The following is a 69,701-nucleotide window of genomic DNA, read 5'->3' on the forward strand; positions in this document are numbered from 1 at the left end:
GGAGACGGAGATCAATTCCCAGTGTCTCTGTCAATCATCTAAAAATTTGAATTTATTTTGAGTGTTGTGCAAAGGTATGTTGTCATGCATGTGCCAAGGCATATGTATGGTAGGTGCCAAGGCATATGTATGGTAGGAGTTACAGATGATGGTTGGCAGCCACATGGGCGCTGGAAACTGAACCTGGGTCCTCTGCAAGAGCAGTAAGAGCTCTCAACCACTGAGCTATCTTTCCAGCCCCACACTTCATATTTTTGTTGTTGTTGTTGAGCTTCTTCGAGGTCCAAGCAGACTTCTTGTTTTGTAGCTGAAGATGACTCTGCACTCCTATTGGTCCTCCACCTCTGAGTTGCTGGGATTACAGACATTCGCCATCATCTGGATGCTTTCTTTTTCTCCTTAAAATGATTTCCTGGGGCTACAGAGATGGCTCAGAGGTTAAGAGCACTCAATGACTGGTTTTTTAAGCTGTCCTGAGTTCATTCCCAGCAACCAACCACATGACCATCCATAGTGAGATCTGGCGCCCTCTTCTGGCCTCTAGGCATATATGCAGGCAGAGTGCTATACATAATAAATTTGGCGGGGATAGGGGGGTGGGGGTGATTCCCAGCTAGATAGATGATTCCCAGCTATTTCACTCCTGGGCCCATACCCAAAGAACTCCGTGTCCTGCTACCATGACACGTGCGCGTTGATACCTAGCGCTTCTTTGTTCACGAGGCAAACAGATTGAAGGAGCTTAGATGACTGTCGGTGGGTGAATGGATGTGTGGTGAGTATATATAAAATAAGATGTGTGGATCCTCTGTAAGGGGAAAGGGAGCCATGAAATTTGAAAAATAAAAACCGATGGACCCAGAAAGTGTAATATTAAGCAGCATGACCCAAACTTTTGAAAGAAAAAGAAATTAATGTTCTCCCTCAGATGCAGCAGATCTTAACCTTTAATGTATGCATGTATATGTGTCGATAGCTGTAAGTGTGGGTGAAGTAGAACATTTAGAAATAAGACCAGGAGAGGGAAATACTAGTTAATGAAGGAGGCCAGAATGCAAAACGACGTGAGCCATGAAAAGGACAGCAAACTCAGCTGATTGGTAATTTTCTTCCTGATTTCACCTCTTCCTCCTCCTCTTCCTCCTCCCCCCTTCTTCTCCTTCTTCATGTTCTTTCCCCCAAGACAGGGTTTCTCTATGGAGCCTGGCTGCCTCGGAACTCCCTCTATAAATTACGTTGGCCGAACTCAGAGATCTGCATGCTTCTGCTGGGGTTAAAAGCATTCACCATCACCACCAGTGTAGTTTCTTTTTTTTTTTTTTAAGATTTATTTATTTATTTACTATATGTGTGTACACTGTAGCTGTCTTCAGACACTCCAGGAAGAGGGCATCAGATTTTTGTTACGGATGGTTGTGAGCCACCACGTGACTGCTGGGATTTGAACTCAGGACCTTTGGAAGAGCAGTGAGTGCTCTTACCCGCCGAGCCATCTCACCAGCCCTGTAGTTTCGTTTTTATGGTTGATATGTGAATTGAATTTTCCTGAAGGCGTGAGAAGCGTTTTTGTATTTCAGAAGAATCCAGCATGGGTTCTTTCTTGGAGACAGGTGCGGAGAATGCTGGGCTTTGTCTTTAATTACACTGACCGTCCGTCCGTCCGTCCGTCCGCGCAGTGGGAATTAGATGTGGCTCCTCACTGAGTACATTTGTCACACTGACCCACTTAAGAGGGAGTTTTCTCTTCATTTGTTCCTCTGGAACAGTAATTACAGACCACTGTGAGTCACCACACGGCGCTGGGAATGAACCCAGGTCCTCCCCAAGAGCAACAGGTGCTCCTAGCTTCTGAGCCACCTCTCCCCATAATTATATTTTTAATATTCTTAACATTCCAGAGTTTATCATTTACATTGTTTTTTTTTTAAGATTTATTTATTAATTATATGTAAGTACACTGTAGCTGTCTTCAGACACTCCAGAAGAGGGAGTCAGATCTCATTACGGATGGTTGTGAGCCACCATGTGGTTGCTGGGATTTGAACTCCGGACCTTTGGAAGAGCAGTTGGGTGCTCTTACCCACTGAGCCATCTCACCAGCCCCTACATTAAGTTTTAAACCACATAGAGTCCACATTATTAGTCAGTAGGCCCCTCCCCCGACTGAACCGTTCCCACAAGGACACCCAGTAATTTTAGGACCATTTGCTAGAAATATTTTTGACCCAATGACTAATAATTTCCCCATGCACACGCACACATATAATCTATAGATTTCTATATTCAGCCCCTCTCCCTCCTCTTCCTTCCCTCTTTGTGGATATTGGGGCGGGGAGACTCTCCTTTCTGTCCTGTTGCCTCATTTGTCCCTTTTCATGTCAATCAAACGCTGTCTTGTTTGCTTTATGTTCTGCTACCTTGTAGGACTGTTGGGCATGTGCAAGCCGTAGTGCACATGCGCAGATTCTCACCTTCCACCTCGTGCGTGGGTCCTCGGGCTTGGTGGCAGGCTCTTTTAGCTGTTGAGCCATCTCAAGGGTCCCTCCTCCCGTTTCTATTTTGTTGCCCTACTGTCTAGGAAAGCATTATCAGATAAATATCTAGTGTAAAGTGTACTTACAAGTTGCAGGTATAATTTGAAATTAAAATAATATGATTTGAGCCGGGCGGTAGTGGCGCACGCCTTTAATCCCAGCACTTGGGAGGCAGAGGCAGAAGCAGGCAGATTTCCGAGTTCGAGGCCAGCCTGGTCTACAAACTGAGTTCCAGGACAGCCAGAGCTATACAGAGAAACCCTGTCTCAAAAAACAAAAAACAAACCTGTCTCAACAAACCAAAATAAAATAAAATAAATAATATGATTTATTTTATGTTCATTGTTGTTTTGCCTGCATGCATGTCTGTGTGAAGGTGTTGGATCCCCGGAATTAGAGTTATAGGTCCTCGTGAGCTGCCATGTGAGTGCTGGGAACTGAATATGGGTTTTCTGCAAGAGCAGCCTATGTTCTTGACTGCAGAACTGTAAATTAAAAAAAAAAAAAATTTTTTTAATGATGTCTTTTAAATGCTTTAATCTCCCTTGTAGCCACCACCTATCAGAAGTAGTGGGAAAGAAAACATACGGGGGAAGTAGACCTGCTTAGAAAGCTTCTTTGGAACAACTCTTGTCTGTGTTGTCTGAAAATGGACAGTTTAGTTCGCAGGTTAACAGCAGTAGCTCCCTCCACTTGCGAATACTTTATGGATATATCGGTAGCCCAGTTCAGTAGAGTCCTGATAGCAAACACAAATCACTGCCTAGCAGAGACAGCCAGGCATCAGGCTTAGCTCTTGTCAGTAAGAGGGACAGGAACGAACATCAGGAAAAGTTTTTGGCTGTGTCTCTCTCTCAGGGAAATGAAGATCAAAGAAGACATGGAACCTACAAGTGTTGTATAGCTAGTTCTATAAACAAGCCACGCTCAGCCTCGGCCGCCCAAGTCCTATTTATACCCTCCAAACAGCACATGTCTTCTACAGATCTTGTCTCAACATGTGTCTTGTCTTGTCTTAGCATGTGTCTTGCTTTAACACATGTGTCAGTCTTAGCTGACATCATTTTGTCAATCAGCCCGAATCCACAGAAACGACAAGAAACTATAACACACCACCAGAATTTTTTTGGTGCCTTTCTATCTATAGAATCCCAGCAAATGTAGCTCAACTATGTAACCTATATATGTGCATTGTTAATAAAAAATATTTTATCACCTGTCCTTTTATATGTTTCTTAATAAAATATCTTTTCTCTTGTGTCTACTTCAACAAAATGTTCTTTTATGAGTCCGTCTTAGCCTTTTACACCTATGTTCACTTTAATGAAATGTTCTTTTATGTGTTTGCCTCGACAAAACACCATCTAACCGACTTTCAAAGAACCCTTAAGGTTTTGCTTCACTGAGCCATTTCTCCAGCCCCATAATTTGAAATTTAATAATAGCTACATTTGAAAAATCAAAACAAAGGAAACAATTTTTTTTATATTTTATTTAGCCTGGCATATCAAAATACTATCATTCCAGAATAGTATTAAGCAGTGAGGGCTTGGTTTTGCTCTTTGAAACAGTTTCAAATTGTAGCCTAGGTTAGGCTCAAACTCACAATGATCCTGCTACTTTTGCCTTCCAAGTAATTACAGGCAGGAGCCCCAGTGCAGCTATCTAGTTACTGCTAGGTTACACTGGGATTTGGAGTATTGGGTTTTCATTGTTGTTGATTCGCTTTGAGACAGGGTTTCATTGTGAGTACCTGGCTGGCCCGGAACTCCCAGAGAACTGATTATCTGACTTCTCAATTAATTGTGTGCGTGACTAGCTTTGGTACAATCTGTGATGTCTGTATTTGATACTCTTTATGTCTCTCTTGGGGTACACACTTTTCCAGTGCTCCATAGTCACTGTGGCATCTGGTCACCAATGCAGGCCATACTGATACAGGGGAAAGTGGAGTCCCTTCTTAGTTTCATTTTGTTTGTTTATTTGTTTAAGATTTATTTATTTAATGTATGTGAGTACACTGTCGATGTATTCAGACACACCAGAAGAGGGCATCGGATCCTATTATAGATGGTTGTGAACCACCATGTGGTTGCTGGGATTTGAACTCAGGACCTCTGGGAAAGCAGTCAGTGCTCTTAACCACTGAGCCATCTCGCCAGCCCATCTTAGTTTCATTAATAAAAGAATTTAAGACTAGGCTCAAAGGAGAGCACACAATAAATTCTTTTAGAGTTTTGGAAAACTCTGAGCAAGAGGTTAAAGCACAGCAGCTGCCCAACAAGGATGGAGGAGAGAAAGGAAAAAGCCATTTAAGCTGGCCTGGAGAGCAGTCATGTGACCAACGGACATCTATGGCAGGGAGGGAAACTTTAGCATAAGCCCAACAGGCTGGAGCAAACGCTCAGAGGGTTAAGAAAAGTGTGCTTAGAAAAAGATAAAGATAAATAAATAAGGAGGCTGGAGAGATGCCCCAGTAGTGGCTTATTCAGAAGTCCTGAGTTCCATTCCCAGGAACCACAACCATTTGTAATGGAATTTAATGCCCTATTGTCTGATGCTCTCTTCTGTCATGCAGGCACATGTGCAAACAGAGCACTCATTTACATACATAAATAGATTTTTAAAAATAAATAAACAAAAGGAAAAGTTACAAATTTCAGAAAACCAGGTCGACTTAAGACCCTTGCAGAGGTGGTTACAGTCTGTAACCCAGGGCACCCTGGGATGGACTTGGTTTAGAGTAAGCCCGCCTCCCTAGGGGGTGGTCCTTTAGCCGAAGGGATTGAACCAGCTGGACTGGAATTGTGAGCCTCCACTGAAGCTGGAGACTCAGTTTTCTTGACCCAGAGTTGAGTGTGTGCTTTTCCTACTCTTATGGTCTGGCTGACCCAGTGTGCAGTGCAAGAGGGCTGAACCCACCGGGCAGTCCATCGCCAACAGATGCCTCCCGCAGCTCAGGCACTAGAGAGGAAATTTGTGGTACATTTTTTTTTTCTTGGTACCTTCACAGGGAGTGAACCATTTCCTTGGGAATAAACCATTCCCTTGTGGTTCTAATTTACTTTGATTAAAAAAAAAAAAAAGCTGGGCTTGGTGGTAATCCTGTAATCCAGAGGCCAGTGACCGTCACATTCCACACTTAGCTCACCAGGGAGGGGGCCCATTAATCTTTATTCCTCATTGGAATGAATTTTTTTTTTTTTGTAAATGGCTTCCCCATATAGTCAAGATTTCCAGTACTCTGTAGACTCTTCACTTTTTTACCCTTGGTGTTAGCTAGTTGTATTCTCTCTCTCTCTCTCTCCCCCTCCCCCCCTCTCCCTCTCTCTTTTTCTTGGTTATTTTTCCCAGAGGACTGTCAACACTGTTAAATCCTTTCTAAAGAAATGAAATAAAAATCCCAGCACTCTGGAGGCAGAGGCCGGCAGACTCTGTGAGTTCCAGGCCAGCCTGGTCCACAGAATGAGTTCCAGTACAGCCAGGTTTACACAGAAACCTTATCACTAAAAACCGAAAGAAGAAAAGAAGGAAAACTGTAGACGCTGTAGAAAAGTCCATAGTCAAGGTTACAAATCTCGTTAAAATTTCCGGTCCCGGTCTCTTAGTATTTTTCTGCTGGTCTGTTGAGGGCGGGGAGTAAACCTCTGACTCTTAATTTGTGGATTCCTGTGGTTGTGTGTGTGTGTCTTCTTCCCCCACCCCTTCAGCTGTGGTGTTTTGCATGCCAATTCGAAGCCTTTCTCCTGGTAAAGCGGTCCCTTTATTTAGAAGGAGCTTCCTTTGTGTTTGTGATGCGTTTTCCCCCTCATATTTAAATGGCTCCGCCAGCGCCAGTCTCTTTGCTTGCCTCTGCCCTCCATCCGGTTACTATCCCTCCTTTACAAACACCCCTTTCGTATTTACTTTGTGCAAACTGCACCAGCTGGGCAATTTCCTGCAGGTTCTTTTTTTTTTTTTTTTTTTTAATTGGCCCCAGTATTAGTTCCCTACGTTTACTGAGTCACAGAACATTTGAACTTAAATCATGTGTTTATTTTTCTCTCTTCTTGCTTGGTTGCTTTTCTTGGTGTTTCTAACCTTGGCAACTTGTATTCTTAATTTATCGGATTTTTTTATTTTGCTCCGGGGTGTGTGTAAGGATATTAGCATACTTGAACTCCGCTCGCCCGAGTTACTCTGCCTCTTGTTAATTTCCCACCTTTTTTGGTGGGGGGTGGGGTGGGGAACGCGGTTTCTGCCTTTTTTTTTTTTTTTTTTTTTTTTGCCACCAGGGTTTTCATCGTCTCTTCCTCATTGCATCAGACCTCAGACCCCTCTGTCCTCCGCCCCACCCCCCCAGACTTCCCTGCGCCCTGCTTGTCTATCTGGTTCTTGGGTTGGAATTCCCCTTAGGGGTAGGGGAATTTCTAGGGTCTGTATTCGTAAATATCTTCATTGTACGTTTGTTCTTAGTAGATATTTCCATGGAATATTAGAGTTCTCGAATGATGGTAATTTTCTCTGGGGACAGGGTCATGTCATCCCCTGCCTTCTGGCTTCCTTTGCACTTGATTAAAAAAAAAAAAAAAAGATCAGGTGCCAATGTAACATTATTTTTCTCTTTTTTTTCTTCGCCAGACATCGGTGCTTAGAGTTTATTCTAAGAATAGGGAACCCCAGAATGCTTCTAAGCACTGAGTGACTCGGTCGGGTCTGGTGGTAGAAAGCGCACTGGATCACTGGGCCCCGTGGGGGAGGGGATTGTTGCTAAGAATCCAGGCTGTGGAGGTGGTGATGTTGAGGGGGAAGCCCTGAGTCACCTCCAGAAGGTCAGAGCAGCAGGAATTAGGAGGAAATGGGAGGAGTTGGGGACGACTCGGACCTGTCCGCCACAATGCCGAAAACTGAAAAGGCTTGGTGCTGGCTCCGGGGTGAGGACTTTTTCCTTCCACATTTAGTTGAGGCAAACGGTTAGCAAACCAAGGGCGAGGTGGAAAACCACTGGAGTCCAGGCTGTGGTGGGATCTGCAGACGGCAAAAGTGGGTCTCCACCTGCGACGAGGTGTTAGCAGCGCCTAGCCTGGTCCCTCTGGGAAGGATGCGCGCGGTGCGTTTTCGCATCACCTACTAAGACTGGTTTGGGTTGATGGGTGGAAGCGTGCTTGGAGCAGGGGACTCAGAGGCACCTGTTCAGGCCTGCCTAGACTACGTACTCCGGGTGGAAAGCTTTGCTGTCTGTCCCTCCTGCCCTGCGGACCCGGCCGGACCTTGTCTCCTTTGTAGGAAAGGAAACTGGCTGTCCTAGAATTCACTGTGTAGAACACAGTGGCCTCGAACTCAGTGATATGCCTAGCTCTACCTCCCGAGTGCTGGGATTAAAGGCATAAAGTACTACCTCCCACTTTAAAGGTTTTGTCTTATTTCTGAATACTTATGTGTATGAGTGGTTGTTAGTCTGCGTGTATGTATGTGCACGCTGCGCATGAGTTTATCAGAGGATAGTATGGAATTCCATGGAGCCACAGTTGTGAACCATAATGTGGGAGGTGGGAACCAACTTCAGGTCCTCTGAAAGAGCAGAAGTGCTATCTTTCCAACCTCTGTTTCAATTTATTTATTTAAGACAGGGTTTTACATAGCTAAGGTTGGCCTTGAACTCCTGATCTTCCTGCCTCAGCTGTCCAAATACTGAGATTACTTGCTTGCTATTCTCAGCTTCAAGGCCACTTCATTTCGGACCTTCCCAGTCTTTAGGGGGACTTGGGAAGACTGATCATGTCCAGCCCAGAAGCTCAACTGAGAGATGGGATGGACCTTAGACAGCCAGGAGCATCAGACCTGCTGCCAGCTGCCCAATTTGGTCAGCAGGCGGGGTTAAGGAGTAGGGCGTGGCTCCGGCAGCGAGGGGGCGGAGCTGACCCTCTGGGCGCTTTCAGAGGCACGCGCGCGCGCACCCGCTCTCTGGCGCTGGGGAAAACGTTGCGCAGGTTCAAAAATGGAACGTCGGCGGCGTGAGGGAACACTAGGGGGTGTGCGCGCGTGCGCGTGCGCGCCCGGACGAGCCTGACGGGGTCCCCGCCGTCCCGAGCATCGCGCGCAGCCGCCGCGGCCCCGCAGCTCCACCCCCGGCCCAGCCCGGTCCGGTCCTGGGCCCACTCGCCCGCCGCCCCGCATGGAGCTGTCAGCCATAGGCGAGCAGGTGTTTGCGGTGGAGAGCATCCGGAAGAAGCGCGTGCGGAAGGTGAGGCTGCTCGGGGGCGGCTCCCGGGACGGGGCCAGGTTGCCTCCCGCTCCCCAGCACCGCCCACTCCAGGTTGGGCAGAGCAGAAAGTGGTGCAGGGGTGACCTGGGGACCCTGGGCTGCCTGGCGGGTCTCCACATCCAGTTCCTCACTTTCCCCGCCACTATGTAGGGCCAGTAGAGTTAAAGTTGTTGCCCTCAGATGTTGGTGCATCCGAGGCCACCTGGGATGGAGATGAAGATAGGACTAGAGATCCTGAACTTTCGAGGAGACTAAAGCTCAAGTTGATGAAGCAACTTGCCAGTGTGTTAAGAGTCAAAGTGAGTCTCGAACTCGGCTCTCTGGATATTTAGCACCAAGTCCTTTGAAGTTGGCCGCAGAGCTTTAGGAAAGTCTCCTGTGGCCTCTGAAGTTTTCTTATTGGACTTTGACCTTCCCGATCCCAACACCCCCCCCCCCCCCCCCCCCCGGCACACCTTTCTTCTCCGCTCCCATTCCTCCCCTCCCCCAACCTTCCAGCTGGGTGCTGCTGCTCTGAAGCCTGGGCCACTGTTGTTGGGGCATCCTCGAAGCTCCTCCCACCTCTGCCAAGGCCTTACACTTACACACACACACCCTTAGATTTAAGGAGGTGGTTTTGCCGCGCTTAGGACCGCACACCTCAACCTGCAGTTTCCTGTCCAGACCTCAAGTCTGCGATCTTTGTGCACGTGCTTGCTGATGGGCTCTTCCCAGAGTGAACTTGGAGCTGGCCATATGCAATGAAAAGAGTTCCTGTCCTGGATCTAAGGGAGGGTCCCCTTTCCTTTTCTCCCTGCCATCTGTTTCGGAGGCTCCTGGCAGCCACCTTTTTTCCATTTGGCTTAAGTGCAGGCATGAGAGTGTCTGCTGTGTAGCATCCTCAGCACGGGTTTGGGTGGGCCCAAGGTAGGTGGCTTGGATCTATTGATTAGGGCTGCTTTCTTTCCTTGCCATTTCGCGGTACTAGACGGAAGCGGGTGTAGACATCATCTCCTCTAACAAGGAACAGAGGTGGGTCAGACAGGGGACTCATTCGCTCAACTCAGCACTTCCAAATCTCTACCGAGGCGGCAGTGCACTCTAGAGCTCAAGGCTCCCTCTTCTCTCTCAGAACTGGCTTTCTGGCAGAGGACGAGGATGCAGGATGAACGAAGGATGCAGGAGGAAGGAAAGGTGGATGCCTTTGGTGGACAAAGGCTTTTAATAAAGAGCTGTCCACTGCGTGGTGCTGGGGGGGGGGGGGACGACTCTTTGGCAAGGTGGATCAGAGAAGAGGAACTCAAAGCTCTCCCATGTTGATATTTCATCCAGTGCACGGTGCTGGATGAGACACTTAAAGACCCCTTTCCCTTGAGGCTCCAATTTCTAACAAGTGGAGGGCCTGCTGGGCTGCCTCTACCTGAGGCTTTTTTTTTTTTTTTTTTGAAAGTGAGGAATCACGGTTCTGGCATGGTGGTCCTTCAGCCACCCCACAAGGCTCTACATGCACAGTCCCATGTGGTCTCAGTTTCTCTAGGATTCCAGGGATGTCTGGGACCAGATAATACTCCCGTGGGGCAGCAAGGAGGCCTGTAGGGATGTCGCATGGTAGCCAGAGTTTTTTTTGGGGGGTGTTGACTCCAGGTTGACAGTCTTGAGGTTCACAGATTGGTGATACTGTGTTGTGGCAGAGGGTCCTATCGTCCCGCAGGTGGTGGTAGAGTATGTATGTCTCACCCTATCTCCTTTCTTTTTTTTCACAGGGCAAAGTTGAATATCTGGTGAAGTGGAAAGGATGGCCCCCCAAGTAAGAGTCCTTTGTGTGTCCCCTGTCTGTCATCCTCTCACCAGGCTGGCCCTAGCTCCTGTTGCTTTTTTTATAGCAAGCATTCCTCAGTCACCAGCTTTTCTAGGCCTTAACCACCCCCCCGCCCCCCCACCCCCACCCCCGGTAAGGGGTGGCCTCCTTATCCCCTCATCCTGCTCCCTTGCTGGCCATGAGGCAAAGGCCCCCCCAGCATCTTGGCTTCCGAAATGGCTGCAAGCCAAGGAAGGGGAAGAGGTCCCCATGTGGGGCAGGTTCAGTGTTAGGTGAGAGGGGAACCTTGGGCAGTGGCTCCCCAGTCCTCACTGCATTCAGGGTAGGGAAAGGTAGAGCCTGGGTCATCTTGGGTTTGGATGGTGCTCCCTTGCCTACCGAGTAAGTTACCTTTTTTTTTTTTTTTCTTTTTAAATTAAAGAAGCTGTGATTCTGAGCTTTTCAGGCGAAGAAACAGAGTCAAAGACAATGAGCAACTTTCCTTGGGTCACACAGCAAGGGGAGGCAGAGCAGAGCCTGCTCATTTCCAGGCTTCTCTGAATTTCCAGTAGTCTCTCCTAATGTTGTGGGCTAGAGAGCTAGGTTTTGATACACAGCACAGCCGGTGGGCCTCTGGTGCTGAGACCTAACCAGGAGTCTCTCGCTAACCAGTCACCTCTAGGCAGAGAGTTGCTGCCGGTGAGGACAGGCTAGATATAGAACCTCTCTCTTGGCTTGTGAGTGATCTGCCCTGCCTCCTGGACAACCCCTCTGCTTTCCTGATGGCTCTGACAACCTCTGGACAGGACTTTCTTCTTCTGTCTGTATGTGGGAGGGGTGGAGGTGGAGGGCTGGCCTTGTGATTGGGTCCTGAGATAGCATGGAGGGAGGGAGGAATGATGGGAAGAGGGGAAGACAGCTCTCAAGTGCCTCACTTTCCCCCTCTGTAAAAAGGGCTTCAGTGGCCCAGGCCTTCACTTCACTCCCAGGTGACCTGGGTATTGGTTCAGGGTGGACTGCAGGCAGGCATCCAGGCGCTGTACCTGATGACTGACAGGCACAGCACACGTTGTCTACCCTTCCCCCTCCCCCACCTTCCATTCCCAAATGCCCCTCCATTGGTCACTAGTGGTCAGTGTCCTCAGAGGGGTTCAGCTGCGCTATCTTCGTTCATCTGCAGCTGACCATGTCGACAGCTTCCCTGAGGAGAACGGGAGCTAGTGCCTTGATAGCCCTCCTGTTTGTGTCTGCTCAGAGCCACTTGACTAGATCATCTGAGAATGACACCTTCTCTCCCCTTTGCTGCAGAACTTAAGGCCTGGCTGTCCTGTGGCCACCTGGAAGCCCTTGGGCAAAGTCCTCTGCCTCTGTTTGCAAGTCTTCAGATACTGAACCCCCAAAGCATCTCCTAGAGCCAATTGTTCTGGGGGTTGGACTATGAGATAGTACAGTGGTGGGGTGGGGTGGGGTGGGGCATAAACCCTGCTTTCCTTTTGGAAGTAAAGATTCTAAAGTAGGAGCTTAAAAGTTTGCTTGGGAAAATACTACCTTATAAGGGGGAAACTGAGGCTCAGAGAGAAAGAGATCATTACAGGACCATAACTGCCAACCCCCACAGCACAGCACCCAAGCCACCTGTGGGAGGCAGGTCAAACTGCCAGGGTGCCCCACCTTACTGGGAGAGCAGTTGAGCCAAGGATAATAAGGCCAGGATCTCTGATCATCAGCTGGTTTTCAGGGAAACTGGCTTGGAACAGAGGCTAAGAGAGTGGGGGGTGGGTGTAGCCTCGTCTTGGACCAGGATGATATCCTCCCATTTTGTAACTACTCCTCATGGCTGGATAAGGAAGTACTATTGACAAGAAGGCACCCTAGCCTGGCCGCTGCAGAGCCATTCTGTTCCTGCTCATTTTCTCCCCAGCAAAAGGCAACAACAGCCTCCCTCCCCTTCCCAAGTGAATGTGGTAGAGGGAAACTCTTGGATCTTTAGGGCGGGGGGTGGGGGGGCATCAGGCAGAGGGTGTTAACTTCAGGTGCTCTGTTTGCCTCAGAGACCCTTGAGTACTCTCATGTTTGCCTCTCCCCGCCCTGCACCCTGCAGCTCCCCCCATGTCGGAGTCCCTCATTCTTATCTTGCATAAATATAGCTCCATCTTTTCAGAAAGACTGCTCATTGGCACTTGAATGACGATACCGGTTTACATCAGTATCCCGGCATGAGCCAGGTGTCACCACTTTTCAGATGGGGTACAGAAACTCAAATGAGATCCTGGCCTACCCTGGAGAAACACGGCCCGCACCACCAAAGAGGCCCTTAGTGTGTCTTGATGTTAGCTTTTCTGGTACCAGGCTATCTTGCCTCCTTATGAACTTTGGTTATAATTGACAAGCTGTGACCCAAGGCAAAACCCTAACTTTTCACTCTTCCTTCATTTCCTCGTATTGAAATGAAGCCCTCTAGGAATTACTAATGCACCCAGGTATAGGCAGCGAGGTACAGAGCAGCGGTGCCTCCTCTCAAGGCCCAGAAGCCTGGTTTAGCCCTGGTAGCCATACCATGCTCCTTGGATTTTATAATGTGCCCTACTCAAGTATTGCGAGTCACAGCATAACACATCGAATCTTAACAACTCAAAGCGAAGGGGATTGCAGGGAGACCCGCTCTAGAATGAGGATCAGCAGTTGGGGCGGTTGAAACTGGAGTCATGGAGCTGCCACCGGGCCGGCCTTGCGCCACGCGGCCCCAGCTAGCCCGGTTTCTGTTTACAACACGGCAGGCCCCTCCCCCACCCAGCAACGGCCGGCGGGGACCCAGCGACCTGTCTTGCTGGGGTGTCGCGACCCCACCCCAATCGCCTGACTCTAGCTCGCGGGTACTGCGTAGCTGGGTCGGGTGCAGTAGTAGAGCTTGTTTACCAGGCTGGGGCAGTGCGGGGGCGGGGCCACGGTCACGTGGTCGTGTTTATCTCCAGCAGGCAGTCCTGCTCCGCCCAGATAGGTTTTTAGAGATGTGGGTTTGCACCCTCACTCTGCTTGAATGCGCAAGCGCCGTGCTCTCTGTAAGTCAGATATTTGCAGCGGCATTTTGCATCAAGTTTTGGGCCTCTCTTCAAGACCTTGCTGTTTTACTTGGCCTCCGGGGCTGGTGGCCTCCCACCTCCTTCTGACCCACAGCTTCCTCTCTTCTGCCAAGGGACTTGATTCTAGGATCCTGGCCCCTCTCTAATGTGGTTTCACAGCTTGCCGGGCTTAAAGACCCGAAATCTAGGCAGCGATCCTAGCCCGGCAGGTGACCTTGGGCAGGTTGATTCAGCCCTGTGCCTCTTTTCAGCTTGTAACTGGCGTGATTCTTTAGGAACCTACCTTTGTGAAATACATGGGGGTTGGGGGGTGCACTAGGTGTGGCGGACTGTGGAGGCAGTTGTTTTTAGATGAATGAATTAAGGTGTAGAGAAGGGTAGGGACATGCCAGGAAACACCTAGCTGCTGCGACAGTAAGACCGGGTCTGGGGGTGGGCAGGTAGCAAGCAGAATGCATGAGCGCCACCTGTCCTGGTGGGCGGGCAGGCAGCTCAGTAGCTTTCCCCGAACCTGGGCTCTGAAAGGCAGCAGGCCCTGGATTGTTGCAGTTGTAGTTGCATTGGGCCTGTTCAGCAAGGGCCAGTTGGGAAGGGAAACCACAGAAACCTGGCTCTTGTGGAGAGTTAGTGGGTAGCTGTTGAACCAGAAGAGGAGATTGTGTCCTGGGCTGGTGATGCTTATTGCTGAACTCCTAGAGGCAGCCCACGGTCCTGCGTGCCCACTGAGTAGTAACCCGGAGGGAAGGAGGAAGACTTCGTTCTGTGCCTGGCGGCTTTCCTTTCTCCCCGGTCCCGTGTCCCAGAGCTCTTACAGTGCCTCTGCCTCCTTTCTCCTTGCTGAGAGCCCTCCCACCCAGTTGTCTGCTTTCTCCAGGAAGACCTTGGCCTGATTCACAGAATATGACTGGCTTTGGGTTCAAAAGATTCATGTAGCACTGGACAGGTGGATCTCTGACTTTGAGGCCAGCCTAGTCTCCAGAGTGAGTTCCAGGATAGCCAGGGCTACACAGAAAAAAAAAAACCTGTCTTGGGGGGAAAAATACATATATATGTGTGTGTGTGTATACATATACATATGTGATATACTTTGTATATGTATCTTTATATTTCATCATGAATTCGTATTTTATACCTTATGTATCCTTCATATATGTATTTGTATTTTATTCCTTGATAATTTCATGTATGTATAATGTATTCTTTTTCTAATAATAGTGTCTTTCTTTTTTTTTAATGAGTACATTGTTCACACACACACCAGAAGAGGACTTCAGATCCCATTACAGATGATTTTGAGTCACCATGTGGTTGCTGGGAATTGAACTTGAGACCTCTGGTCGAGCAGTCGGTGCTCTTTATCCCAGAGGCATTTCTAGCCCCGTGTATAACATGTTATAAGATGTGAATGTTTACATCTTGTTACGCATGTGAATCATTTTGCTTGCATGTTTGTGTTCACCACCCAAGTGCCTCAGAGGCCAGGGGAAGGTATGAGATCCCCTAAAAGTGGAGTTGTGAATGGTTGTGAGCTACCTACTGTGTGGTCGCTGCAAATGGACTCAGGTCCTTTGTAAGATCAGTAAGTGCTCTTACCTGTTGATCCATCTCTCCAGCCCCTAAATGTGGCCATATTTACCCCATATTCCTTTTTTGTTTTGCTGTTTGTTTTGTTTTTCATGATAGGGTTTCAGAGTGTAGCCCTGGCTGTCCTGGAACTCACTCTGTAAACTAGGCTGGTCTCGAACTCACAGAGCTCCACCTGCCTCTGCCTCCCAAGTCCTGGAATTAAGGATATGTGCGTGTACATGTGTGAGGGAGCATGTGTGTCTCCCTGTGGAAGTTAAAGGATAACTTGCTTCTCTCTGCCTAGTAGGTACCAGGGATCAAAGTCAGCTTGTCAGGTGGGGCAGCAATCGCCTTTACCTCCTGAGCCACACGTCCAACCCTCAGCTCCTTTTAGAAAATATGAGCCGGGCGTGGTGGCGCACGCCTTTAATACCAGCACTCGGGAGGCAGAGGCAGGCGGATTTCTGAGTTCGAGGCCAGCCTGGTCTATAAAGTGAGTGCCAGGACAGCCAGGGCTACACAGAAAAACCCTGTCTCGAAAAACCAAAAAAAAAAAAAAAAAAAAGAAAGAAAGAAAGAAAATATGATTTGGGGCTGGAGGAATGGTTAAGGGCATTGGCTACTCTTTTGGAGGACCAGGGTTCAATTCCCAGCACCCACATGGCGGCTCACTCCAGTTCCAGAGGATCTGGTGCCTTTCACAGACATATATGCAGGCAAAACACCAATGCACATAAAATAAAAGATCTTTTTAAAAAAATACATGGTTTATCATTATTATTACTACTACTACTACGATTTTTTTCTGTATGTGTGTGGTTATGTACACATGAGTGCCAGTGCCCGGAGACCAGAAGAGGAAGCTGGACCCTCTGGAGCCAGGTGATACCTGTGAGCTGCCTGTCCTGGTGCTGAGAACTGAACTCCTGATTTCTGTAAGAGCAGCGTGTGTTCTTGGCTGCTGAGCCGTCTTTCCAACCCCAACATTTTAAAAATTAGCTTACCGATGAGTGGATTTTTCGGAAGGCTTTTCATACATTCATAGTTGTGACTGAGCGAGCTCCCCCCCCCCAATTCCCTGCTCTCACCTCCACCTAAACCTTTCACCCCTGGCCTTCCAGTCTACTCTAATGCCACCTGTGTCCTGGCCGTCCCCTCCCCCTTCAAAGTCTTTCCCCCTCATGAGACTCCTAGTTTCCCGACCTCTACAGATGCTGCAGATTAACGCAAGTCCAGTGCAGCTGAAGCGAGGCCGCATCTCCGAGGAAGCAGGTGCGGTCTGTCTTTCTGGGCCTGGATTCTTCATCCAGTCTTAACATTTTTCCACTTCCATCCATTTTCTTGTGAATTTTGTCACGTGTTCTTCCACGGAGTCTGTGACACAGCTCACGAGTCTGTGACACAGCTCACGGTCTCTTCATCACCTGTGAACACTTAGGCTGGCTCGGGTGCCCAGCCACAATGAGCAGAGTGGAGATCTTAGCTGTGCAAGTACCTCTGAGTGGTCTTTTCAGTACAGCCTAGGAGTGTATAGTTGAGGCCTTGGCTTTTTTTGTTGAGACAGGGACTCACTATGTAGTCTGGCGTGCCTGGAACTCACTTTGTAGACCAGCAAACCCTGGCATACATACATCCATTTTTGTTACAATTTTATATTTGTAGCTATAATTGATACAGTTTTCCCTCCTATTGCTTTAAATTTTTATCCATTTTTTGTTCTTTTTTTTCCCCACCCCCCTTCCCCCCCAGACAGGGTTTCTCTGTATAGCTCTGCCTGTCCTGGAATTCACTCTGTAGACGCACAGGCACAGCTAATAAATAAATCTTAAAAAAAAAAAAAAAAAAAAAAAAGAGCCGGGTGTGGTGGCGCACGCCTTTAATCCCAGCACTTGGGAGGCAGAGACAGGTGGATTTCTGAGTTCGAGGCCAGCCTGGTCTACAGAGTTAGTTCCAGGACAGCCAGGGCTATACAGAGAAACCCTGTCTCGAAAAAGAAAAAAAAAAAAAATTTTTTTTTTTCGTTTAAGTACATTGTTGTTGTCTTCAGACACACCAGAAGAGGGCATCGGTTCCCATTACAGATGGTTGTGAGCCACCATGTGGTTTCTGGGACTTGCACTCAGGACCTCTGGAAGAGCAGTCAGTGTTCTTAACTGCTGAGCCATCTCTCTAGCCCTCATTTTTGTTCAATATATCTGTCAGCTGAGCAGTGTCAGCACATTGTCTTTATCAAGCATTTGGAAGTAAGAGGCAGGCAAGTTTCTTGTAAATCAAGGCCAGCCTGGTCTACAAAGTAAGGTCCAGGGCAGCCAGACCTACATAGAGAAACTCTTTTGTTTTGAAAAACTAAATAAGTAAGATGCCTCTTGTCATTAGATGCACCTGTTGTGGGCCAGGCTCAGAAGGCACTGCAGGCCTTGCTTGATGGTAGAGATGCTGGCAGGGCTCGGGGTGGGGCTGGCCCTGAGCAACATAACACAAGTAGCAAAACCCTTTCTCCCTTCCAGGCACGCCTGTGAACAGCCCTGAGACAGTCAGTACCTCACAGAGAGGGCTGAGGATACACGGGACTGCCGGGCACATTAGCTCAAGAATACATAGTCAGCTAGGCTCAGAGCTGGGACTTGAACCCAGCTGGGATAGCCCCAGAGCCTCTGCCATGCTGTGGGATGGGGAAGCGAGGCATCCTTAGGCCCCAGTTGGATGCTGGCTATAACTGGAGTCTACAGTAGGAGTCTTGATTGCCTCGTGGCATGAATGAGGGGGTTGTGATGTCATGTGGCTCTCGGAGGCCTAGGCTAAGTGATAGGCGGGCACAACGTATGATATCAGCAGACACTGATGGTGGCAGCGCAGCTCTAACCTTTTGTTCTTCTCTGCAGGTATAGCACCTGGGAGCCAGAGGAGCACATCTTGGACCCTCGCCTTGTCATGGCCTACGAGGAGAAGTAAGGACCCTGTCTGTAGCCATCTTAGGAAGCCTTCAAGGATCCTGGCCCTGGGCAAGGGTCTTTAGTTAGGGCAGGGTGGGCTAGGCGTGTGCATGGCAGGGAAAGATAGTGACACCTAGGACCCGTCCCTGTGGCCTCTCCTAGTCCCAGATGCACTGACAGATGAGCCCCATGTGGGAATGGCCACATCCAGCTTGCCCTATTAAAGAAGGAAGTCTGATGAGGTTGGGCAAGGCTGGGGATGTGAGGAGGGATTGGCTTCTGGCCTCAGCACTGTGCTGAGGGTCCTGACTCCACCGCCCCATGGGGCCTCACTGCTCCCATGTGGACCACAAAGTGTGCCACAGACATGCCATTTTTAAAATACTATCTATTTACATGCAGGCGGGTGGGCGGGCGGGCGTTGGCATACCACAGTGCACTGTGTGGCAGGGCAAAGGACACTTTGCATTGGTTTTCAGAGATAGAACTCGGGTTGTCAGACTTAGACTTAACCAGTAATCCATCCCCTTTACTAGCTGAGAGGTAGCAACAGTCTTCCCACCCTCACCCCTAATGCAGGCTTTTCCACAGCCTTGCCACGGCCCTGTAGCCCTGGGCCCCCCGGAGCTGGGACTCCTGTGCGTTTTCCCTTTTCTCCACCGTGCTGGACATAGGGCGTGTGCTGCTCAGTGTGGTTCTCAACACTGTTTTTATTTGACTCCTTCTGATACTCTCCAGACACAGGACTGAGAGTGTCACTGGACAGATGGGGACACTGAAGCGATCTGGGCAGTTAGAGGGGCTTGTCCAGGAGTTTTGCACACAGCACCCGTGACAGCTGACCTGGGCAGCCCCTCACTGATACACCCCTGCTTCTCCCCAGAGGCTTCTGGAAACACCTCAAAGCATGTGGTATCACTGTTTATCTTTCAGGACAGGGCCGCTCTCTGTAGCCCTGGCTGCCTTGGACTCATAGAGATCCCACTTCTGCCTTCCAAGTGCTGGGATCAAAGGCATGCGCTACCGCCGCCACCTAGGAACCTTTGTTCTTTTAATATTTATTTTATGTGTATGTGTGAATGCATTACATGCCATACCTCTGGAGACCAGAAGAGGGTGTCCGGTCCCCTGGAACTGGAGTTACAGTCTGCCATATGGGTGCTGGGAATTGAACCTGAGTCTCCCACAAGAGCAGCCAGTGCTCTAAACTACTGAGTTACCTCTCCAGTCCTTCATCATTTCTCTTAACTCACTGCGATGGTGGTGGTTGTATCCTACCGTTTCTTTCTGCTCTCAACCTGGAGAGGGGGTCAGATGACCCTTTCATAGGGGTCGCCTAAGACCATCAGAAAACATAGATATTTATTTACATTATAACTCATAAACAGTAGCAAAATGACAGTTATGAAGTAGCAACTGAAATAAGTCTGTGGTTGGGGGTCATCACAACATGAGGAACTGTATTAAAGGATGGCAGCATGAGGAAGGCTGAGATCCACCAGTGCTGGGTCACTGACAGAGTTCTATGGACAGTCTTGGTTTCCTGAGACAAGATCTCACTGTGTAGTCCTAAGTGGCCTCACACTTGTGGCAACCCTCTTCCTTCCACGGGCTGTCACTATAGACGCGCCACCATGCCCAGGTGTGTGGACTATCTCTGTCTGACAGAAGTTGAATGTCAACCCCACTGTTACGGCCCCACAGAACAGTGGGGAGGAGCGTGGGGTGGCCTGTGATGTCCCCAACCAAACACATGATGAAGGAGGGGGTGAAGCAGATACCTTGCTCCTCTCAGATGTCACCAGTGTCTCTTTTCTCTTCTGCTACCTTCCTCACACTTCTAGGGAGGAGAGAGACCGAGCCTCAGGGTATAGGAAGAGAGGTCCGAAACCCAGGCGGCTTCTGCTGCAGGTAACCACTGCCTCTGAGCCTTCTCCCTCGCCCTGCCCAACCCTGCCTTGCCCCCACCCCCTGCATGTGCACTGGCCCTTGGGCCCACTCTCTCACCCTACGCAGCACCCCAGGGTACTGTGGAGTGAGATACTCAGTGGGTGCATTTCAATAGAAGGGATCTTGCAAAGGCCACATGTGGAGCTGGAGCCAGGGAAGGGGACTCCGGTGGGCCTGAGGGTAGACAGAGAGCCAACCTCTGAGAGCTTAAAATGATGTGAATAAGCCTTCTGGATCCTCCAAAACTCTAAACGCAAACTACCTGAGGGTCTTAGCATTGAGGAAACATGGCAAGGTAGGATTACAAAATCCAAGAACCGGAGACCCTTAGCATCCTGACCGTGACCTTGAAACAGCAAACTTCTGGAACCATGTTCTTTTTGGATGGGAAGATGCCATGAAGCCTGTTCTTCCCTGCCTTACAAATGTTCCTGTTCATTCTCATGATGCTGCCGTAAGTCTTGGCAAAGAAGCCAAGAGTATGAAGTTACCATACAGTTCAGTGATTCCGCGCAGGGCTGAGTATTTTCTCACCTGTGAGGGAGTGGACGAAAGTACGTGTTCCTGACTCTGTAAGGCCCACTGGAGCATCTGCGGTTCCTAGGTGTTTAACCACTCCTGGTGCTGGGTTATCTCGGGCTCTCCCTACTGGACAGGATGTCTTTAGGTGGGGATGATCCACAGGGTGTGGCATAAACAGGCCCTAGGGAGGAAAGTGACCTTTGCTAGACACAAGCTCAGCACAGGTCACAAGCGGACACATTCCATCTGTGTATCAAAGAGCAGGGCAGATGTGTCAGGTCATCTGCTGCTGTGTGACCAACTGCTGTTGTGTCCCGTGGTCTCTGTGGGTCCACAAGGTGCTGCCTCAGCCGGTTGTGGAGTGATCTTTGTCTCAAGTCCAGTCACGCTGTTTTGGGGCTGGGGCAGGAAGCTTAGCTGCCTGGTTGCTTCTCAGGGTCAGTGAAGCAGTGCTAGAGGTTGACAGGTCCTGCTGTGTGGGGGACACACAGCATGTCTATGAGTTTCTGTGTCAAGTGGATGATCAGAGAGTAAGGAAGGAGTCTTTATGGCTTTGCCCGAAGTCACTCACACTCTGCAGAAAAGTCCAGAAGGTAGTGTTGCTGGACACAGCCTTTGATGAGGTGCTCAGGGCTCATCAAGACTTAGGGATTTGCCTGGGGTCACACAGCAAGTAGAACCCAGGTCTGATCTGGAGCTGTCAGGGTGAGGGCTGGGCCCAGGGAAAGCCTTGAGGTCCCCTGTGTCAACCTTCTCTGCCTGCCAGTAACCCATACTTACGTGCCAGGTGATCAGCAGTCAGGGTGGAGTGTGGAACTGTCATGTGTCACCACTGCCTCAGGGCACCATGACAGTGTGTGCTCTGGAGGCTGCATTTGATGGTCCCTTGATGGAACTTTTGGCCTCTGGTGGCATGGGGCAGAAAATGCAGACTACTGTGGGATCTTCCTCACACTAGGGTTGCTGTTTTGTTTTGTTTGTTTGTTGTTGTTTTTTAATCTGCAAATTTTACCCAAAGTTGGAAAGACAAGACTTCCCCCCCCCCATTCTAGAGCTCCGGCCCCTTAGGTATGTCAGGGTACCCTTCTGCTCTCCTTCACCAAGGCTACGCTGGCAGAAGAGACTCGGCCCCTAGAGTGGGCCAAAGGCAGCCCCAGAGCCCAGGAGCAGCTTGTCTGCAGTGGCAGGTGGGGTGCTGTTTGTGCAAGCTGGATATCTCCTCCCCCGCCCCCCCCCCCAGCAGTGCCTTCTCCCTTTACTGCTGCAGTCTTGTTGAAGGGCTACTGTTTCAGCTCTCGAGGCTCCTTGGGAGGCAAAATTCTCTCTCCTAAAAGGCAGGACATCTCTGTAGTGTGTCTACTTCAGAAACCTAGTTTTAAATAGCGCTTGATATCGAACCCAGGCCCGAGCTATGGCCCTACCCCTGTTGTATTGGTTTTCAATGTGTATGCTTGATGCCCTTCTGCTGTGGATCAAAGGAGTAAGCCCCTGCAGCCTTGACCCTCAGCCCTAGGGAGACAAGGCCCACGTTTGAGACCCAGAGGGATGACTGAGCTGAGCAGGTTTGAGGGTAGGTTGTGTCTAGTATGGTCCGTGGCCGTGGATAGGGGCGGGTGGGACAGATGCCAATGAGGCTGGGTATATCGGGAGAATTACAGCAAGAGGGAAAGTGCTGCAGTGGAGGGGGGCGGGCTGACCCGCCACGCCCTGGCTTGCCCCTGCAGCGGCTATACTGCATGGACCTGCGGAGCTCCCACAAAGCCAAGGGCAATGAGAAGCTCTGCTTCTCTCTGGCGCGCCCGCTCAGCAGCGGGAGCCCCAAGGGGGTGGTCAAGGCAGGGGCCGCTGAGCTGGTGGAGAAGGGCCCCTTGGTGCCTACCCTGCCCTTCCCGCTCCGCAAGGTGCGCAAAGCCCACAAGTACCTGCGGCTCTCACGCATGAAGTTCCCGCCACGCGGGCCCCACCTGGAGAGTCACAGCCATCGACGGGAGCTCTCCCTGCAGGAGTCAGCAGCCCCAGATGTCGTGCAGACCCCGGGAGAATGGGAGCCTATGGAGCAGGCCCCTGAGGAGGAGGGTAAGTCAGCCATCCTGAGACCTCAAAGCCAGGAAGGTCCCTGGCCCCTGCCCATTCTGCTATAGCTAGCTAGGCAGGTGCACATTAGCCCTCCTAAAGCATCCTGCTTGAAGCGTGTGGGGGATGGGCTGCGTGCTACCATTCACGACTTCTGACTGCCCACTCGGTGCCAAGTGGTGCCTGTACCTCACCCGTGTCTTTGTTCCATGGCTGCAGCAGAAGCAGACCTGACCAATGGGCCGCCTCCCTGGACACCCATGCTCCCCTCAAGTGAGGTTACCGTGACTGACATCACCGCCAACTCCGTCACCGTCACCTTCCGCGAGGCTCAAGCCGCCGAGGGCTTCTTCCGAGACCGCAGCGAGAAGCTGTGAATAGCGGCTTCCCCTCTTAAAACTGCTTCTTGGGGCTTGGGTGAGGATTTCCAGAGACAGGAGGGGCTGGGAGCAGGGTAAATATTTTTATTTTTTAAAAATGCACCCAGCACCCGCCCTTGCTACCCGACGGTTGTTTACAAAGAGATGGGGGAAGGCCAGTGTTGTCTGGGTCTCATCTCTTGGGCAGATGGGGACAGGCTACCCTGCCCAGTACGCCTCTGTCATTATCTTTCAGAGGCTGATCCGTGGAGTCGGAGGAGCCCAGGAGGTCCAGACCTTGCCTCAGGCAGTCACCCCAGCTTTCTGGTGGTGTCCTTCCCTGTCCCTTGCCCTGGGTCGTCTTTACTATGAACTTTCCACTCCAGCCTTGTGGTGGGACACAGAGGCTGGCCTCGGCCACCAGGGACAGGATCAGGACAACGGGCACAGGCTGGACCAGGGAAGAGGCTGCCCACCAAGCCTCCTCGGAGTGTGCTGTCTCCCTGCCATTGGGAGATGTGTAGAGATGCCCATGAACACATCTGGCCACCCCAACGTGCACACCTTTAGAAAACTGACCAGTTGAACGCGACGCCATTCACAGCACAAACGAACTTGCCACGGCACCCTTGCTCCGCCTTGCACGTAGGTCACGTGACAGGATCTGTCGGCTGTAATCTCCTAGCCTCCAATAGGACCAGGCTTTGGTGTGCAAGGTGCAGATGCTTGCACACAGGCTCACAGACACCTGGCCCACCCTTCCTCCCGCAGGAGTTCACATTCTTTCTGACTCAGGTGACTTTCCAGCCCCGCCCCCGATTTCTCTGCCCTCTCCTGCCAATCAGCCGATCTGGGCACCCAGATCTGGGCACCCATGGGTGCCGGTGGTGTGTGGGCAGTCAGGGAGGGAGTGTCCCACCACTTTCTCAGGGCAGTCCTTGTCTTCTGTGTCCCCGTCCCCACCCAACCTGAATGACATGGCTAAGGATGGATGACCCCTCCCACCTTGTGGGGGTTGAACTTGAATCAGGTTGCACACAAGTATGTTGTCCTGATTTTGGGGGGGGGTGCAGTTTGCTGGTTTGCACAGGCGCCCTAAGGGTGACAGATTCCTACCTGAGGACAGTCCCCTCCCTTGTCGAGAGCACATTGCTCACACACCCCCTGCTACCATACGAACCTATGTGGCTGGGTCCTAGCAGCTACCAATCCTGCTGTGTCTTTAGGAGGCCAGCAGAGTCAGTATGAACAAGGGCAGGATGACTTCTAAACACTACCCTGCCCCGTGTCTGTCTGCGACTCTATCCTCTTCCTTCTCTAGTCCCTGGTCTCCCCCTCCTTTAGTCTTAATGGTCCAGGGTTAACTCAGTGCTTCCGTTGGGGGCCGTCTTCTGTGGGTGACCTGAATCTAGAGGAAGTCTGGGTGGGCCAGGGAGAGGAGAGACAGGAACCTTAGCCAATGGGCTGAAGGAACCTGGAGGCGGGGAGACGTTTGGTGTTCTTGAAGCCCCAGCTCCCGGAGAGAAGGTGAGGGTGGGTGGCTGGAGCTTCTCTTTGCTGCTGCGTTTGATGGCCCACCATATTGGGGGACAGAATCCCATCGGTGTCATGCTCCCCATCCCTAGGGGCATGGGACTAAATGCCTGTACAGTTTGAATTTTGATTATGAGACCCCAGGGGGGGCTTTCCAAGCAGCTGCCTTCTGTCTTTTGCAGTAGGCGGTGACCTTTTATCTCACGGGGCCCTTTATGAAACCCACCAGTCCCTGGAGATTGTGGCCTAGGTTGGATATCCCTCAGGGTAGCCTTGTAGTTCTGAACTGCTGGGAACTGGCCGCCTAGGGAGAATGGCAGAAGGCTTCGAGTGGCTTTACACAGGCTTCTTCTAGCCTGAAGCTACCCAAGTGGACAGTAACACGCCCCCTCTCCACCCACACACACTAACCCCATACAGGGCCAGTACTCCATGAGCCAGCAGTGGCGACCACCTGCCTATCTCTTAACCCCTCCCCCTGCCCATTTGAATGTAGAGGTTGGGTTGAACTTCCCCTCCCTGGGTTGGGGTGAAGACATGCCTCAACCTCTGGTGTGGACACTTGTGCAGTGCCACAGTTGAGCCAATTTGGCCTACGTGGTTCTCATCTGGTAAGATGGTGATCTTATTGCCAAGTTCCTTCCACCTCCTGCCTACCGAGGAAAGAGCTCGGTGTCAGTGAGGTGGTATCGATTTTGCTTTATAAATGGCGGGCCAGACCTGGCTGCCAGGTCTTGGCACAAGACCGCTTCCTTTGCACACAGAATGAGCTACGAGCTTTGTTCAGACGACCTGAATGTATTGGGAGGAATTGGGCATAGGCCTTCCCCCGGGGGTGTGGGGGAGTGCGATGGGAAGAGTGAGCAGGTGTAGGCTGCAGTTTTATTTTTGTACTGATATTGGTAAAAGACTGTATAGCATCTATTTATTTAGATGATTTATCTGATAGATGAGGCAAAAATTATTAAAAAAAAATACATTAAAATGTCTTTAGAAACTTCTGTGTGTCTGGTTGCTTGTTTTGATGGTGTGATAACTGTGTGATACCCCCACCTCCAGACCGTAGCCCAGGACTCCAGGCCTCCCAACTATAGTCCATGGTATGGGACTATAGTCTAATGAACCCAATTAAAATCAGCTGAGGAAAGAAATGAGCCTAGCGTGTCAGGGCTGGGCTCCTGCGGTGTTGTCCAAGGCTGGGCCTGTGGCTGTGAACCTTGCCATTCCTCTACATCTTCTAAGAGTAGCTGGTTCTGGAAGTCTGGGTGTCGGCAGCTTGAGTGTTCAGTCTCAGGCTGGAGAACCCAGGTCAGTCATAAGGCTAACTCGCACCTACATGGACTCTGCACACCCGACAAGCCCGACACAGGCAGTGCGCAAAGCACGCACTGCTTAGTTCTCTCGATGGCCTGCCCTGTGGAGCTGCACAGGAAGGACTTGACACCTGCAGAGGAACCTTCTGTATGTCCGTCCACAGCCAAGATGAGAGGTGATGTCTGGAGAACCTCTGGAGGTATGGTGTCCACTGCTCTACTGAGCTCAACCCCACAGGGGGCCCACAATCTCCAAGACTCTCCAAAGAGGTGGCCTATGACAATCTAACAAAAGAGACAAGCTTCTTGGTAGGGTGGCCATTGGTCCTCGGAGCTGGTGCTGGCCCCAAGGTTGCAGTGGACAGTGTTCATCTCTCTCCTTCAGTCCCCACAGCTGGCATTTCCACAGGTCAGGGCATTTATCAGAGGGGTCCAGGGCCCTATTCTCTTTATCTTACCAGGCCATGCCTCTGATACTGTCTTAGTCTCCACCAGGAATAGAAACAGCAAGGCTACTCAGCTCCAGCTTCTGGCAAGCTCCTCTCTCCTGGATTGGAGGCAGTAAACCTCAGGGTCAGTGGCAGCCTTGCAGCGATGAGATACTATGTTAGCGTTGTTTCTTCCATTGGCCCACTGGTTCTGGGAGGCAAGTACTCAGCTTCAGCAGCAGGGTTTTGAGGCGCTCCCTGCACTGCTCCGCTGGCAGCAAGGATGTCTCTGTTCCAGAGAAGGACCAGAGTCTGTGCCTGCATGAAGGCCCTGTCTAGCCTCCAGCCCTTGCCATTTCCTGACTGGCAGCATCCAGCATTCACTGGGCACCTGTTCTAGATCTTACAGAGATGCCACCTGCACAGACATAACACACACACACACACAGGCTTTGTAGCACATTGTCCCCACAGACCAGCTGCCCTGGATAGTATTGCATGGGGTGGGGCATTGAGTCTGTGGACCAGGCCCACACAGCTGCATCCCCCCCTCACTAGGAGATCGTTGCTGAGTGGAAGTTGCTGCAAGGGAAATGCTTATGGGGTAAGCCCAGTGTCTTGTTGCCCATAGATGGCAGCAGGGACCCTGGTAAATGTGCACCCAAGTCTGAGTAGGTGTTGGAACAAGCAGAAATGAGTCACTGTAAAGTTGTGGTCCTCAACCTTCCTAATGCTGCGACCCTTTCAGTTCTCCATGTTGTATTGACCCCACCCAACCATAAAATTATTTTGTTGAGCCGGGCGTGGTGGCGCACGCCTTTAATCCCAGCACTTGGGAGGCAAAGGCAGGCGGATTTCTGAGTTCGAGGCCAGCCTGGTCTACAAAGTGAGTTCCAGGACAGCCAGAGCTATACAGAGAAACCCTGTCTCGAAAAAAACCAAAAAAAAAAAAAAAAAATTATTTTGTTAATACCTCATAACTGTAATCGTGCTTGTTATGAACTGGAATGTAAACATCTGATCTATGACTTTCCTGGGGGTCTCGACCCACAGGTTGAAAACCATGGCTCTGAAGGGCCGGGTGTCCCAAGGTGACCAACCAGCTTCTACATTATCAAGCGACCTCCCCAAGGATCAGCACCATTCTGGTCCCACCCCCAGTTCCCACCTCTGACAGATGAGACAAGTCATCACCCTGAGTGGCTTTGAGGCAGCTTTGGGAGGGGCTGTCTATGCAGAAGTCTCACTTAGCCTCCCCTGCCTGTCTTCCTGCCTTGCCCCACCGGCTGTGCCATTGGGCAGATGCTTTGGTGAGGACTGAGGCTGGCATCACCCACTGTGATGGAGGCACAATGAACCCCGCCCCTCATGATTCCTGGGAGTCCTCTGTGGTCCTTTAGAGCACAAACTTAAAGGGCTGCAGGAGACATGGCTCAGTGGTTATAAACACTGAGTGCTCTTCCAGAGGTCCTGAGTTCAAGTCCCAGCAACCACATGGTGGCTCACAACCATCTGTAATGGGATCTGATGCCCTCTTCTGGTGTGTCTGAGGACATTGACAGTGTACTCACGACATACATAAAATAAATAATCTTAAAGAAAAAAGCACAACCTTAAGGGGACTTTTGTGCAAACCTGCAGTCTCACTGCTCGGGAGGCCAAAGCAGAAGAAGGATCAGGAATTTGAGGCCAACCTGGTCTACATCGTGAGACCCTGTTTTAAGAATAAATCATTAGAAACCTGGACTTGAGTCAAGCATGGTCCTACCTGTCTTTAAAAGTATTTTCCAGTAGGGCGTGGTGGCACATGCCTTTAATCCCAGCACATGGGAGGCAGAGGCAGTCGGATTTCTGAGTTCGAGGCCAGCCTGGTCTACAGAGTGAGTTCCAGGACAGCCAGGGTTATACAGAGAAACCCTGTTTCGAAAAAAACAACAACAACAAAAAAAGTATTTTCCAGCAATCTGGAAGTAGAGGCAAGCAGATGTATATACGTTTGAAGCTAACCTGATGTACATTAGAGAATAGCATCCAGTCAGGATCACAATAGGGGAAACCCTGTCTCAAAAACCAAACAAAAAGCCAGGCACGATGGCCACCCTTGCTTACTATAACTGCAAACTTGGACGCAGGAGAACCAAGGAGCTCAAAGTCACCCTTGGCTCATGTCCTGGAACCCTGGGATGTGCTCTGTAGACTGGACTGGCCCCCAAGTCAGAGATCCACCTGCCTCTGCCTCCCGAGTGCTGGTATCAAAGGCGTGTGCCATCCCCTCCTGGCCCAAGCTATGCAGGGACTTTGAGAATTACCTCGGTTATGTGAGACTTTTTAACAAAAAAAATAAAGATAAGACAACAATGAAAAAGAGGACAAAATTAAGAGGATCATGGAATTGTTCACATTAAATCCACTCCAAGCTTCCACCACCTCAGAGACCCAAGCTGTCCTAGAGTGTTTTCCCGCATGTTACCATCAGCCCCCACGGGTTCCGAGTGGACGGGGTAGGGTAGCGGGGAGGCTGTCTTCACATACAGCTTCTATGGCCTCCACATCACTGTGGTGGGACTGGTACCAAATGTCCCGGCCTGCCTGTGACCTCTGTCCCACAGGTGCCTGCTGAGCTGGCCATGTTCCCGTGTCCTTTAGGCACACTCCAGGTACTACATCTTTGGGAGGGAGTCTATTCCAAGTGCAGTCAGAGCTGATAGTGGGGGGTGGGGGGGAGTGTCAGCTTGTGGGGCCTGTATCCCTCTGGGAGACATCTCCTCGTGCATGATGCAGTTGCTCCTTCTAGGAGCAGTCAGACTGGTGAAGACTGTGGTCCACTGTGCTGACTGGTTGTCAACTTGACACAAGCTATGATCATTTAGAAGGAGGGGTCTTCAACTGGGGACAAGCAGGCATGTCCCCATCAGAATGGCCCTGTGGGTATGCCTATGGACTATGAAGCATTTTCTTCATTAATGACTGACATGAGAGGGCCCTATCCGCTGCGTGCGGTGCCTCCACTGGGTGGGTGTTTCTGGGGTGAATAAGAAAGCAGAGTGAGGGCTGGAGATGGCTCAGTGGTTAAGAGCACCGACTGCTCTTCCAGAGAGGTCCTGAGTTCAATCCCCAGCAACCACATGGTGGCTCACAACCATCTGCAGTGGGATCTGATGCCCCCTCTTTTGTGGTGTGTCTGAAGACAGCAACAGTGAACTCATACATAAAATAAATAAATCTGAAAGAAAGAAAGAAAGAAAGAAAGAAAGAAAGAAAGAAAGAAAGAAAGAAAGAAAGAAAAAGAAAGAAGGAAGGAAAGAAAGAAAGGAAGGAAGGAAGGAAGGAAGGAAGGAAGGAAGAAAGAAAGAAAGAAAGAAAGAAAGAAAGAAAGAAAGAAAGAAAGAAAGAAAGAAAGAAAGAAAGAAAGAAAGAAGACAGAGTGGGCAGGCCATGGGGAACAAACCACTAAGTAGCAGGTCTTCCATGGTCTCTGCTTTTAGCGCCTGCCTTGGTTTCCCTTCTTTGATGGACTGTAATTGGGATGTATAAACCAAATAAGTCTCCCAAGTAGCTTTTGGTCACGGTGTTTATCACAGTGATAGAACACCAAGACTTGCTCTGGCCCCCATCTCCCACCCCCCACCTCCGGCTTTCAGACCTCTAGGAATCTACACGGTTGGAGCCAGAGCTCCTGGCCTGCAGAAAGCTGTGCGCTCAAGCTGCCACCCACCCATCTACCTCCCCAGTGCCGAATCAGACCCCAGAAAACCACTAAGAAAGCAGCAATGTGTGAACATTGTGTTTTCCAAAGCAACCAATTGAATGGGAAAAGGCTCCGCTCTCACAGCCTTTGCTGACAGCACGCAAAGCTGACCAAGGACCCTGGATTGTTGGTGCTGCCTGTTAGGCAAACACCCGACTGCTGATGGTGGGCTTGGTTCGGGTTCTGCCTGGGATTTTGAGGATTGAAAAAAACGTCTTACTCAGTTGGTAGAGTACTTGCCTAGCATGCAGAGCCCTGGGTTTAGCCCCCAGCATCACAGAAAATGACCTAGAGGTACCCACCTGTGATCCTAGACAACAGAAGATCTGGAGTACATGGTCATCTTTAATGCACAGTGAGTTTGAAGCTAGTCTAAGATGCATGAGACCTTGACTTGGGAGGAAAAAACATTAAAAAAAAAAAAAAGATTATAAATATATGCTCTCTCTGCACGTACACCTTCATGCCAGAAGAGGGCATCAAATCCCATTACAGATGGTTGCGAGCCATCATGTGGTTGCTGGGAATTGAACTCAGAACCTCTGGAAGTGCAGACAGTGCTCTTAACCACTGAGCAATCTCTCTAACCCCTGGGGGGAAAATTTTTTTTTAAAAAGTGTCCTTCAGGCCTGGCAGTGGTGGCGCACACCTTTAATCCCAGCACTTAGGAGGTAGAGGCAGGCGGATTTCTGAGCTTGAGGCCAGCCTGGTCTACAGAGTTCCAGGACAGCCCGCCATACTTGGACTGAAGGACACTTTTTCTTTCTATTTTTCCTAACCCTGAACACTAGTCTTGGGGTCCCTCCTGGCTTTGAAGTTCCCCAGTCTAGTCCACTATCTTTCTTCAGGATTTAGTGAGCCACTCCACAGCTTCCAGTGCTCAATCAAACCAACCTTCAACACCTTTTTTTTTGTTTGTTTTTGTTTCTTCAAGACAGGGTTTCTCTGTGTAGCGCTGGCTGTCCTGGAACTCACTTTGTAGACCAGGCTGGCCTCGAACTCAGAAATTTGCCTGCCTCTGCCTCCCGAGTGCTGGGATTAAAGGCGTGTGCCACCACTGCCCAGCCAACATCTTTTTATTTGTATTTCATTAGCTGGAGTTGTCTTCATTACTTCAGCTAAGAACCCTGAACAATACTAGTCTGAGATTTTTTTTTCTTTTCAACCTGTACCGTGTATGGGCCGTGTGAGGTTAACCTTTGTGGCTAGATTAGGAGCCACCTAGGAGACACTGCTGGGCAGTGTGAGTGTTAAGGGTTAAACTGAGGACCAGAACTCAGATCTATCATCCACATTGTATTTGTTTGGCTGGCATGCAAAATGCCAATTGTGACGGTCCCACGGGAGCTTGCACCAAGAGTCCAGAAACCTCTATGTAAGTCACTGTCAGACTTGGATCACTGGTAAGGAAGCTGAGTCGTTTGGAGAGGCTGTGATGATGGTGAAGCTAAGTGTTGATGGAGACTTCAGTGTTTTATACATGTCAGGAGCATGTGCTGTCCACAAGAGAAAGCAGGCACGGGGTGGACTTGTCCCAAGAGATGTTACATGTAAATGTATATGACAGAGCGGGAGAGAGGAGCTACAGCCTCAGGTGGCAGACTTAGAGCCACAGGGCTTTGGTGTTTCTCCTGCAGGGTTTTGGTTTAAGAAAACTTTCCTTGCTATACCTCCATTCCCCGCTTTTGGAGTGGGGGTGTTCACTCCATGGTGTCGGGTACCGGAAGTGTACAATTTGTATGATTTTTTTGTTTGTTTGTTTTTGTTGTTGTTGTTTTGTGTTTCTTTGTTTTGGTTTTTTGAGTCAGGGTTTCTCTGTATAGCCCTGGCTGTCCTAGAACTCACTTTGTAGACCAGGCTGGCCTCGAACTCAGAAATGCGCCTGCCTCTGCCTCCCAAATGCTGGGATTAAAGGTGTGTGCCACCATCGCCCGGATGTTTTTTGTTGTTAAACAGAAGTTCAAGGTTAAGAGGTTGCCTGAGTCTCAGAAGAGACTCTGACATTTTGAATAATAATAGCTGTTAAGCTTTTATGATGGGCAGTAATGGCTCACTGGGATACACAAAGAGAATCCTGTCTCAAAAAAAGCCCCCCCCTCCAAAAAAATTTTAGGGTGTAGGTCCAGGAAGATGGCTTAGCAGTTAGGACCACCAGCTGGTCCAGATGATGCAGGCACCACTCCCAGTGCCCACATAGTTGTTCATACTGATACATAAATCCAATCCCAGGGGGTCCAAATCCTTCTGTGGCCTCTGTGTGCATCAGGCATACATGTTGCGCAGGCATACATGCAGGTAACACATCCAAACACATAAAATAAAAATAACAACGAAGAAAAAATTTGGGGGGTACCTTACAAATGAACTAAATGCATTTTGTGTTATGAAATGGCCATAAATCTTTGAGGATCAAGATGGAATAGACTATTGAAGAGCAACAAGAGGAAGACTTTTTTGTTTGTTTTCTTGTTTTTTCTTTTGAGACAGGGTTTCTCTGTATAGCCCTGGTTGTCCTGGAACTCACTCTGTAGACCAGACTGGCCTCAAACTCAGAAATCTGCCTGCCTCTGCCTCCCAAGTGCTGGGATTAAAGGCATGCGCCGCCACCGCCCGGTGAGGAAGACTTTTAAAGGACAGTTAACACTGTTAGCCTGACTGGATTTGGACACACTTTTGGCTATGTCTAACAGCGTTTCCAAAAAAGTGTGTGCCATTTTTTGTGGCGTGTGTGTGTGTGTGTGTGTGTGTGTTATACATATTTAGGTGGAGACCAGGTCATTGACAAGTGTCTTCCTCAATCAAACTCCCTTTTTTTTTTTTTTTTTTTGAGACAGATACCCTATGTAGAGGGAACAGGGCTGGGTTGCAACTCCAGGGAGATATATAATATATAATTATATGTACATACACACACATATAAATTATATATTGCATGTATGCATATATAATGTGTACATTATACATACATAATATATACATACACACACATACATATATATGGGGTGCCATGGAGTCCAGGAGAGGGCACCAGGTACCCTGGAACTAGAGTTAAAGCAATTGTGAGCTGCAGGAGGTGGGTGCTGGGATCTGAACTCTGATCTTCAGGTGCAGTCAGCTTACTCACCTGTGAGCCAGTTTGCTGGCTCCCTTCCTTGCTGTTGACACTCTGATGGGTGAGGGGGGCTGCCTGGTTGTTCATTTTATTAGAAAAGAATTCAGGTTTGGGGATTTTAAAACTGTTCTTTTGGTGTTTTTTGTTTTGTTTTGTTTGAGACAGGGTCTCATTGTATAGCCCAGGATGACCTTCAACATGTGGCAATCCTCCTGCCTCAAACACATATGACCCATCATGCACAACTTAATCTTGTCTTTCTTTCTTTGACTTCTTCCATTTATTTATGTATTTATCTATCTAAATTTATTTTTGAGACAGGGTCTCTGTGTAGTTTTGGCTGTCCTGGAGCCCACTATGTAGATCAGGCTAGCCTCAAGCTCGTGGAAATCCTCCTGTCTGCCTGCAATTAGAGGCACGCTGCTCCACCATGCCTGGCCCAACTTAAAAATTTCAAGTACAAAATTAAGTACCTATTGATGGCAGGAGGGTGAGGGGAGATAAAAAGATAATAAAAGAAGGAGGAAGGAAAAGCTTGGAATAGTGGCTCATGGCCCAGAACAGTGGCTTAAGGCTGGGAGTGGGCAGGGCACACCTTAAGCCTGGCTCTCAGAAGGCATTGGCAGGTGGATTTTAGAGTTTAAGGCCAGCTTAGTCTAATAGTGAGTTCCAGAGTAGCAAGCTACCCAGTGAGACTCTGTCTTCAAAACAAAGCAAAACAACAAAAGTTAAAACAAAAGGGGAAACAAACAGGTGAGCAAAAGGTCTCCTAGACTTGGGGTTGGGTGGGGGTCACCAAAAGAGCTTCTTGAATCGCTTCTTGCCTCTCAAGATATCGGGGGTCCAAGCTGTAGGTTTCCAAAGTCATTCACCAAATCTTGCAGACCCCAGGACTGTTGGGAAAGAAATATGGGCGCGCCAATGGATGTGAGGAAGACGGGCAACAGGAATGTTCTAGTTAAGAACAGGGACAGAGAGGTATGGAGAACTCAAGATGGAGAGAAGGCAGGACCTGGAGGCCCTGGTGAAAGAGAACAAAAGATGTCTAGAGATGAGGGGCTGGGCCCAGGGAGGGGTGAAGGGAGGGGCAACCAAGGAATATGGAGAAAGAGAGGCGGGACATGTAGCAAGAAGCCCGGCCCGCGATTGAGAATTCTGCTGCAACCTGTAGGGCCTGTAATAGGGCTGGATTTGAAGGGGCGGAGTCTGCACGAGAAGGCGGGGCTTGCAGGAAGGTGGTTCTCACCTCCTTGATCCTGCGGAGCCGCCTTTGTGTGCGCCTGCTGTTTTTCTCCAGTCCTTCCCATGGCCAAAACGGCCTTTTCGGGCTCACAAAGTTTGTCCAGCAGTCAGTAAACTCTGAGATGAAAAAAAGAGGGTAGCCAGTGAGTCCCCAGGCCGTGCAGAGGCCTTCCCCCTACTGCCTTCTCTTCTCAGGGTATGACTCTCTTCATAGAATCTGCCCAGTCGGGTGGAGGCAAATCTTTAAAGGCCTCAGCTGGGCTAGCATCCTCCCTTCCTACCCAGCTTCTCTCCCGTCCCCCTGGCCATGGCTTGTCATATTGAGGCTGGAAAGCCTTTGCCCACTGGTGGCCGTGGGCCTTTCTTACGTGGGAGGTCCATGACGTCCACCAGGATCCCTGATTGCCACAAAGAACACAGCCCCTTCTGGAAGGGCCTCTTCCAGTGGAAATATAGGCGGGAGGTGTAGATATGCAGAATTAGATCTGGATGATCCCTTTTGAATGCCGCCAGTTGCCAGGCACAGTTTGGGCAGGGGCTCCACGTGAGGTAGCAGGTGATTGTCACTTGGCTCAGCTCCATGGACCGAATCTTATCAAGGAAGAGGATTTCTGCATGCTGTTTGCCTTTCTGAGGGGAGTCCGGGCAGAAAGAAGTTGGAAGGCAGAAGCCAGACAGTATGAGACTGGGGGTGAACTTGGAGACCAGGGGCACTATCTTGTAAATTTCCTAATGTCTGGCCCAGCACAAGGAGAACCCCTCTTTCTGTATTCAACCACTAACTCCACATTCCCAAAACACCACAGCCTTTTTCTAAATTGGACAAGAATCCCAGAGGTGCCCAGAGAAAAGGGTTCAGCAAAGAGATGGTACTTTCAAGTCATGGTCCCCATGAAGTGAGTGACCTCCTCACTTCAGGATGCTGACCCTGGAACTCACTATGTAAACCAAGCTGGCTTCGAACGCTCCCAAGTGCTGGGATCAAAGGGGTACACCACTAAGTTCAGGAAGAGTTTTTCAAAGATGATTTAACTGAAGAGAGGGTTGTAGTGAAAAGGCAGGACAGGGAGCCTGGAAGACAGCAGTGAAGAGGCCACTGTGTGTCGTTCATTGTTTCCTCAAGGCAGTAAAAAAAAAAAAGCAGACCCGGGAGGGAGGCTAGTCAAACATGGAGCGGAACACGTGTGTCAGGAAGCATGCGCTATGCAAAGGAACAACCTTGAAAGATTCAGGACAAGCAAGAAAGTCTGAGCCCCAGTGTGTTGAGTAAGAGAGAGGAAATGAAGGTTGGGACCCTCATGATGTGTTTCAGGGGCAGGGGAAAGTGCCTGGCTGCCTCTTGATGGAGCTCTGAGAACCCATCTGGTACCTTGCTTAGCAGGCAGCCTTTGAGTGGCTCTTGGCCATTGAACTGCTCCACCTGGTAGCACAGATAGGGTTTCATGTAGTGGTAGTAGCAGAGATGCTTGACTCCTCTGTTGTAAAACTGCCAGCAAAATTCCTCTTCACTTAGCAGGCCCATTCGTCTATTGTACAAAGAACAAAGAAGACAAAGGTGAGGCAATGTGACCTCTGGGCTCAGCTGGCAACCTGTCAATAATAAACCTGTCACCACATCCCCCACATGACCTCTTCACCTGAAGCCCTTGGCGAGTGGCATATATACTAAGCAACGCGTGCTATCTCTAGCCAGGGCTACTCCCCAGTGGAACCTAAAGATGTCTGGGTTGAAAAAAAATTTTTTAAATTTAAAAAAAAAAAATTAAAAAGTGCCGGGCGTGGTGGTGCACACCTTTAATCCCAGCACTCGGGAGGCAGAGGCAGGTGGATTTCTGAGTTCGAGGCCAGCCTGGTCTACAAAGTGAGTTCCAGGACAGCCAGGGCTACACAGAGAAACCCTGTCTCGAAAAACCAAAAAAAAAAAAAAAAGATGTCTGGGTTGTCATGCACTCATCATTGTCCTGGGAGCAGGAGCAGGGGAGGGTGCAGAGTCTTCTGGGATTTCCTCTTAATCCTGAGACTCAGGGCCATCTGATGGGGCCGGGCCAGGGCTACTTTTGGGTAGCCTCCCCTCAGCCTTGAAGCAGAAGGATCCAGACCTTGACCTTGCTGCCACTAAGAAGGAGATTACCCAGGGTGGAGCCTTCCGACCTAGATGGCTCTATTGTTCTGTCAGCCTCCACTGCACTCCTCCAAGACACTGCTACCTGCTGAGAAGCCCCCCCCCCCCCAGATATTCCTGAGGAATGACGTCACCCGGCAGGCTGGCTCCAGACACCAAGAATAGACTGGCGGGGGTAGGGGTGGGGGTGGCCCTTATAAGCACGGTCTCTTGCCTAGGCCTCGGGCCGGCATACAACACTTTTGCATGGAACAAACATGTTCTTGCAGACAGCTCTGCTCTCAGGAATGAGGAACCCAGCTTCAACAGACTTTCCAGTCGAAGGTCCGCTTTCCTTCCCCTGACAACTAAGCGGCTCTTTGGTGGCATCAAAAGGCCTGGGACAAAGTGGCCCAACTGCATAGCTCAGAAGGGAAAAGGGAGTGGTTTCTGTCTCTCATTTCTCTTCCTGATTGAAATACAGGAGGCCCAGCTCATCGTGGGTGAATCTGCATGACCTGTGGATCTCTCTCCCATTCTTTCCCATCACTGTGGCTGGGACACGCTACGAATCACTCTCCTCTTTCTTTCTTATCCCCCAACTCCTGATCTCAGAGGGTGGCAGAGCTGGTGGGGGCAGCTTCTCTAGAGTGAATCTATGCCCATTTCCAGGAGTCAGTCTTCCTATCTCTGGCTCTCCCTCCTTCCTGCCTCTCCTCCACAAAGCTACTTTGCAGTAAGCCCCCATCCCCCCAAGCCTGTGATCTCTCTGGAAGCCCCACCTTCCATTGATTGGTAAGCTTTCCTCACAGACCTGCAGGCTGCCCTGTACCTGAAGCCTTCTATCAGGTAAGACGCTAAAGGTGCCCAACTTCCTGTGTCATGTCACTAGGCCATGGTGTGTGCTCCCAGACTAGGAGATCTGGCCCTCCATGGCTCCACCATACATGTTTCCCTTTTCTCTGTGTAGGTGTGGCATGTTTGGTACATGCATGTGAGCATGCACACCCATGTGTGCCCATGTGGAGGCCAGCCCTGAACCGGAAGCTCCTCATTCAGTCTAGTCTGGCTGACCAGTGAGCTCCTGGGTCACCATCTTCAACACCCAGTGCTGGGCTAGAAACACATGCAGCTTTGCCCACATTTTTTTTACATGGTGACTGGGATTCGAACTCAGGTCTTTGCACTGGCAAAGCAAATGTTTATCCTTCCTCAGCCGTCTCCCTCACCCCTGCCCACTAAATCCTCTGTTTTCTGGCTTTCCTGCTTCTCGGTCAAGATTCAAATCTACAAAAAGTCAGCACTGAAAGGAAATAAAACTTAAGACATGTGATTCATGTAATTTATGTCAAATAGCCCAAAAAGTTGTTTGTGAGCTTTGAAACCTGGGGCTGAGAACATAGCAGAACAGGCCAGGACATGCCCGGGCAGGCCCATCGATACATGTCCTGACTGGCCTGGTGCCTCCCTATCTCCCACCCTTCTGACAGGCTGCTGATGTTTAAATGGACCAATCATGTAAAACCGCGCCAATTCCTCCCCCAGCCCCACCCCTTTCTATAAAAACCCCTAGCTTCCAAGCCTCCTGTCGAAACCACTGTCTCCTGCGTGAGATACGTTTAGACCCCGGACCGGAGCTCCTCCATTATGGCTCCACCATGTGGTCCACACCTTTGTCTCCATGTCAGGCCCACAGCTCCGTCATTAAACTACCTCATGCTTTTACATCAAGATGGTTGTCTGTTCATGATTCTTGGGTGTGCTCCGAACGGGAATTGAGTGGGGGTTTCCCCACTAGGTTCTTTCAAGCACATGTCAGGAGCCATCTGAAGGCCTCCAGTGGTTAAGAGCACTTGCTGCTCCTGCAAAGGACCCTGGCTTGGGCCAGGCAGTGGTGGCGCACACCTTTGATCCCAGCACTCGGGAGGCAGAGGCAGGCAGATTTCTGAGTTCGAGGCCAGCCTGGTCTACAGAGTGAGTTCCAGGACAGTCAGGGCTATACAGAGAAACCCTGTCTCGAAAAAGAAAAAAAAAAGGACCCAGGCTTGGTTGCCAGCAACCACATGGTGGCTAGTGGCCATCTGTAACTCTAGTTCCAAGGTATCTGATAGCTTTTTCTTCTGCCCTCTATGGGTAGTGTATGCAGGTGAACTTACATAAGTGCAGACAAGGCATTTATACATACAAAATTTAAAAAAAAATCTTAAAAACAAACAAACAATCCTAATAACTCGCCACACGTAAAGTTTGGTGAGATGCTTAAGGTCCTAAGAAGGATGGGGTATCTTGGGTAGCCCCTTTTATGTCTCTAATCTTCTAACTTAGCTCTCAAAAGGGAAAATGGGCCTGCTGAAGGGGAAGCTATTGGATAAATGTCAAACCTAGGGGCACCATTCCATCTTAAATACCAGGCAGGTAAGGACTGATTCCCAAGATTACAGACAGAAACAGGGTGTGTGAGTGTGTGTGTATGTGTGTGGCAGGGGGCTAGGGGAACAAAGAAGAACCCTTTGTTTGTTTTATAGGGAGGTTTGTTGAAAGGACATGTCCCTCCCTAGCTCACAGCGTGCAGAGGCCAAAATCCATCTGGGCCCACCCTGCCGTTACCAGACTAAAGAGCAAGTCTCTGTTCCAGTCTGCACGCCTGCCCTATCTGGTTCTCCAGGAGAAAGTAGCCCCATGTTTTCGGTGTGTGTGTGTGTGTGTATGAACCACACACCTTTTATATGCAATAGTACAAGTATAGATTAATGCCAAGGGTTTTGAGCCTCTGCATCCCCCTCCACGTCCCCCCCCCCACCCCGCTCCCTCTACTACCCAAGGTTAAGTTCATTGTTCTAGTTCAATGAAATGGCTTTCCTTTCTTTTCAAAAAGATTTTAACTTTCATTTTTAATGGTGTGGGGGCTGGGTTGGGGAAGGTGTGTATGTATACAAGTGTACAGGTGCCCAGAGAGGCCAGAAGAGGCTGTCAATGCAATTATGAACTGCCTGGGGTGAGCGCTAGGTCCCTCTTCATTTTTTTTTTTAAACCACTGAGCCTTCTCTGCAGTCCCCAAACTTTTCTTATCTTTGCCAGATCTTGCTGGACAGTAACTTTCTGTAATCGGAAGACTGATGTGAGACCCAGCCCCTCCGCAACCATCAAAGCCTGGGCTTGGCCGCAGGTGCATGCATGAGCACACATAGAACAAATGGCAATGGGACCAGTCACACACGGGAACTTTATGTATCAGCAGTGCCTTTTGAGGCCTAGTGCAACAAACTACCCTTCAATGTATCCAACTGCTAAAGCTTAGGAACTTAAACTCAGAATGATAAAGGGCTAGACTCAGGGGAGAATGGGTTGTCTCTGATGGGGCCCTACAAGATCCAAAGTCCATGGTGATATTCAGGACAGCTCTATTCCAACAGTAAAGGACTCAAGGATTCATGATTTTTCCTCAAAAGGCCACACAATCCACTTATGCCCATCCTTACTGTGAGCACCAGGCAGATTCTTTGTTTTTAAGCACAGGGTCCCACTGTGCAGCTCTGGCTGACCTAAAACTCACCATGTAGATCAGCTTAGCCTTGAACTCATAGAGATCCACCCTTTCTACTATGATCCAAGGTATGCACCACACAAGTTCAGTGGTCGCCCAGGCCTTTAATGCCAACACTTGGGAGGCAGAGGCAGTCTCAAAGAAAGAACAAAACAAACAAAAGCTCTGCCATCACACCTAGCTTTAGGCAGGTCCTTCTAAAAAAAAACTTTTCATCTTTATTTATATAGTGGCACCTGTGAGTATATGTATGTGTGTGTGAGTATGTATGTGTGTGTGTGAGTGTGTGTTTGTGTGAATGTGTGAGTGTTTGTGTGTTTGAATGTGTGTATGAGTGTATGTGTGTGAGTGTATGTGTGTATGTGTGTGTATGAGTGTGTGTGCGTGCTTTCACCAACTACATCAATGTATATTTGTGAAAATACAATAACTAAACCCATTATTTTGTACACTGATTTAAAAATTTCATAAGTAGGGCTGGTGAGATGGCTCAGTGGATAAGAGCACCCGACTGCTTTTCCGAAGGTTCGAAGTTCAAATCCCAGCAACCACATGGTGGCTCACAACCACCCGTAATGAGATCTGACTCCCTCTTCTGGAGTGTCTGAAGACAGCTACAGTGTACTTACATGTAATAAATAAATAAATAAATAAATAAATCTTTAAAAAAAATTTCATAAGTAAAAATACACATGAAAGAAATTAAAGCAAAGCTCCTAAAAGCACTGAAGCGGGGAAGCAGCGGGGTCTCCTGAAGGAACCAGGGGTGAGAAGAGATACAAAGGGGCTGCTTCTGGCCACCTCTGCTCTACAAGAGGCACTGTTTGGGGTTTCGTTTCCTTTTCTTTTCTTTTTTCTTTTTTCTTTTTTTCTTTTTTTCTTTTTTTTTTTTTTTTTTTAGATTTATTTATTTATTATATGTAAGTACACTGTAGCTGTCTTCAGACACTCCAGATCTCGTTACGGATGGTTGTGAGCCACCATGTAGTTGCTGGGATTTGAACTCTGGACCTTCGGAAGAGCAGTCGGGTGCTCTTACCCTCTGAGCCATCTCACCAGCCCTCTTTTTTTTTTTTAAATTAGATATTTTCTTTATTTACATTTCAAATGCTAGCCCGAAAGTTCCCTCTACCCTCTCCTTGCCCTGCTCTCTCGTTTCCTTTTTTTTTTTTTTTTAAAGGTTTATTTATTATTATAAATAAGTACACTGTAGCTGTCTTCAAACACACCAGAAGAGGGAGTCAGATCTCATTATGGGTGGTTGTGAGCCACCATGTGGTTGCTGGGATTTGAACTCATGACCTTTGGAAGAGCAGTCAGTGCTCTTACCCGCTGAGCCATCTCACCAGCCCTCGTTTCCTTTTTTTGAGGCGGCCTGTGGCCCTGGGAAAGTCCCTAGTTTGTGACTGGGCTCCTAAAGCATCTGTGTGTGACCGCACCGACTCCTACCAGGGTGATGGCCCTTCAGTCTACTCTTTTTTTTTTTTTTTTTTTTTTTTTTTTGAGACAGAGTGCCTTTGTGTAGCCTTGGCTGTCTTAGAATTAGCTCTGTGAACCAGGGTGGCCTTGAACTCACAGAGATACGCCTTCCCCCTAAGTACAGGGATGAAAGGCAAGCTCCGTGGTTGGTCCTCCCTTTTTAACATCTCCCTGGGCCCTGCCTCCCTATCTCCTCTGCTCTCAACCTTCCTGCATACCTGCACTGGAGCATCCTGGGCAGGGTGGTCCTAGACCTCCAGTCTGGGGGCTTTACTTCCTGCTTAGTAAACTCTATCTCTGAGACCCTGATAGTGATGTACAGGCCCCATCCCGGAACAGGAGGACCAAGGCAGCTAAGCTGGCTCGGTCTCAGGCTTACTTTCCGTCCTGTGATCCTCTGGGTAGGCAAAGGAGAGCCTAGATAGAGCCGGGTCTTCTCATGCAGTCTGAACAGGGATCCAGAAGGAAAGGAGAAGCTAACTCCAGAAAGGGAGCTGGGTGCGAGGGGATGGGAAGGGGGAGGGGCAGGCGGAGCCCACCTCACTCACCCCTAACCGGCTCTTGGTGTGGCTCAGGGCAACGGATCTCATCTTGGGCCCTGGAGAAGGCAACACCTTCTGCCTTATCTGCCACCCCCAACAAGACAGGAAATAGAGGGACATCTCAGAAGAGGTCTCAGACTGTCACACAGCAAATAAACAACAGGGCTGGAGGGCTGGCCAGGTCTGCTTGGCTGTGTTCCTCCCTCCTCTAGCTGCCACTCTGTGGCCCTGATTGTCCCCAGGAAAGTTGCAGGAGTGGGGTGGGGAAGAGGTGACTCCCACAGAGCCTGCCAGGTCTAAGATACAAGGACAAGGACTTTAAGTTCACTTTCCTGAAGCTTTTCAGCCTGCTTTGGCAAGTCCTAACCAAGGATCCTCAGGTTAAAGACACAAAGAAGTCTGTGAGAGCTGTCACCTCAGGGCCTGGCTCTGGCAAGGACAGGCCCTGGCAGGCCTCCTCCTCTTCCTCCCTCTCTGCCTTGGCTTCTCTCCTGCCGTAACAGAGCTTAACCATCCGGGTCAAACTGAGCTCTTATTTCTCATGATGTTATTAAATGGCAGGGAAGCCACCAGCTAGTGTCCATGGCCAACCTATGAACTTACTCTCTGGAGCATCCCCCAAATGCCTGTCTCCTAGTCTCACTTCCCATTCTGCCCAATTGCCAGAGGTACCTTCCCTGGCTGTTTCTCTGCGCTGGCCTTTTACTCTTTTTTTTTTTTTTTTTTTTTTTTTTTGGTTTTACGAGACAGGGTTTCTCTGTGTAGCCCTGGCTGTCCTTGAACTCAGAGATCCGCCTGCCTCTGCCTCCTGAGTGCTGGGACTAAAGGCGTTCGCCACCACCCAGGCTGCCAAAGGAGTATTTATCATTATCATCACCATCATCGCCACCACCATCATCACCATCAACAACATCATCATCACTATTATTATTTGTGTGTGTGTGTGTGTGATATAGGGTGTGCACCTGCCATGGCCTAAGGGTGAAGGTCAGAAGGCAACTCTGTAGAGCTGTTTCTCTCCTCCATCCTTTATGTGGGTTCCAAGGACCAAAGTCATGTCACATGGCTTACATGACAAGCACCTAGAGAGCCACCTTACCAGCTTGCTCTACTCTTATCCCTCTCATTCCTCAATGCTCCTCCCCCAGCCTCTTACATAAGTGTACCCTGCCACTCTGTTTCATTCAGTCCCCAGTCCCCACGGCTCACCTGCCCTCCACCCAGAACCTCGTCTCTGGGAGACCTTTTGTTAGACAGATATTTGACAGAGTGGATGAAGAGCTGAAAGGGACCCGACTGTAGCAAGGTCTGGAAATGGAAGAGGGGGCCAGGATATGGTCAGGGATTCTCCTGGGGTGTTGGTAACCAGAGTGAGGACTCTGGGCTCCCCATCCACAAAGATGCCTCTTAGCCCTGTGAGAAGCACAAGTTCAAGGCCCCTAGGCCTCAGGACTCAGAATGGAGCTAGTGTTTGGAGGCTAGCCGCTTAGGGGGGGTCCTCATTCGAGGTCAAAAACAGACCTCGAATGGGAAGGGGGAATTTGGACAGAGGGACGCTAGGAAGGAAGGTCTACACAGCACACAGAGATCCAACAAGAAGGACCATCTAGAGGCCAAGGGAGAGCATCAGGAAAAACTGCTTGCCAGGCTCTCAGACCTGGAGAACATGGTGGGCTAGTGAAGCATCTGGTGGGTAACGTCCTGGTAGCTGGGGTATCTGACAGCTCCTCCCTTCCTCTAGGCGCCCAAGGCTCCCTTTTTTTCCCCTATGTGCATTGATGCTTTGACTGCATGCATATATGTGGCGAGGCTCCCTTGAGTGTGGAGTTACAGACAGCTGTGAGCCACCATGTGGTTGCTGGAAATAGAACGCAGGTCCTCTGGAAGAGCAGCCAGTGCTCTTCACCACTGAGCCATCTCTCCAGCCCCTCAAGACTGCCTCGATGGGGTTTCTCTACCTCCCAGTCTCCATGCTTAGACATAAGCCAACTGGCTTGCAGCAGGACTCAATGATGGGAGATACCAGGTTACGGGATTGGGAGGGCCTTGTGGGGAAAGGCGCCTCAGAGAGAGAAGAGGTTTGAGAGGAGGGAGAACAGGAACGGTAGTCAGGCAGGAGAAAGCCCCTTACCTCAGAATCTCCTGAAGCTTAGAATCCTGGTATCTAAAATTTGTAAGCAGGCTTTCCCAAGGCCTGAATCGCCTGCCGTCATTGTCCACAAACTTCTTCCAACACTTTTTAAATTCTGAGTCAGAAGAGGAGAGAAGGCAGTCAAGGCCCAGCAGGAGTCTCCACAGTCCCTCAAGGCTGGTTCCCTGGGCACACACCTTTCACCGTATGGCAGACCCACATACCCTCCTGCAGCACCGGTGCCCACTCCTCACCGTATAGGTCCATGGCAGCCACCTGGGCTCCTTCCAGAACCAGCCTGCAAAGATTCTGCTGGGTTTCTGGTTTCGATACGTTGTAGAGGCGGGAGCTGAAGATGTCCAGGCTCAGGTTGTGGTGTGTGGCCAGGAACCTTACTACCTGCTCTGCACATTTGAAACAGGGGCTCCAGGACATATACCAGGTGACCATGAACTCTTCCCTCGGAGACAGCACTTTCAGTACTTTGTCATGGAACCAGTATAAAAAGCAGATTTCAGCGTGGATGTCGTCCTGGGGGGCGAAAGGGGAACTCTTGATGGGAGGGGAAGGTGGAGGATGGAGGGGATCTCCACCGGGTGTCTCCATCCCTCCCCATCTTCTTTGTTAATTCCCGTGTCCCTCACCATTCAGGGCATAGTACTAATTCTGCATTCTCAGCCAACCCCTCTCTGCACTCTGAGCCCTGTTGAAGCCAGGTCCACTGGGAGATTGGCTGGTTACCTGTCTGCCATATCTGCTCTGGAGGACACAGGCTAAGAAGACCCCTGAAGATCCCTGAAGGAACCACTGACCAAGGGTAGCTACCAAGTCCTTGAAACATGGCTCATCTGAGGTTACATTTACAGTACATGTGCAATACACAGTCCTTTCCTTTCCTTTCAATTTTTGTTTTGTTTTGTTTGGTTTTTCGAGACAGGGTTTCTCTGTGTAGCCCTGACTGTCCTGGAACACACTCAGTAGACCAGGCTGGCCTCGAACTCAGAAATCCACCTTCCTCTGCCTCCCAAGTGCTGGGATCAAAGGTGTGCGCCACCACTGCCAGGCTTCAATTTTTTTTATTATGTATTTATCCATTGGTTTTTCAACACAGGGTTTCTTCGTGTAGCCCTGTCTATCCTGGATCTCTCTCTCTCTCTAGACCAGGCTGGTCTTGAACTTAGAGATCCACCTGCCTCTGCCTCCCTGGTGCTGGGAGGCATGGGGCACTACCGCCCAGTGTCATTATTATTTTCTGAGACAGCATTTTACCGTGGTATTCCTGGCTGGCCTGGAAGTGGCTATGTAGACCAGGCTAGCCTCAAACTCAGAGATCTACCCACCTTTGCCTTCAGGGCCGTGAGACTGGAGGTGTGTGCCACCACACCCTGCCTCTGCAGTCTCAATGGGCTTGGCACCTGCCTGTTGTGAAAAGGGCCTGGGTGATCTAGTTAGTTAGCTTGTGTGTGTGTGTGCCCACAGTGAGAACACGTGTGTGCTCGTGAGTGTGGAAAGCTAGAAATTGACACTGGATGTCTTGCTCCTTCTCCACATTGAGGCAGGGTCCTGCATGGCACCCAGAGCTTGCTGACGAAGCTAACCCCGTGACCCAGCTTCCTCTGAGGTTTTCTTGACTCTACCTCCCATAGGTTAGATGGATAGCTGGCTCTAGGCTCACAATTTTACATGAATTCTGGGAATCCAAACTTGGGATCTCATGCTTTTGTGGCAAGTGCTTTATCCTTGGGGCCACCTCTGCAGGCCTTTGGTCTTTATTGGCTATTTGTTTGTTTGTTCGTTTATTTTGATAAGATCTCACGCAACCCAGGCTGGTCTCAAACGCTATATAAATAAGGATGACCTTGAACTTCTGGTCCGCCTGACTCCATTTCCTGAGTGCTAGGATTCCAGGTATGAGCCACCAAGCCAGTTTTTCCTGTGCTGCCGAGGATCAAACCCAGGACTCACATGAATGTTAAATTCCATCAACTGAGCTACATCCCTAGCCTAGTACCTTGTTCGTAAAGACCCCATGGTAAAGGGAGACGGGTGAATCGCAGTCCTTTCTAGTCACTTCATAGCACAAGAAGGTATTATTCCGGTTTTTGGCATAGCGTAGGTTCTCAAAGTGGAACTTGAATGTTTCTTGAGATATCAGGTTTCTGTAAGCACAAGAGAGAAAACAGAAATTGCAGAGTGTGCCCTGGAGTGACCCCAAGCAGAACAAGGCCTCAAAAGTCCTGAGGCACCCCCCAACTCTCTGAACCTTTGACAATTTCTGGAGTCTTTCCAAGCAGGAAGACAGAGGGAGAAGGGACAAATCTTGCCGCCAGAGAGATGCCCTCTTACTTGGGCCCCATGCTGCTCCACCTCCGAGTCCTACCCAAGAACATGCACAGCCTGAGGAAATGAAAGGCTCAAGATTCTTCAGAATCTCGCTGCAGCTCCTTCCAGATGGGATACCTCCACGTGGGATGGAGGTTTTAAAAAATCAAGGAAATGAGACCAGAGAGATGACTGGTCAGTAAAGCGGCTTGCACACAAGTCCTGATTCTCAGAGCAGATATAAAAGCCAAGTGTGGGGGTTGTGAATCTACAACCCTGAGTTGGGGTATTAGAGATAGGAGGATCCCAAGAGCTCATTGGCCAGCCCGCTGGAACCCACAAACTCATTTTGGTGAAAGACTCAAAAAATAAAGGGAAGAGCAACTGAGGAAGACAATTGACAGCAACCCCTGGCTTCCAGCTGGGCGCACGAGTTATATACTGTGCCCATCTCCCCAGCCCACCACACTATATACTGTTAGAGAAATTCCTAACGTCACATGGGCAATCTACTGTCTCAGTATTTCTTTTTTTTTTTTTTTTTTTTTTTTTTGGTTTTTCGAGACAGGGTTTCTCTGTGTAGCCCTGGCTGTCCTGGACCTCACTTTGTAGACCAGGCTGGCCTCGAACTCAGAAATCCGCCTGCCTCTGCCTCCCGAGTGCTGGGATTAAAGGCGTGCACCACGCCCGGCCCCTCAGTATTTCTTGAACCTGAACTCATCAAGTTCTTCCCTGACCCTGCAGGCGATGGTCCCCCCAAATAGACAGGGAAAGCCCAAGCCTGTAACTATAGTCTTTAAGGAGCAGAGACAAGAAGGTTATGCCAAGATTGAGTCCTACTTGAACTATATAGTGAGTGCCAGGCTAGCCAGAGCTTCATAGTAAAATCCTGTCGGGGCTGGGGTGGGGGAGGGTGGGAGAGGGGGACAAGAATGTAAAGAACAGCAACAACAACACAGCCAAACTACCACTGCCACTACAATAAAATTCCACAATATAATAACAACCAAAAATCAGGAGACAGAGTCTGGATCCCCTCCCTCAAAGCTGGCTAGGTATTAGTGGCCTTGGAGGACCCCAGGCTGGACCCTTTCCCTCATAGCCAGCAGCCTGTAGAAAAGAGCTGGAAAAGCCTTTGGTCAGAAGAATGGGATCCGAGGCTTATCTCTGACTCTGGAAGGAGAGGTGACATCTGGGACTGGTTACAAGGCCACACCCAGGGGACAAGGCTATTAACAGATAATTGCTGATAACTGGCTTCAGGAGCCCTAATCCTGGAGACAGACAGCTGGCCAGGGGCTTTCTGTCGAAGACTGAAGACATGCTATTCTGTGATATGGCTGTCGTCTCTCTCTATACAGGTCTATCCATCACTGGACAGGACAAAGTTGCTCAGGGAGAGGTGAATTGGTTTGAAAGACGGGCCAGGAAGATGGTTCAGCGGGTAAAAGTATTAGCTTTGAAATTAAAGCCTGCATTTCCACCACACCCACGCATGCACGCACCACTTGCAGCTGGGCTGCCCACGGGACAGTGGCCTCCACCGACATCACAGGCACCAGGAGAAGGGACAAAAATCAGAATGTCACCCAAGGGAGTAGGCAGTATAACTTTCTTCTTATATGTAGGTTTAAAATACACTCACATCTCTCTCTCTCTCTCTCTTTTTCTTTTGGTTTTTTCGAGACGGGGTTTCTCTGTGTATCCCTGGCTGTCCTGGAACTCACTTTGTAGACCAGGCTGGCCTTGAACTCAGAAATCTGACTGCCTCTGCCTCCGGAGTGCTGGGATCAAAGGTGTGCGCCACCACACCCAGCCACTCACATCTCTTGCCCTTGGGCATGTATACATATGTGTATGTGTTCTGAATTAATATGTGCATGTCTGGGGGTCAGGAAAAGGCCTTGGATTCCCAGAAGCTGTAGTTATAGGTGGTTGTGAGCCATACCATGTGTTTGCTGGGAGCTGTTGGTCCTCTAAGGAAGCTTCTTAACTGCTGAGCCATCTCTCTCCAGTGCCAACCCCGCCCCCTATTCTTTCTCTTTTTCTCTTAGCTGAATGGTGTGGTTCCGAGAAGTCGCCATGAGCATCCAGGCAATGGGTGTGTTAGGGGAACTTCTCTTTACCCTTTCCCAGCTTGGAGTGGCTACTTCTGGAAAGGTGGTTCATATTGCCTTAGAGAGTGGTCCCCTCTTCTCCCAGTATCCCCTGAGGTTGGGTTAAAACAGCACGGATATTCTAGGACATCTATCGAAAGTTCTCCAAACATGGTCGTCCAAAGTCTGCTTCCATGGATTTCTCTTTAAAATTTGAAGCCCAGACCAGCCTAGCCCTGGACCAGCATGAAGTCCCAGAGGTGAGTAACCCCAGACCGAGAAGTCTTAACAGGAAGAAATATGGTAACCGAAGCGGCTCAGAGCAAGGACCCTCGAGGGGAGTGGGAGCTACGGAGTATCCTGGAGAAAGCGAGAGAGGAATCCGGAGCTGGGGACCTAGAGGAGAGGCTCGGTATACAGCAAAATGGGGGCCACCAGGAAGAGACTGCAGTGAAAATTTTGGAGGAGCGGGGCCAGCGGTACCTGATCGGTGAATAGCATTTGCGATGGCTGCATCCCAGACAGAATGGGCCCATCCCAGCTCTGGGCCCCAGGCGCTGGGGTTGCATTTTCTGTGAACAGGCTTTGGAAGACCCCCAGAAGTGAAAGTGACCTCCCGGGCCTTGTGAATGCAGGCCCCACCTTCTTCCTGCTTCAGCTCCCGGAATGGGAGGGCTCTAGGCGATCAAGCCCAGAAGGTTCCTGCCCACCTTCTCTCTCTTTGTCCCTTGGCTTGGCAGAGACCTGCTCCTCTGTACAGCGGCCCGCGGGGATCGCAAAGAGAAAGGGAAACTAACTGATGGTAGAGAGAAGCTGATACCGAGTGCGGTGAGGGTAGGACAGACGCCCCAAGGGTGGCCCCAGGCGTCTCCATCCAACCTGCTTAGACCATCCTGTGCCGAGCTTGCAGCCAAGCTGCCAGTTGAACCAAGGGTTTGACTCTGCAGGTGTGAAGGAGTGGGGACTCTTAGATTTTCTCCCTTCAGCTTAGGAGGGGAGGAGACAGCCTGGCTTCGCATTTCTAATTGTGGCTTGGATTTTGGCACCCTTCACCTCTAATTTCCCAATTGCCCCAGGTGTGGAGCTAGACTGAGATCAACGGGGAGCACAAAAAATGGATCATTGATGGCTCCGAATCAGCTAGCAGCAGGTGGCGGAGCTGGTATCAGAGCCCGTCATCCAAGCTTGTTTCCCTGCAGATGAGGGAGACCGAAATGAGTTTACTGTTCTCACAGACCTGTGTCTCTCGAGGGCAATAGCGTGGACCACTCAAATGAAGCAAGTGCACGCTTCTGGTTATTGAGGTTCAGCCAGCGTTCTTTAGAGCAGTGAATGCACACGGCGTCAAGTAATCTAGTGGTTTTGGATACATGTGTGCAGGTTTACACGGTGCTCTCCACAGATGCTCTGGGCACAGTAGCTAGTTCCTGGAGGGCGAGCGTGTCACAGCGCCCCCATCTGGTGGAAGGCTATCCTTATTTCTTTTCTTTTCTTTTTTTTTTTTTTTTTTGTTTTTCGAGGCAGGGTTTCTCTGTGTAGCCTTGGCTGTCCTGGAACTCACTCTGTAGACCAGGCTGGCCTCGAACTCAGAAATCCGCCTGCCTCTGCCTACCGAAAGTTTGCTTTCTTTACAAAGCAAACTTGTTGATCTTGGTGGGGGAGGGAGTGTGTGAAGTTTTCTACTGTCTTGGAAAACAAATGGATACAATATAACAGCACTAATGGGAAATAATACTTCAGTCGGAAGTAGACACATTTAAAAAGAAAACATAACAAAAGTAGATCCAGAAAATGCACCAAACCCAGATCCAGAGCCCTGCAGCCAAGATATTCTGTCTCTTTCTTAATGTGGCCTTTGATGATTTATTTAACATCCCTGAGTCTAATATTCTTCATCTATAAATGGGCATTTTTTTAATAAACTTAGCAAGTGCCCAAAATGTTATAAGAAATGAATGAAAGAAATAGCGCCAGTCACTGTTATTTCTTTTTTTTTTTTTTTAAAGATTTATTTATTTATTATATATAAGTACACTGCAGCTGTCTTCAGACACTCCAGAAGAGGGCGCCAGATCTCGTTACGGATGGTTGTGAGCCACCATGTGGTTGCTGGGATTTGAACTCTTGTCCTTCGGAAGAGCAGTCGGGTGCTCTTACCCACTAAGCCATCTCACCAGCCCCACTGTTATTTCTTTATTGCATGTATTTGTATGAGTGTTTGCTTGCACCTATGTGTATATACCATTCAAAAGAGGGCATCAGGTCCCTGGGTACTGGAGTTCCAGATGGTTGAGCAGCAGCGTGGGTGCTGGGAACTGACCCTGGGTGCTCTTACCTCACCACTGAATCCCCTCTCCAGCCTGTCCTCTATCCTCTGACAAGAGAGATGGGATGTCTCCTAAAGTGCCTTGGATGGAATTTTAATCGATCAGTGAGCCTGGAAACGACTGCCTTGTACAAGGGTCATAGTGTGTGTCCTAGAGAAATTGGAAGTTTTTTGGCGGATCCATTTCCCTATCTCCTGTCCTAAATACTCCTACAGTCGCGGTGCCATTTTGTATTCTCCGTGCCAGATGCCCCCTGCCTGGCATCTCGTGATGTCGCTCATTTCATCTTAACCACCAATGGATTTATAGTGATATAGTGAGGTGGTTCGGTTGTTTTGCTCTGCTTTGCTTTTTGAGACACACGGTCGCTAGGTAGACAAGACTGAACTTGGACTCCAGATCCCCATGACTCTGCCTCCTCAGGACTGGGATCACAGGCACACAGTACTGTGCCTGGCTTTGCTTTGGTCTCCTTGTTCATTTCCGTGTGGTTAATGACAGAGAACAGTGCATTCAGGTGCTTTTCTGCCACCCCGAGAGAGCTGCATTAAACAGATTATTAATATGCATAAATATATTCATCTCCTTGACTCTTTCCATCCTGAAAGCCACTAAGTCCAGCTTTCTCCTTCCTTCCATTCTGTCTCCGTGATTTCAACCACAGTAAAGTCACTTGTGTTTCTGCATATTTTATTGTTACTATTGCTGAGATGAAACACCATAACCAAAGCAATTTGGGGAGGGAAGGGTTCATTTGGCTTACACTTCCACATCACTGTTCATCATCAAAAGAAGTCAGGGCAGAAACTCAAACAGGGCAGGAACCTGGAGGCAAGAGCTTGCTCTCTATGGCTCGCTCAGCTGCCTTGTTATAGAACCCAGGACCACCAGTCCAGGGATAACACCACTCACAATGGGCTGAGTCCTCCCATGTCAACCACTAATTAAGGAAATGTCCTACAGCTGGATTTTTAAGTGGCTTTCCTGCAATTGAGATTCCCTCCTTTCAAGCGACTCTAGCTTGTGTCAAGTTGATACAAAACTAGCCAGCACTCTGTGACTGGCTTTTTTTCATCCACACAATGTCCTTAGTGTTCATCTACATTGGAGAAAGTGTCTAATTTCTTTTCTTCCTTCTTTTGCTTGTTTTTCAGACAGGATTTCTTCATGTAGCTCTGGCTGGCCTGGAACTTAGCTGGTCACAAACTCAGAGATCCACCTGTTTCTGCTTCCCCAGGGCTGAGGTTAAATTTGTGTGCAGCCATACTGAGAGGTCCCCTAAAAATAAAAAACCTTTAAAATTAAATAAGAATGCCGGGCGTGGTGGCACACGCCTTTAATCCCAGCACTCGGGAGGTAGAGGCAGGCGGATTTCTGAGTTCAAGGCCAGCCTGGTCTACAGAGTGAATTCCAGGACAGCCAGGGCTACACAGAGAAACCCTGTCTCAAAAAGCCAAAAAAAAAAAAAAAAAAAAAAAATTAAATAAGAAAAAAAAAGTTTCAGTTTCCAAGGAAAGCCGATTGGACTCCTCAGAGGGAGCTCCTGGAAATAGGCTGTTAATCACTGGTGGCGCTGTAACCTTGGGCTGAGATGGTTCCTGGAGTCTCCTCAACACCTCACCAAATATAATAAAACTATCAGAAATCCACCCACGTAACTTCCCGGCAACCGCCATTAAAGTTTTAGATTACCTAAAATTACCTAGCTAAAATTCCCCTAGTTTTCTATAAAAGGCTTGCTCCGCTTTGTCTGGGGTCACCATTCAGATAAATGGTTGACCCCTGAATGGTGGTAATAGAAGAGCATTCTGCAGAATAAACGCTCTTTGCCTTTGCAGACCATTTGAGTCTGGGGGCTTCCTGCAGCGATTCTTGAACCTTCACAATACTTGGCACAATTTTTTGTTTGTTTGTTTGTTTTGTTTCTTTGAGACAAGATTTCTCTGTGTAGCCTTGGAATTTGCTCTGTAGACCAGGCTGCCCTCGAACTCAGGGATTCACCTGCCTCTGTCTCCCAAGTACTGGGATTAAAGGTCTATGCCACCGCCGCCCAGCCCAATTTTTTTTTTTTTTTTTTTTTTTTTTGGTTTTCGAGACAGGGTTTCTCTGTATAGCCCTGGCTATCCTGGCACTCACTTTGTAGACCAGGCTGGCCTCGAACTCAGAAACCCGCCTGCCTCTGCCTCCCGAGTGCTGGGATTACAGGCGTGCGCCACCATGCCCGGCTGCAATTTTGTTTTTTAATGGCAAATATAGGCTGAGGCTGGAGCTGAGTCTTAGAAGATTTGTCTAACATTTAGTGAACCTGGTTTTATTTCCCAGTCGTTAACTCCACACTTCAGAAGTGGAGGCAGGAGGATCAAGTGTTCAAGGTCACGTGGATTGCGTATGGAGTTTGAGAGGGGCTGAATGGTAGTGCCCTGTGTGAATTCTGCTTCTCCGTTCACCTGCTGATAGACGGTTGGATTTCCTCCATATCTCATCTATTGTGATTAATGCAATTATGAATGCCAGTAGAAAACCCTCTCTTTGAAACCTCTTTCCAGCTCTTTGGGGTGTATACTAGGCAATGAAAACAATATCTTATTTTAACTTTTCTTTTGAAACATGCTCATGTAGCTGAGGTTGGTCTTGAACTCCTGAAACTTCTGCATCCACCTCTCAAATACTCGGTTACAGACCTGTGCCATCATGGCTGCTTCATGTGACACTGGGATCAAACCCAGGGCTTCTTGCTTGCTAGGTAAGTGCTCCACTAGCTGAGCCACATCCTTGGTCCTATTTTTAACTTTTTTTTTTTTTGGGGGGGAGAGCACTGCCACTCTGTCTTCCAAGGCAGGTGTCTGTCCTCGCTGAGCAGCTATGTATGTATCTGTCCCTTGACTCTGTCCCCTCCCCTATTTTCCATGTGATTGTTCTCTTTTTGAGACCTCTCCCCCCTTTTTCTTTAGTTGAGAAAAGGATCTCACTGCTTAGTGCTGGCTAGTTTGACGTTCACTAGGTGAACCAGGCTGGCCTCAAACTCACAGAGCTCTGCCCATCTCTGCCTCTGGAGTGTGGTGCTTAAGGACGTGTGCCACCAGGCCCAGCTTGCTTTTTTTCCTTCCTAAGACATTCTCTTAAGGATGTAAAATCCCTCTTTATCCCACCGTCTGATCAATAGATGCTCAAGAAGGCCAATGTCACCAGAAGACCTGGAGCTGGAGTTACAGGCAGATGTGAGTGGCCCAATGTGGGCCTGGGAACCTCTGGTCCTTTGCAAAAAAGCATCATGAGCTCTGAACCCTAAGATCAAGAGCCTCCCTTTGTTAAGCCAATGAGCTTTCAATGTGCAGGGTCCACAACAGTTTTGTGTTTAACATACAAATGGTTCATGAGGGCTGTGTGCTGGTTTAGGTAAAAGCAAGAACGTTCCAGAGGCTGGAGAGATGGCTAAGATCATATCTTATAGAGAATGAGAGTTCAGTTCCCATTTTAGGCAGCTCACAACCACCCGTGATCCCAACTCAGGGGGCTCCAACCCCTCTGGGCACCTGTGTTCAGATATGATACACACGATCACGAAGAGTAAAAATAAATCTTTTTTCTTTTTTTTTTTTAAAGATCCACTGGGCGTGGTGATGCACGCCTTTAATCCCAGCACTCGGGAGGCAAAGGCAGGCGGATTTCTGAGTTCGAGGCCAGCCTGGTCTACAAAGTGAGTTCCAAGACAGCCAGAGCTATACAGAGAAACCCTGTCTCGAAAAACCAAAAAATAAAAAAGAGATCCAGGGCTGGAGAGCTGGCTCAGTGGTTAAGAGCATCGACTGCTCTTCTGAAGGTCCAGTTCAAATCCCAGCAACCACATGGTGGCTCACAACCATCCGTAATGAGATCTGACACCCTCTTCTGTTGCATCTGAAGACAGCTACAGTGTACTTAGATATAATAATGAATGAATCTAAAAAAATAATAATAAAAATAAAAGATCCAGGCAGTGGTGGTGAATGCCTTTAATCTCAGCACCCAGGAAGCAGAGGCAGGAGGATTTCTATGAGTTTGAAATCAGCCTGATCTACAGAGTGAGCTCCAACACAGCCAGAGCTACACAGAGAAACCCTGTATGAGAAAAACAAAAAACCCAAACAAACAAACAAAACAAATCCCCCAAAACCAATCAGACAAACAAACAAACAAACAAACAAACAGAATCTGTCTGAAAAGTAGAGAGTGCTGTGCTTGGCTATACAGTCCAGCATGCACTTATGCTCAAGTACCCTACTTGTCCCTCGATACCAGAGTCCTCGGTTCATTCTGTCCAGAGGCACAGTGTACAGTGCACAGTTACACTGTTACACTGTCACTCAGTGCCCTTAGACCAAATAGAGCAACCATTGTGACAGATCTTTCTCTGTGGAGTCTGGTTTTACAGCACGGTGGAGCTGGTGAGACAAAGCTAGCTGCCATTTTCCTGTGATGTCAGAGCTTGACACATGCAGGGCAGAAATGTTGGAATGGAACATGTGTGCCACCATACCCAGTTTGCAAAATAGAGCTTTTTCTTTCTTTTTTATTTTACGCGTTTTGGTGTTTGCCTGCATGTGTCTGTGTGAAGGCATTGCAAGTTCTGGAACTAGAGTTATAGACAGTGGTGAGTGGTGAGCTGTCGTGTAGGTGCTGGGAATTGAACCTGGGTCCTCTGGAAGAGCAGCCAGTGCTCTTAACCACTGAGCCATCTCTCCAGCCCCTCAGTGCACTTTATCTATCTATCTATCTATCTATCTATCTATCTATCTATCTATCTATCTATCTATGTTTTTTCCAGACAGGGTTTCTCTGTATAGCCCTGGCTGTCCTGGAACTCACTCTGTAGACCAGGCTGGCCTCGAACTCAGAAATCCACCTGCCTCTGCCTCCCAAGTGCTGGGAATAAAGGCGTGCGCCACCACTGCCCAGCCAGAACACTATTTGTGTATGTGTATGTGTATGAGTATATTAGTCAGGGTTCCTCAGAGTCACAGAACTCATCAAATGAATCTCTCCTCTCTCTCTCTCTCTCTCTCTCTCTCTCTCTCTCTCTCTCTCTCTCTCTCTCTCCCCCTCAAATTTATTTGAATTATTTACAGTCTACAGTCCAACTAATCCAACAATGGCCAGCTATGAATGGAAAGTCGAAAGGTCTAGTAGCTTCTCAGCCCCTCAAGGTCTCTTGTAAATGGTGGAATCCAGAAGTCTGCTCTAATAGCAGCAAAAGAATGGATGTGCCAACAGGATGAGGGCAGGCAGACAGAGCCAAACCTTCCTTCTTCCATTGTCCTTGTCTAGGCTTCCAGCAGAAGGCATGGCCCGGAGTAAAGGTGTCTTCCTTCCTCAAGCTTGGGATCTCAGCTGTGCCTTTCATCTCTGGATTGTAGTTCATTCCAGATAGTCAAGTTGACAACCAAGAATAGCCATCACAGTGTATGAATGAATGCACGTATGTATGCTATGTAACCTACATGTGAAGGGCAGGGGGCTGCTTTCAAGGGTCAGTTCTTTCTTCCCACCAGTTGGATTCTGGAGATGCTTGGTTCACCTTGCTCAGTGCTTCTATCTGTGGGGTTGTTTCCCTGGACCACTTTCTGTTTGTTTGTTTGTTTGTTTGTTTGTTTGCTGAGACCAGGTCTCAGATAGCCCAGGCTGACCTCAGACTCATTGCATAGTGTAAGATGACCTCACACTCTTGATCGTCTTGCTTCCACCTTCCAAGTGCTCAGATTTTCAGCTTGTGCCTTGACTCCGGGCAACAGTGAATATTTATATAGTCCTCAGCATGTATGGATCAAGCATTCTTTTAAAAAAAAAACTATTTTATTTACATTCCAGTCATTGCTCCCCCAAGAGCCAAGCATTCTTTATATTTGGCTATAATGATAGCTAATATAATAATAACATAATAAACAAACAAGTCAGCTAGGGCCCGCATCCAGCACTGAAGGAACTCTACTAAAGTTCTCACTTATACAATGAAACAGAAGCGCAGACATGCCCGTGTGACCCACCACCTGCCAGGGCCCACATCCATCACCACTTGATGCCACTTGGTAATGCCTGCCGTGTTCTACAGGTGTCCTGGAGTGACCACTACTCTGTGGGTGTCAGCCTTCTCCTCTTGGTTCCTTGAACTTGTTCTCCAAATAGGTTCTAGGACAAAGGAAGGCCATCCTTCCTCGGCTGCTGCAGAGGATGGGGTCCATCTCATCTCTAGCCAACAGAATCACGTGTTTATGAAGACTATAGTTAGTGTATGTGGTACTCAGGATCAAGTCCAGGGCCTCAAGAGTGCTAGGCTAGCAAGTGTTTTACTGACTCAGCCACATCCTTAGCCAGCTTGCAGTGGGTTCAGGTTGGGAAATAAATAGCACGTCAGGGAAGCAGGTCTGACTTTTAGAGGATGCCACTAGGCGGGGGCACTGGTGGCACACCCCTTTAGTCCCAGCACTGAGGAGGTAGAGGCAGATGTATCAAGAGCTACTCAGAGGAAACCCTGTCTCAAAAGAAAAAAAAAAAAAACAAACAAACCAGAGGCTGGAGAGATGGCTCAGAGGTTAAGAGCACTGACTTCTCTTCCAGAGGTCCTGAGTTCAATTCCCAGCAGGCTCACAACCATATGTAATGGGATCCTATGCCCTCTTCTGATGTGTCTGAAGACAGCTGCAGTGTACTCACATACATAATATAAATAAATGAGAGAAATAAACACAAACAAAAGCCAAAAACCAACAACAACAATAAAATAAAACCAGAGTAATGTCCAGTGTGGTCCTGGAGAAAGCAGTTTAAATACACACACACACACATACACACACACACACACACACACACACACACACGGTGAGATGAGGGCACAGCTAAGTACACGGAACAAACCAGACAGTGTCTTTTGCTGTGGTGTTGTTTTGACACTGGGTCTCAGGCTGAATTTGAACTTGAAAGCTGAAATTATCTACCCTGCATTTATACATGAATCTATCATTTATATACCATCTATCTACCTATTGTCTACCATTTATCATCCATTCATCTATAACATTTATCACCAATCTATCAAGTTATCACCTATCTATAATCTACTATCTATTGGTCACCCACTGATCGTCTATCATTTTATTTACATTATTATTATTATTATTATTAATTTTATCATTAACTGATCTACAAGGATTTCAGCTTCAGGGTCATTTTGACGTTGACCACGGGGCTCAAAGCCCGCTCTCTTGGCCAGAACGGAACCCGCTTGGTCATGTCGGGGCTCTGGCCTGTATTCCTAGGAACAACCTAGTTCGCTTGCTCATGCTCTGCAGTACGCTGCAGTTTGGCGCCTGATGCGCAGGACCCGTTTCTCCCTTCCTGTTTCAAAGCCCCGAGACTGGAAACACAATGGAATTTGCAGACTTGGTTCGCTCTATTCGGCCCAGGCCACCCCCAGATTTTCCGTTGGTTCCGCTGGTGGGTCAGCCTCCGGGAAAACAGCCCAGCGGAGGATGCGGCCGCGCCATTCACCCTGCAGCTGCGCAGTCTCCGGTTGGGACGCCAGGGCGGGTCCTCTTGTTGTCCCCGCCGCCGCTGCTTCTCCGGCCGCCGCCTGCAGGGGGCGCCGGGGTACGGGGAGCCGCAATCCCTGCCGCCACCTTCACCCCTGCGACAAATCCCTAGCCAGGATTGTGCAGATTTGGGTGGCTATGCACCTCAGAGCTCTGAACGGCACGTGGGCGCTGGCATTTCAAACTAGTTATATCATGGGTCAGCGATGTCTCCGGTGTTAAAAGGCTGCGATTGAATAGTTTTGCAAGCTACGAATCTATACCAATATCGGAGAATATTCCTAATATCCAGTGCGTGATTAGTAAGGAGCAAACGCAAGGCTGGCTTGAGTAAGGGGAGCGCCGAGATCCCGAGCAGGAGAGAACGGAAGGGCGTCCATACTTGGGATTCGAGAAGGCAGATGCAGATTTTCAGAGGAGCCTGGCAACAGACGCGCACCCTGTTAACCAGTGGCTTTCCTTTGGCCACCAGAGGTTAGGTGAACCAAGAACCAAAGGGTTTGACTCCAGGAAGCCTTTTTCCACATATGCTAAGTATCGGGGGGGGGGTGTCCCATCATGCATTTGCACTCAGTGGCCCTCAGTGAGCCAGCAACACCTAGAGATGCTGATTGCTATGGATCTTAAAGCTTTTTGTATGGAAGTGATGTCATCTATGCTCACATTGCATTGGCCAAAGCAAATCACATGTTCACAGCGTACCTCAAAGATGGAAAATCTGATTCCATCCTGTACCCAAAGAGGAGTGGGGGTGCGGATTCTGGGAGCAATCCTGAGCCGGCGCGTCTCCCTGCCACTGCCACTCAGTTGTGGTCACCGTCTCTGAACGTCTGTGCCAATAAATACGGCAAGGAAAGGGAGGGAATTGCTACTGTGTGCCGGTGTCAAGGTTACCTTTAGATCCTGACCTTAAGGAGGACACATTCTGGTAGATGTTAGCATCAGGGTCCTAGCTGGGACACAAAAGACCATTTGCTAAATTTCAGCCTATCCTCTGTCATTCGGTTACTAACTAGGTGATGAAAATATTTAGTTAAGAATGGAGAGAAAGGGGGACGATCAAGTGACACAGACCTTTAATCTGGGCATTTGCAGATCTCTGTGAGTTCAAGGCCAACCCACATAGTAAGTTCCCGCTAAGCCAGGGCTGAACAGTGAGTCCCTATTTCACAAGACAGTAATGGAGGTAAAGAAAATTTAGAAAACAGCATATCACAGTCTAGAAATCCAGTAATATTCTCCTCTCAATGATTTAATTGTTGTTACCATCTGCCTCTACTTCTTTCCTGTATGAAAGCACTCAAAACATACCCCAAACCTGTTGTCGAACTTTGGAAATAAAGTAGAAAATTAGAGTTTTACTATGTAGCCCTGCTTGGTCCTAAACTCTGCCCAGATTCTACCACCTGCCCTCCTGCCTGTCCCCCCCCCCCCCCCGCCCCTGGTATTACAATTTAAGTTACAATGCAAAAATAAAATCTTAGAAGCTACCACTTAGAGGAGATCCCTTGCTTAGAAAGGAATGAGGAAGATTCTGATTGGTCTAGGGCTTCTGCTTTCAGGTTACGGGCTTGGCTTCGAGGTGCTTGGTTGCTATTATATTACATTGTATCTATGACTTAGAAAAGTGAATCAATGTTGCCAGATGGTTCTTTATCTATAACAACGAAAACACGATGTCTAAGGATCAGAGATAAAGGCGCTTGCGGCCAAGCCAGGGGAGCACCTAGAAGAACAGTGGGATGAGCCACCTTCAGTCTCTCACAGTCACATGATAGAAGAATACGGATGTATACAAGTTTTCTGATCTCAGTATGTATATGGGTGCGTGAAGATGCATACCAGGGACAAACATAAAATAAAAGCAACTAGTCAGAAAACTGCATGGCAAGCACAAAGACTGAACAGTTCTCCAGAGCAAGCACGAGATTGGAAATGCGCGTTCTAAGACAAACAAGCAACCTTCGGGAATGATTTTACACATGCAGCCATGAATCAGCATTGCAAGGTCAACGAGGGCTAGGGGAACATTTCATTTGCTGGACCAGCAGTCTCATTGCCCCTAGTTATGAATCTGTGGCTGTCAAAGCCTGGGAGCATGACAGTCTAAAACCATGGAAACAGGTTCTATTAAAGGGCTTGGGAGGTCCATTGCTAAAGAGCTGGTCTTACAAGCCTGGAGACCCGAGTTTGGATCCCCAGAACCAACACAAAAACCCAGGGATGATTCTCCCAGTGATGGCAACATGGGAATTGGAGCCCTAGAAGCATGGGGGCCAGTCAGCCTGCCCTTTGTGCTGAAGTTCCCGGTCTGTGGTTCAGGTAAAAGGAACAGGCACCGGAGGACTAACACCCAAGTTTGTTCTTTGCCTTCTACACACACAGACATACACATATACATATACACACACCCACACATATACATATATATGTGTATGTATACATATAAATCATATATATATTACATATATATATATATATATATCAATTAAAAAATAACCAACTCATTCCCCAAGAATAACCAAGGAAATAAGGCTTTTTGTTTGTTTGAGACAGGGTCTCTCTGTGTAGTCCTGGCTGTCCTGGAACTTGTTATGTACACCAGGCTGGCCTCGAACCCAGAGATCTGCCTACCTCTGCTGGGACTAAGCATGTGCCATGAGACCCAGCCTGGAAAGAATGCTTTTAAATACAGGACTGGTTAGTCTTTCCAGGGATGTGGCCTGGTCAGGAGAGTGCTCACCTAGCACGCATGAAGCCTGGGCTCGATTCCCCAGCTCTGTGTAGCAGCTGCTCAGCTCCATCAATAGCTCCAGCTGCTGGCACCAGGTTACAGCAGTTTAGTGGACGTCCTCCAAAGCTCTAAAACACCAACTATGTCAAGGTCTATACTTGATGTTAAGGGTGGTACCACCACCCCTGTCAAAGAGGATGCTGACCAGGAGATGAACTCTGGTCTGCTCTAACCTGGAGGCAAAGGATGACAAAGGAGAGGCCATCATGTACTACCCTGGAGTCACCTGAAATGGGGCCACCTTATTATCACACCCACACTCACCCACAGGCTACCCCTTCAACCTGCATCCATTCTTCACCCACTGGCCAGTACACAGCCGCTCATGTTTAATAGCTGGCATCATGAGATGGCCAACAGGGTTGGGGGTGGGGAGGCAGAGCCCTGTAAAACAGGTGTCGGGGCTAAGGCAGAAAGGGCACGATGCTGATACTCTTCTGCTCTCACAGAGCCCTGCTAGCATCGACTCTGGCTGGGTGGGTGAGAAGATGCTCATGTTTCCTGTGGTAAAACTGGAACCTGTGGCAGCGGCAGAATGAATGATTCTGACTTTGAAGGTAGACTCGCATGGGTTGCTGATGCCAAGTGTCCCCAAAGGAACAAAAGTCATCTATTCTGTCGTAAATGGAAGTTCCATGTAAAGAGAAAAACAAAAACAAAACAAAAAAACCCAAGTATGGTGTTGAATGCCTGTTAGCCCAGCACTGGGGAGTTGGAGACAGAAGACTCCGAAAAGTTTAAGGTCATCCTTAGGCACATAGTGAGATCCAGTCTAGCCTGGGCTACAAGAGACCCTCTCTCAAAACCACGAGATTAAATTAACTTGTTCCTAAAGATGCAAAATGACAGAAGACAAGGCCCTCCATCCCTCGGTACCACTGTCCTCTAAGCAAATGCATACTGTCACGTCCTTGCCGAAATGTTTGCAGTTCAGCTGCTAAGATAAGGAGAAAGATGACGTTGGGTACCAGATAGGGCTGTAGAACGTTTCACGGTGTCCCATTGGGAACACACAGAACAGGAAAGGAGTTGGTGCGCACACAAGCAAACGCACGCAGCCTTGGAGAAAGCAGATGACTTTGCTCATGCGCAGTGTGCAGAGCAGCCCTTGGCACTGGTAGGCCTCCAGCGTGAAGAATGTTGCCTGGCTTGCCACCTTGTTTTTCCTGCCAAAGTTATGATAAGAGCCTTTTCACTTACAGACGATTTACTTTGTGAGTCACGGGCCAGAAATGGTGCTTTGGGATCTGAGCCAGCAAGGAAGCAGTCCTGAGCTGGGAGGAGGGGCTCTGATCTGGGAACAAAGGCCTGGGTTCCTCCCGTGGCCTTCCGCGCAGAAAAGAGTTAATGGTTACGAGTGATACATCTGGATCTTGATTCTGGTCAAAGAAAGTAATAGCTTAAAAAAAACCGGGGGGATGGGAGGACAGCCATCTCCCCCAGTCTAAAGTTGAACGCGTTCTTCAGCATGCTCTAGAAAAGCAGGTAGGGGCAGGTCAGTGTGCATTCGGTCAGGGGTGACAGAACCCAATTCCAAGGGGATCAAAAGATAAATGGACCGAAGAAGACCTCTGGCTCCTGCAAGCTGCAGGTGCCTCGGCTCCGGCTCCTCTTTCTACTTGTCTCTTTTCAGACCAGTTTCTTGCAGTAGGAAACCGGTGGGAACAGCAGAGATGACAAGCCCTCTTCACCGTCCTGACAAAGGAAGAGGAACTTTGGGGGGGGGGAATCCCACCCCAAATTCCTGGGGGTGGGGTCGGGTAGGGGGAACGAATTTGAGATTGATTGGACCAGCAAAAGTCATGTGCTCACTTGTGACCCAATCACAGCGTAGCTGAGAGTGGCGCTCTCTAGTATCTGAGAGGAAGGAAGGCCTCCTGGGTATGAAGCAATTATTAATGTTTAAAACGATATTTTAGGGCTTGGAAAGATGGAGCCACTGGTTAAGAACTCATACTACATTTGCAGAAGACCTGAGTTCAGTTCCCAGCATCCACAGCAATTAGCTCACAGCAATTAAGCCCAAAAGGCAGAAGTAAAAGACCACCAACTAGGCCTAGCCCATGGTGGTGATCCCAGTGAGAGGCAGAGGCTGGCGGATGTCTGTGAGTTCAAAGCCAACCTGGTCTACAGAGTTGATTTCCAGTTCAGCCAAAGCTACACAGAGAAACACTGTCTCAAACAAACAAAACAAAAGACCATCCATTCAAATGACCAAATTGGAACCAAAAAAAAAAAAAAATAATAATAATAATAATTTTTTTTTTTTAAATTGTGCACAGTAGCACAGAGCTGGTCCAGCAACCGTCTCCCCTAGTGCAGATTTTAGAGGTCGTCCCTAGATGGGGAAGATGAGGGTTTTATAGCTTAGGAGACCGGGCTTTCTGAACGGGGGGGGGGGGGGGTGCAGGGTTACAGAAGCAGAACAAGTTGGTCATGATGAGCTCCTGAAAGAAAGGCACGGCTGCCATTTCTTGAACAGGAAGTACAGAAACGTGTAGCTGATGTTCTACATGGGGCATAGCTTAATCCTTGAAAGAGGTTCATCGGGCTGGTGAGATGGCTCAGTGGGTAAGAGCACCCGACTGCTCTTCCAAAGGTCCAGAGTTCAAATCCCAGCAACCACATGGTGGCTCACAACCATCCGTAACGAGATCTGGCGCCCTCTTCTGGAGTGTCTGAAGACAGCTACAGTGTACTTACATATAATATAATAAATAAATCTTTAAAAAAAAAAGAAAGAGGTTCATCATAGACAGGAATGAACCTAGTTCAACCTTGCTATAGGATGGCACTCAAGCTTAAGATGGAGGCAGGTTAGTTCATCAACAACCACCTATAACCAACTCCAGTTCCAAGGGAACTGGTGCCCTTTTCTGACTCTGGACACCTATACACATGTGCAAATACCATCCCCTCACATATACACATAATTGTTGGATTTTTGTCTTTGTTTGCTTTGGTGTTTACTTTTTTTTCTCCTCCCCTTCTTCCTCCTCTTTTTTCTTTGGAGAGTCTCTTTGTGTAGCCCGGGGCTAGACTTGACCTGAGTGCTGGGATTACAGATATGTGTCACCATACCCAATGAATTTCATCTTTGGTTCTGGGACATGCAGGATCTCACTGTACAGCTCTGGTGACCTGTAACTTGCTATGTAGATCAGGCAGGTGCTGCAATGAATGGTGTACACCCGAATATCTGGCCCTTCATCTTTTAATTTAGAATCATTTCTGAAATCCTCCCTTTTTTGGGGGGAGGCTGTTTCATGTAGCTCAGGCTAGCCTTGAACTTGGTACATAGCTGAGGATATCTTTGAAAATTTGATCTTCCTGCCTTCATTTCCCAAGACACCTCCATGCCTGGTTTAATTCTCTCTTTGAAAGACAAGGTTTCTCTGTATAGCCCTGGCTATCTTGGAACTCACTCTGTAGACCAGGCTGGCTTTGAACTCAGAGATCTGCCTGCCTCTGCCTCTGGAGTCCTGGGATTAAAGGTCTATGCGGCTACCTCCTAGCTTAATTCTACTCTTTTAAGAAAACTACAGGGGCTGGAGAGATGGCTCAGGGGTTAAGAGTACTGACTGCTTCTCCAGAGGTCCTGAGTTCAATTTCCAGCAACCACATGGTAGTTCACAATCATCTGTAATGGGATCTGATGCCCTCTTCTGGTATGACTGAAGACAGCTACGATGTACTCATATAAAATAAACAAAACTACAAATGGGTGATCTGTGTGTGAATGAGTGGTGAAGACTTGTGTTGAAGGAAGCCTTCAAGGATCTCATAACAACCATCCCTTGAACACACACAGTTTTTCAAATTAATATCTACTGATCTGCCTTTCATGTCCAGAAGGCAGTGCTCAGCAAGCATCCAGCTGTGAGGGCCAACTCTCCAGGTGTTAGTGGCCAGTCCTTCTGACCTGCACTCACAGGAGTTCCCTACAGGATGTCCCCACCTGCTACATCCACTCCAGTAGTGACACGCATGACAAGCCAAAAGCCTGGATGCAGTCCGGAGACGAAGAGTTTTACGGAAACTTAGTCTCCTGGAACTGTGGCATCCCATAGCACGTGTATGCTCCAATTTTGTCCTTGCTAATGGATCTGTGTGCTTCCTTTCAGTATTGTTTTGTTATAGGTGCCTCCAAGCAATGACTTGCCAAATACCTAAGCAAAATGGAACTTTGCTTCCTGGCCTTCATCAATGCCCTAGGTAGTCCTTGAGCTGACCCTGGGCTTGGAATTCAGTAAGAATGTTGCCTATTAAGTGACATTCAGAATTGCCTCTAGTATTGCAAGAGAGATAGTGAAAGAAATCAGGCTTTACTATCTACTACATAGAGTTAGAAATCTCCGGGCAAGCTTAGCAACATAAGTTTAGAATTCTTATTATAGTTATGTATGGCAGACTACATTACTTATTAGTAGAAAGTCCCCCACACTATCACTTGGAATAAAAGCCAAGTCGCTCCCATAGACAGGAATTTACAATGGTTTAGGAAGTAGATCAGGCTGTGGTTTTAGAATAGTGCATTATTCATGAGATGGTTAGCTAGAACGGAACTCCCTAATTAGAGCCATGACTTGGGTGTGAAAGCCTTTGCCCTAGGAGTGTAAAGACCTCACACCTGGCTTCTAAGACTATAGCTGACCTTAGATAGAGCTGACTTTGTCTCTGTTGTTTTATTGCCCAGTTCCTGCTAGTCTTTGTGTTTGCATTCCTCTGTTTTGTGTTAGAGTCATTAAGCATCCGGTAACCTCATTGTACCTTGCCGATGTGTCACCTCACTTCCCTATTTTCTTCTGTATAAAACAGTTTGATGCTCGATTTGACAAATTACATTCAGATTCATCACACTCCCTTGTGTCCGGTCTGTTTGTCACCCCATTTTCGCCAACTCTTTTTTTTTTTTTTTTGGTTTTTCGAGACAGGGTTTCTCTGTGTAGCCCTGGTTGTCCTGGCACTCACTTTGTAGACCAGGCTGGCCTCGAACTCAGAAATCCACCTGCCTCTGCCTCCCGAGTGCTGGGATTAAAGGCGTGCGCCACCACGCCCGGCTCCATTTTCGCCAACTCTATGCCCATCTGTCCGAGACCCTGATTCCCACGGATTGAGGGGGGCCCAACTGACCCCAGTCTGTGGCACCCACCGAGGTAGCTCCTCTTTATTCTCTCAATTTCTTCAATCTATCTCCTGCTAAGGCAGTTTTCTCCATTTCCAGAGGAACTCTATTCCTGCCGCAGATTGTGCCCTCAGGTCTCCAGTGACCTTCTAGGTCCCTCTGATGAGCTAAGAGAACCAGGGCTACCATCCTGTGAGCGTCTCCTCAAGAAGGATTCTGATTGGCGTAGCTAGTGTGGAAGGCAACACTGCCATCCCAAACAGCAGAGGAGCATGCTCAGCCCACCAGAGTGGATACTGGCTCCGTAAATGCTTTAATTAGTACGCATCCTTTGAAGGCATCCTCTGAGTGTGCGCTGGCTGTACCTTTGATCCCAATCGAAGGATGGGTGGCTGCCAGGCTGATTCATCCATGACCTGAAGGAACGCCTGCCCTTGGCCTCCTAGCACCGCACCTGAGCTATTTCTTGTTCTTGCCAGATCTGTGACATCTTTATTGGCTTTCCTAATGACTTCTGTTGTTGGAAGTCATTCATTGCACATGCTGCCTGAAACCTGATGTGAGTAAGCTCTGAGACAGGGCAGAACTCTGGGCTCTGCAGGGGTAAGAGCGGATCCTCTTCCTCCTTGCTGACCTTAGCCCGGGAGATTCTGGCTCCACATCTAGATTAAAAATAGATCCTGCCTGTGTGACCTTCTTTCTGACATTTTTTACTTCTAGACACTGACCAAGGAGTTTTTCTGGCCCTGGGTCCACTTTTGCAAGTGTCTATATCAAGGCACTGGTGACTATGTGACCTTAGAGATGAGGAAGACCTGGGTTTGAGTATCAGACTCCAAACTCACTGGTTCATATCCATGAGCTCTTTCTCTCTCTTTTTTTCTTTCTTTCCTCCTTTCTTCTCTCCCTCCCTCCCTCCCTTCCTTCAAACTTGCTGTGTCACCACATGTGACCATGAATTCCTGATCTTCTTGCATCTGCCTCCCAGGTGCTGAGACAAAAGACATGCACCCCCATGCCTGGCTTGGACCTGACTTTTTTTTTTTTTTTTTCCTTTTTGACCATAAGTGCTGCAAGAAGGTATTGGTCTTTCAGAACTGGAATTACAGACAGTTATGAGCCACCCTGTGGGTGCTAACAATTGAACCTGGGTCGTCTACAAGCCATCTCTCCACCCCCACATTGAGCGTGATTCTTGGTAGAGAAATCTGTAATAAATCTTCCATAAGGAGTAAAAAATATTCTAGCATATTCTTTTTTTTGTTTGTTTGTTTTGTTTTGTTTTTTTGAGACAGGGTTTCTCTGTGTAGCCCTGGCTGTCCTGGAACTCACTTTGTAGACCAGGCTAGCCTCGAACTCAGAAATCCACCTGCCTCTGCCTCCCGAGTGCTGGGATTAAAGGCGTGCGCCACCACACCTGGCTCTAGCATATTCTTGAGACATAGTGGACCATGCCTGTTAATCTTCCCACCCTCTCCACAGATAGGACTGAAAGCAAACCTTATTCTGAGGACTTAGTGGAAGATCTTTGTCTTACACCCAATATTCTCTCCATTCTGATGACAATCATTGAACTCCTGGCTATGCAAAACCAACCAACCAGCGAAAGGACAAACCTCACATGGATCCTGACACCTATGTGTTGAGGTCCTGGCTCTGTGTTCCAGGTGTCGAAGGATATTTGATCACATTGTAAACCCAGAAATTATGAACTAGGAAAAAAAAATTGTTTCTTGTTGTGGTGTGACTCAGCCCTAGCACATACCTTTAATCCAAGAGCTTTCAGGAAACAAGAGCTAAATAAAGTCAAAGACAGGTCAAGAGGCCAGTCAAGCAACCAGTTAAGAGAGTGTGAACACAGGAAAAAACCAGAGAGAGTGAGAGGAAGTCAAGAGGGCAGATAGAGAGACACACAGGAAGTAGAAGGGGAGGGACATTCAGTTGGAAGGGTTTTTAAGACAGTGTGGAGAAGGGGAACTGGGGAAGGTCAGCCGGCTGCTTTTTCTGCCTCTCTGAGCTGGCAGGCTTTCACTTTGGCATTTGGCTCCTGAGTTTTCATTGGTCAATCCAACATTTGGGATTCTGTTTTAAAAACAACAAGGGCCTGGGGAGATGGCTCAGCAGTGAAGCGCTCTGACGGCTCTTCCAGAGGACCTGACTTATTTTTGGTGACTGATAATGTTGACACTGCCTCTTCAGAGCCCATTTTTAGATTGATGCATGGCCATTCTAGCTTCTTAACAGAGAAAAAAAATATCTCTGGATGTACCCCCTCCCGCCCCATCATTTGGCCCTCGAGCATCTTTAGTCACTGCTGTATCTCTCATCTTCTTTGTCTCCTGTCTCAAACCTCAGATCCTGCTCTTCTGCTCTGAAATCCTCTTTCCCATCGTAAATCCCACTCATCCATAGTCTCTGGGGCAAATCCCTTCAGACATGATGATCCAGAGAGGATAAAGTCAGGAGTCCCTGCATGTGGATTGTGTTCTGACTCAGAAACCAACAGTATGGTGCCTTTCCTCTCATGCCCAGAACACATGGGTCCTAGAATTCAGGGATGGATGTGTTGGTGGCCCCTCTCGCTGAGCCGCCCAGCCTCCCTCAGTATGTATGCTACCCTTACCCTGAGTTCTGCAGGTCTGAAGGTCATGGTTTCTGAGGCAGGAGGTTTTCGCAGAAGAAGACAGCTCACTAACCCAAAGGCTTAGGCTACAAGCAACCTTAGGTCTCCTTGTGTCTTTTGCATTGGTTACTTTTCCTGCGTTTGGACAAAAGACAAGGCAGGAGAAACATAAGGAGGGAGGGTTGATTTTTTGGCTTACAGTTCAGGTACCGCCCATGCTGGTGGGGAGGGCTCAGCAGCAGGAGCACGAGGCCACTGCTCACACTGAGATGACAGCCAGCAAGCAGACAGATGAACACTGGTGCTCGACTTGTTTTCTGCATTTCTCTGGAACTCCAGCCTGTGGAACGACGACTTTTTTTTTTTTTTTTTTTTTTTTTTTTTTTTTTTTTTTTTTTTTTGAGACAGGGTTTCTCTGTGTAGCCCTGGCTGTCCTGGAACTCACTCTGTAGACCAGGCTGGCCTCGAACTCAGAAATCCACCTGCCTCTGCCTCCCAAGTGCTGGGATTAAAGGCGTGGGCCACCACTGCCCGGGGGAATGACGACTTTTACATTTAGGAGGCATCTTCTCACCTTGATTAACCCAGTTTGGAAACACCCTAACAGATATGTCCAGAGGTCTGTCTTCTCGAAGGATGAC

The 69,701-nt window shown here is 48.8% G+C and overlaps 2 protein-coding genes across 10 annotated transcripts; one reads left to right on the top strand and one right to left on the bottom strand.

Annotated features, from left to right (window-relative positions):
• Nucleotides 1–8,438: 8,438 nt before the first annotated feature.
• Nucleotides 8,439–23,569, top strand: Cbx7 (chromobox 7). 4 transcript variants are annotated; one of them, XR_015045613.1, is made up of 7 exons: nucleotides 8,439–8,757; nucleotides 10,521–10,564; nucleotides 18,084–18,149; nucleotides 19,979–20,045; nucleotides 22,331–22,682; nucleotides 22,899–23,133; nucleotides 23,295–23,425. XR_015045613.1 is itself a non-coding variant. In XM_085831825.1 (7 exons), exons 1-6 carry the CDS (start codon nucleotides 8,689–8,691, stop codon nucleotides 23,054–23,056), a joined length of 756 nt encoding a protein of 251 aa, XP_085687951.1. In that variant the 5' UTR covers nucleotides 8,439–8,688; the 3' UTR covers nucleotides 23,057–23,096; nucleotides 23,295–23,569. The 4 variants fall into 4 exon arrangements, 3 of the variants coding, with proteins under 3 accessions (XP_085687951.1, XP_085687949.1, XP_029325800.1); XM_085831825.1 differs by having other exon boundaries at nucleotides 22,899–23,096; nucleotides 23,295–23,569; XM_085831823.1 differs by having other exon boundaries at nucleotides 22,899–23,530.
• Nucleotides 23,570–25,557: 1,988 nt separating this feature from the next.
• LOC110310320 (DNA dC->dU-editing enzyme APOBEC-3) lies at nucleotides 25,558–49,402 on the bottom strand. Of its 6 annotated transcripts, XR_015045612.1 has the most exons (9): nucleotides 49,113–49,397; nucleotides 46,223–46,370; nucleotides 44,466–44,742; nucleotides 44,212–44,326; nucleotides 35,784–35,940; nucleotides 34,783–35,044; nucleotides 34,419–34,531; nucleotides 30,363–30,453; nucleotides 25,558–26,601 (listed from the first exon to the last, which is right to left on the bottom strand). XR_015045612.1 is itself a non-coding variant. In XM_085831821.1 (8 exons), exons 1-8 carry the CDS (start codon nucleotides 49,196–49,198, stop codon nucleotides 26,545–26,547), a joined length of 1,215 nt encoding a protein of 404 aa, XP_085687947.1. In that variant the 5' UTR covers nucleotides 49,199–49,398; the 3' UTR covers nucleotides 25,558–26,544. The 6 variants fall into 6 exon arrangements, 5 of the variants coding, with proteins under 5 accessions (XP_085687947.1, XP_085687946.1, XP_085687948.1 ...); XM_085831821.1 differs by lacking the exon at nucleotides 30,363–30,453 and having other exon boundaries at nucleotides 49,113–49,398; XM_085831820.1 differs by lacking the exon at nucleotides 30,363–30,453 and having other exon boundaries at nucleotides 25,559–26,431; nucleotides 49,113–49,398.
• Nucleotides 49,403–69,701: the final 20,299 nt, after the last annotated feature.

This window comes from Mus caroli, unplaced genomic scaffold (genome assembly GCF_978045245.1).
Source record: "Mus caroli unplaced genomic scaffold, Mus_caroli_1 scaffold_16, whole genome shotgun sequence".
NCBI lineage: Eukaryota > Metazoa > Chordata > Mammalia > Rodentia > Muridae > Mus > Mus caroli.

Bases quoted from the DNA above. Each gene is read 5' to 3' on its own strand.
- Cbx7 (XM_085831825.1), top strand. From the start codon at position 8,689: ATGGAGCTGTCAGCCATAGGCGAGCAGGTGTTTGCGGTGGAGAGCATC. The intron at 8,758-10,520 runs GTGAGGCTGCTC...TTTTTTTCACAG, and splicing joins GGAAGAAGCGCGTGCGGAAG to GGCAAAGTTGAATATCTGGT. The intron at 22,683-22,898 runs GTAAGTCAGCCA...CCATGGCTGCAG, and splicing joins GCAGGCCCCTGAGGAGGAGG to CAGAAGCAGACCTGACCAAT.
- LOC110310320 (XM_085831819.1), bottom strand. From the start codon at position 49,198: ATGCAACCCCAGCGCCTGGGGCCCAGAGCTGGGATGGGCCCATTCTGT. The intron at 46,371-49,112 runs GTACCGCTGGCC...TTGTGCTTACAG, and splicing joins AAATGCTATTCACCGATCAG to AAACCTGATATCTCAAGAAA. The intron at 35,045-35,783 runs GTACCAGATGGG...GACTCCCCTCAG, and splicing joins AAGGCTGCCTGCTAAGCAAG to AAAGGCAAACAGCATGCAGA.